This window comes from Miscanthus floridulus, unplaced genomic scaffold (assembly GCF_019320115.1).
Source record: "Miscanthus floridulus cultivar M001 unplaced genomic scaffold, ASM1932011v1 os_2416_1_2, whole genome shotgun sequence".
In the NCBI taxonomy this organism is placed as follows: Eukaryota; Viridiplantae; Streptophyta; class Magnoliopsida; order Poales; family Poaceae; genus Miscanthus; species Miscanthus floridulus.
Genome location: NW_027098289.1, coordinates 39619 through 111707, shown reverse-complemented (window position 1 = coordinate 111707; position 72089 = coordinate 39619). Strand labels below are relative to the sequence as shown.

Below are 72089 nucleotides of genomic sequence, written 5' to 3'. Positions count from 1 at the left end.
GAGGAGGAGGAGCTAGAGGCACAGCAGGAGATGAGCGAGTACAGTGACAGCTCCGACGACGACTACCAGCCTATACCTCAGATGCCTCCACGTAGACACGATGCAGAGGCCGGTAGCTCTAGTTCTGCTCCACCTGCTCCACAGACAGACCCCGCTCTCATTGCTATTCTTGAGCGGATGCAGCAGGATCAGACACGACAGGCACAGGAGACAGCTACAAACTTCGCACAGTTTCAGGCTCGTCAGGACGAGTTCCAGCGTCAGCAGCAGCTCCTTCAGCACCAGCAGTTACTTATGCAGCAGCAGCTCATGGGATTCATGCAGCATGTAGTGACAGCTATTGGGGTCCCACTGCCACAGACTTCGCCCCAGCTTGCACAGCCGCCTACCACTTCGACGACTCCAGCGGTACAGCCCATCGGGCTTTAGAGTCAGGGACAGCCTCCAGCTCAGTTTACTTCACCTCCTGTACAGGTGTCCTAGTGGTTAACTTCACCTGGTGTAGCCCCGCAGTTCACTCCTTATCACACGGGTTTCTCACCAGAGCAGACTTCCTCACTATTCGTGCCTGAGTCGTCAGTCTCCAGGAGTCTTGGAGCATCATTCAGTGAGTTAACCGGCATGCCTACTCCGCCTCACATGCATTCTGCCGGTCCGTCTACTGCAGCTCCAGCTATTATGACCACTCAGAGGCTCCCCTCGTCTGTCGCCTCGTCAGATCCTACGACGGACATACTTGTAGCATCACAGGCAGCACCAGCCCCAGCTCAGACCCAAACCGCTTCAGCGACACTTCCTGCTTCAGAGGGTCAGTCAGTTCAGAGCTCAGGGTCAGATGATGATGGCGCCCAGTTCCATCTTGCTCCACGTACTTCAGCGCCCGACTCGTCCGCTGCAGCCCCGCCGACCGACCCTTAGGTTTTGGTGTTTGACGCCAAAGGGGGAGAGGGTTTGAGTATGTAGACTCAGGGGGAGCGAGCTTTAGGGGGAGCTAGTTATCTAGTATTAGCTTATAATATACATTTGGAGCTTTATTTGTGTGATACACTATTACTTATGCATTCGTGTGTTTACTTTCATGCATACTATTATATATATATGTGATAGTGCTATCTACGTGGTTGTGATATTTGACATGTGTGACTTCTACCTTGCTTTATCTATATGTCATATCACTTGGGTAATGCTCATTTGCTATTGCTTCCGCGTTTATTTTTCGAAGCAAATGAGCTTTGTTATTTGTACTCTTGCTTAATTCATATCCTTTGAGTACATTGTGTTGGCATGGGTCATATAAGCTTGACTAACTCTTTTGTTCTTATTGACAAAAGCTTATATGAACCAAGCCCGTCAAAAACCTCACTCCATAACATACTCGAGGTGGTATTGTCATCAATCACCAAAAAGGGGTAGATTGAAAGCATCTAGGCCCCTAGTTGGATTTCAGTGATTAATGTCAATACAAGTTTACTATGACTAACGTGTGTTTTGCAGAGGCAATTAAGTTAGGTCATGGTAATGGAGATCGATTGGGCAATCGAGGTTGTCATGCCCCTACGATGGAAATCGTTTCGGTTTTCAAAGGATGGACGACAAGGTTAAGGATGACTAGTTCTAAGTGTCGATTGGAGTTGGAGAGACACTTAGAGTAGTTTAGGACTTTGTTTTTCCTTTGGCCGTACTATGAAGGGGGGTATGAACGGGTAGCTTGACCTAGTTGAGTCTAGTGAGTTAGGTGTGGTGCATACTTGTTAAAACTAGCTCTAGGTAGCTCCTATGAATGCCTAAGATCCTTTGGAGCAAACTTCATTCACATATGTTCGAAAGTTGGAAATGAATGGAGGGTCAAACACTGACCGGACGCTGGCTCCGGTGCGACCGGACGCTGGCCGCAGGGTCCGGTCAGTTCGTTTGACTGAGGTGGTTAAGTCTGTTGTGACCGGACGCTGGAAGGTCTTGTGACCGGACGCTGAGGGCTAGCGTCCGGTCGACTCCAGTAAGGGTCTAGACTTGGAAAAGAGTGACCGGACGCGTCCGGTCAGTGCTGACCGGACCCTGAGGGTTCAGCGTCCGGTCGAGTCCAGTAAGGTTCCAGTAAGGGTTTTATGCGACCGGACGCGTCCGATCAGTGCTGACCGGACCCTGCCAGCGTCCGGTCGACTCGTTACTACTGGTTCGCAGGTTGAACTGACCGGAGCGTCCGGTCATCACGACCGGAGCGTCCGATCATCCCGCAGAAGCTCATAACGGTTCGTTTTTCAGGCTGGCTTATAAATAGAAGCTCCACTCGTGAGTGGAGTATCCTTTGCTCATTCCAACAGCTGAGAAACACGTTTGTGAGTGCCAAGAAGAGCAAGATCCTAGTGAGGTGTTTGTGATTTGAGAATCCAAGAGAGTAGCCTCACTAGCAAATCAAGAGTAGCAAAGTGTGCATCCATCTTCTCATTAGGCTTCGCGTGGTCAAGTGAGAGTTCGTGCTTGTTACTCTTGGTGATCGCCATCACCTAGACGGCTTGGTGGTGATTGGGAGTTTGGTGTTCACCCAGCGGAGCTTGTGGGTGACCCAACTCAAGTTGTGAGCGGCTTTGGGTGATTCGCCGCGACGGAGTGTCGAAGAATCAACCCGTAGAGAGCACTTGATCCTTGCGCGGATCAAGGGGGAGCTACACCCTTGCGCGGGTGCTCCAACGAGGACTAGTGGGGAGTGGCGACTCTTCGATACCTCGGCAAAACATCGCCGCGTTCTTTTCCCTCTCTATTTACTTTGAGCACTTACTTTGAGTATTTACTTTGAGCAATTCAATACTTGTTTTACATCCATAGAATTGCTTGCTAAGAGTAAGGTTGGAACATAGGTTGTGAGTTCATTGTGCATTAGTTTGATAGAAACACTTTTCTAGGCACAAGGGGTTAATTGGGCTATCCGTAGGATTTGTTTATTGCAAGAGAATTTCGAATTAGCCCAATTCACCCCCCCTCTTGGGCATCTTGATCCTTTCACCCTGCTTGCCCTTGCGCTGGCTGGCCGCACGCGCAGGCCCTCGCGCCGTCGGCCCAGGTCGTCCGCCCGCGCGGTCGCCCTGCTCTTCCACCCGCACGAAGGATGCGTCCGTGTGGCTTTTGTGCGGCTGTTATGGTGGATAAACGAAGAGATGGGAAGAGATAAGGAAGGGATACTAGAGTAATATTAGCCCACAACTGGTCTGTGTGACGAGCGGGGCAAACGGAAGGCTACCTGTAACAGAAGGAGGGCAAATCTGCAAACTAAAGAAAAGAGGGGCAACCGTGCAGTTGAAGGTGAAAACGAGGGCACAAACACAATTTGCCCTAAAATATATAGACGGATTTCGTCCAAAGATTTTCGTGCGCGCGCCCCATCAAAAGTCCGAGACTCATACTATCCTGCGCCGTGCATGTGTGGGGCCGACACCCCATCAAACCTCCGCGTCCAAACCGAAAAAAGCTCTATCGCGGTGTCACCTTACTACCGACACCACTAATTGGCGAACTTTCGTTCAGAATGAAACCAACGATCAGTTTTCCGACCGGCACAATTGCGTCAATAGGAAAGCATTGATAGTATACTGTTCTCTTTCTCTTTTTGGGCGCGCAGGCATTCCATTCACTTTTAGAGAACGTGCTGGACGTAGACATGTTGGATCTCACGCTTTTCCACATTTTTTTAAAACCATGCGCACATAACTTAGATAACTGAATTAGACAGCATAACTTCAACGAATAACTTAAAAGTGCTAACTTAGCATTGCTCCCACATTTTCTTTTAGGTTTCATTAGCCTTTTTTTCTTTTTTCAGAAACTAATCATTAAGGAACACGGGAAAAGGGTTTATAAAAGGACAGGATGAAATAAAAGTAACTTTTACAACGTATAATGTACAGTAAATTCCATAATATGATGCAACCTTCCCAAAAATCAAATAAATAATAACTTTCATAACTTCTGTAGCGATAATCTCAGCATCTCTATAACTATGATATTGAGCAAATCTGTTTCTTCAATTGAAAGATCTGCAAAATATTTTAATTTTAATATTTAAAATAACAAGTACAAAACACAAGTTAGATGCATTACTCTTAACGGTAAGTTAGTTAAATAAGTTAGCTAGCATGCATGCACATGAAAAAACAAGTTAGATATATAACTCTGTACAATAAGTTAATCAAGTAAGTTAGGTAACATACACATAAAAAGAGAAGTTAGATACATAACTCAGTACAATAAAGCTAATGAACTAAGTTGGGTAGCGTAGACATGAAAAACAAAAAGACAGATAAATAACTCTGTTATTTAACATAGCACCACAAAAAAACTATATAGAACAAATCTATAAAAAGAAACTATTTCAATAGTAATGAATGTAATAAGTTAAGTAGAAAATCATACATGTTATACCTTGTTGACGCAGAATTCGAAAGCTTTATACCCTAACAAATCTAAGAAGGAGCAAAGATAAGGATTCCATCAAAGACAAAATAATGGTACAAATATGAAATCTTACATATTGCTAAGCTATGTCACGTATTGCAGGTAACAAGAATTGATTCTCCTCATGGTGCACAAATAGTATGTCAATGCCTCACAAATAGGCTTTGCATGCTCCTGCATGACATAAAAATTTGAAAAATATCTTGTCAACTAATCTGAAGATGTAGGCAATGTGTCCTAATCAAATGATCATAGTTTTAAAAATAGAAGTTGACAAACAAAAAAATTTCGGAGTATAATAACTAATTTTAATAGATTTAGCACAACGTAATACATCTTTGAAATAAAGATGAGTTTGGCCATCATAAGATTTAAGTGATTCAAGAACAAATACTCCACTGTCATTTCTGCAAATAATAATTTTTTTAAATGTTAATACTTTAAAGGTTGAACAAATGATATGAATTTTTCTAAAAACGGTGAAGAAATCAAAGAAGCATACTGACTAGTTGAATTGGACATAATGCAAAAGCAATGCCTATCATGTAAACATCAACTCTTCTCGATACTGAATATGAACACTTGAAGACTTTGCGAAAGTTACTGACAATTACGAGAGCATCTTCTTTGACAATATTGAAGTCCTTAGACGGACAGATGATTTCAAATCTTTTTTCCCTCATGTGTTGCAATAACGACATACCAATATCAATTCTTGCAAGCTACAACAAAAACCTTTAGAAAAAAAAACAAAAAGATTTTATGAATTTAATATGAAATGAATAAGACAAACTCATTCTTAAAACATAACATTTCTCCACATTTTTAAATAGAAAAGGACAAGTATATCACAAAGCCATACACACATACTGATAATCTAGAATGAATTTAATTAACAAAACTTACAAGGTCAGCATTGTCTAGACTTTATCTAATGCATCTCTCAGAGAAGTGACGACAAATATCACTTGAAACAAGTTCGGCATTTTGAAGTTCAACCTGACAAATATGCATAGAAGATTTAACAAAAATATATTGAAAAGCCTTATCACAATGGCTAATTAAGTGCCCATTTGAGAACAAAAGTTAGACATACAAGTTACAAACAAAACTTAATCATATAATTTAATAAACCAAGTTCAACATACAAGTTAATAACTACAAGTTATGTGCAAAATATAAAAAACCATACAACTTATATGCAAAAAAGTTAGACATAAAATTTAATAGCTACAAGTTATGTCCACAAATTTAGACATAAAAGGTATGTGGAGAAAGTTAGACATAAAATTTTGTGCACAAAGTTAGACACAAAAGTTACGTGCAAAAAGTTAGACATAGAAGTTATCCGCAAGTTAGGCATAAAAGTTAGACATAAAGTTAACATAATGTAGAAAAGCAATTACCCGCAAATTCTTTAAGCTAAGTGACACATTTTCCTCCTAGGCCCTTGAAAATCCTAGATGAGGAAATGTTTTTCAAAATAACTTAATTTGAATATGAACATTACAAACTTTTTTACAGGATGCAGAAGTGATGCTTATAAAACAAGCCGCTCTACTTCATTATTGAGTGCACTATTGATGTCAGATAGTTCCTGCAAAGATAGATAAAGCAATAAATAATATAGAAATATATATGTTTTGTACTAGGAGAATTTTTTAGGACGCCATGTATATGGTTTGTATGCATATGGCAGTTACCAGTAAATAGAAATAGCCAAATGGGTTAATTGTATTTACTACACTTAAGACCTATTACCCAGTTGCAACTTGGTTTATATACTAACATGCATACAAATACCTTCTGGTATTATACAAGATAAGTTATGCAGCACAACTTATGTACATAAGTTATGACTTATGATACACAACTTATATCTATAAGTTATACAACCTAAGTTATGTTACAAGTTATCATGTAACTATGATATACAAGATCCTTGCAAAGTACAAAGACAACCAGCATAGGTAGTATTAATTTAAATTATTTTCCTTGCATGGAAATATTGAATCAAAAGGAATTGGTTTATCAAAACTATACTTGAAAAACAGGACAAGAAAAACGAAGAAAGAAAATACTTGGCAAGGATATAAATTTAGATTGTTGAAGACCAGACAAATAAGATTTTGACCAATACACAAGATTGACTGACAATAATAGGCTCAATAGATGTAATATAATGCCTAAATGAATCCTTGAGGAAAGATTGACACATGTTCTTCATATTTGATAAGACTTGATTGACGAAAAGGAAGCAAATCAAATTTTGTACAACTTGAAAACACAAAAGCTATGTAACACAACCTATGTACAACTTATGACATAACTTGGAAACACAAAAATTATGAAACATAACTTATGTGCATAAGTTATTCTACACAACTTAAGTTACGCAATACAACTTATGTACATAAGTTACACTTGTTTATAAAAAATTATGCTTATGTACAAATTATATAAAAGTAATATATAATTTATATGCAGAATTTACTTGTAAGATGTGTTTATTTAAAATATGCACTAATTTCTTACCACGTCGTCCTCCTTGGAGTCTCTGCTTTCATCATAATTTTCGAAAGAACCATCCAACTAGAAAAATAGGAAAAAGCAACATAATCTGAATTTGAACATCACATACTTTTTACAGGATGCAGAAATAATGCTTACTGAAGGAAGCTGCTCTATTTATTATTGAGTGCACTTTTTACAGGATACAGAACTAATGTCGTAGAGTTCCAACAAGACAGATGAAACAATAAGTAAAACTACAATGCATCCTGCAAGAACTATGCTGCTAGCTTAAGATTAGCATGTCTTTGATCAATCCTCAACATAAGCAATACTTTTAGTGAAACTTTATAAACACTTAATGGAGTCATCATATGCACAACATGCTTTTACAATCCTAAAAGATCTCTGGTGAAGTTTACAGGGTCTACTCAACTAATAATATCTAAAAAGTATAATGGTGCTCCATCAGAAAAAAATACACTTATAAATGAAGGCTAAATCCTTAAGGATAGATGCCCAAATGAAATGAGCAGATTTGCAAAGCCATCAGAAGGGTTCATATACTCATTTGGATTGAATAATAATTTATTACCCAATACACCAAAAACTCATGAAGATTGAGATTGAACAAGTGATTCCCAAAACCACATGATTTGTAAGGAAAAAACAACATTAAATAGTATAAATCTAACAAGTTAACCAAATTAGAACACACCTCCTTAAGCCCACAGAGTCTTCCTAGAAGCTTTGATCGTGATTCATTTAATTCCTGCTCAAAAGAAACATCGTGTCAGTTCAATCCCATAACAACGAATGCTGATGTGTGATATTCAATAAGTTTCAGTAGTGTTTAGTTGTTCCCTAATACCTAGAGCATCAACATGCACCTAACAGCCACACACAATATCATTTTTGCTTGTGACAACCAAGCACACGAGAAAAATAGTAAAGTAAAACCTACGAGGCTTGAATGGTGGATACTTGCCGAGATCTTTTCCTCCATGGACAGCAAGTCTTCCTCTACAAATCGAAACACAAACCCGAAGTGAACAGAAAACACAAACAAATTTAGCAGAACAAAGATCATCGGAACAAGGGACATGAGTTGCTCACCGTCGGGACGGAGAGGTCTCCATTGGCTCCCTGGGCATAGCAGCGGTCGGATCAGGCGGCGCACCACCTCTAGATGCCTGCTGTCGTATGAGTGGTCGAGATATGCCATCTCTAGGAGCCCGTAGTCAGATGGGACGTAAAGATCCGCCATCTCCGATCGCCAATGGTTGGACAGGATACTGAGATTCATCGGTTGTGGAGATCAAGGGCTGGCCAAGAGGGCGAGATCTACCGGCTCTAGTCACCGATGGCCGAGCATGAGGACGAGATCGGCTGCCTCCTAGCACCGGTGGCTAGACGTGCAGGCGAGATCCGATGCCTTCATGCGCCGGTGCCAACACTGCAACGATAGATAATGAAAAGTGCGACAAAAAGGAGACAGGAAGTCACGGGAAGGGGGCAGTGAGAAAATGGAGGGGTCAATGGAAAGTGGACCTGGGGCAATTAAGACGCATGTAGTCTGTCGTTCACTTGATTCCGATTGCGCGAACGGTCGTGAAAATGGAATTGGGCCCTGCTACCCCTCCACCCGTCGCGTCTCCATTTCACGCAATCGAGTGCGATCTCCGCCGCTTTCGCTTGAGGGAAGCAGAGTAGTAGCACAACCAAGTAACTTCCTAGGGAGGGATCGCTGGCACCAGGGCTTGGGCCTCCCATTCATGGTCCGCTTCGTCGTGTTCATGCTCCTGAGAGACGGCGGCCAGACCATGGTAGGTGCGGGGATGGGATGTGGCCAGATGGCAGTGCCTCCATGTGTAAGGTAGGAAGGTGGAGACCGGAGAGATAAAGGCAAGGCACGACGCGTGGGTGTGGCTCCGTCGTGCCATGTGTGAACCGATGATAAAGTGCAGAGAGAAAATAATAAAGAGAAAAAAATAAAGTAAAAATGGTAGTATGGGCATTTTACATGTTTTAACAACTAGGAGAAACTATTTTACCAAATATTTTCTAACAGTTCAAGCTGAAGCTAAAATAGTTGATTCATTAGAAAAGTCATAGCAGTTTTGGTTAGAACTGGAGTCCTACCAAACGAGCCCTTAATTTGTTCATGTGAAATCAGTTACTCAATAGAGAGAGAGAAAGATGCAATCATTAAATAGTTGTCTCTGCCACCCAACCGAATGTCTCAACACGGTGAGTTATATGCGTCGCCATGGATATATGTAGAAATTAATAATCCCGGTGCAATGCATGGGCATATATACTAATGGGAACCGTGCTAACTAATATCTCTTTCTGTCTATTAAAACAATAGGTGCCCAATTCCTCGAGAAAAAATGGTGGCCACCAATTCCTAAAAAATGGCCAAAGTGAATCGAAATGACTTCCACAAGTCATCGAAAACCAGATCCACGTGTTCACGTCTTATAAGATTTTTATTATTTTCTATTCTATAAGTGTAAAAAAGGACATTGTCTGGTATCGATATTAGGGACACCCAAAGCAAGAAAATTAGCAATCACGCTAACTTCTTCGGATGGCTCGAGATGTATTAAAAGGTCTCGCTCGAACCCAAGGCTGCAGGCTCCGTCTCACCTGTTCTCAAGGCCGCAGGCTCCGTCTCGCCCGACCCCTTAGGTGCGGGCTCCGTCTCGCCCGACCCCTTAGGTGCAGGCTCCGTCTCGCCCAACCCCAAGGACATGGATTCTGTCTCGCCCAACCTCAAGCTCCGTCTTGCCTGACCTTGAGGATGTGGGCTTCGTCTCACCGACCTCGAGGCCGCGGGCTCCATCTCACCTGGCCCATTAGGTGCGGGCTCCGTCTCGCCCAACCCTAAGGAAGCGGGTTCTGTCTCGCCTGACCCCTTGGGTACAGCTCTGTCTCACCCAAGGTCATGGGCTCTGTCTTGACCGACCTCAAGGTGCGGGTTCCGTCTCGTTCGGTGGGGACCCATACTGTCGCCAACCACTCTAGGTCCAAGCATATGGGCCTGGGTGAAAACTCTGATGCCAGGAAAGAGGCTGGCATGCCTCGATGTAACCCATGGCCATAACGAGCCATACCTGGGGATTCACATCAAGAATAGTGTTAGACATGCCGGTGATGTTCTGCCTAATCCTTGTATGGACACTGACAGACGCATCAATTCACCACGACGTCCGCCAGGACAGAGTAGAACGCCATGACCGGCAGATGACGCCTACATATGGCACCAGTGACAAACAGGGCTATGACATGGAGCCATCCCTATTGACATCTACAGGATCGGTGGGACCCACATGAAGGAGAAGAAGGACCCAACAACCCTGGAAGCCTTTTCTCTATCTCGTTCTTCTCCTTTTTCTCCTCTGTAAACCACACTTTTCCTTCGCCTATAAAAGGAGAAGCAGGGCACCCCACGCAGGGAGATCAAAACACAAGAGCATGACATAAGCACACGGCTGAGCGACAAGTGAGCTCTCAGCACCCATTCACTCCTTCCACCGGAGACTTGGGATCCTCTCCCTCTCTCGCTTGTTTGTAACCCCTACTGCAAACCAAGTGACGGTAACACGAGCATCATCAAATTGGACGTAGGAACGTTCTGTCCAAACCAGTATAAACCCTTGTGTCCTCTGAGCACACCATCAGAGCCAGACACACAAATACAAATTTACTCGTTGATGGTTTAAAAACACCGATAGTTGGCGCGCCAGGTAGGGGCTTTTTGTGTGTCTCAACATCCACATCAGGCCTTAGATGGCTAGTCATAGCATTAGTTGGGTCCCGGGCTCGACGCGATCGCCAAGACACTTGAGGAGCTACAGCTGCACGCACCGAAGGCCCGTGCCCCTAGGAGCGATAAGCTCCTCAGCTTCGATTATGGGAGGCTAGAGCTAAAAGCTCTAGTTTGGTTTTGGTGAATTGATGAAACCCTAAGTGCTAACCTAGTTTATCAAGTGATCATGACATAGGTAACACATTCCAAGTGGCGAAGCAAATGAAGATCATGACATGATGATGGTTATGCCATGGTGATGATCAAGCGCTTGGACTTGAAAAGAAGAAAGAGAAAAATAAAAGGCTCAAGACAAAGATATAAATGGTAGGAGCCATTTTGTTTTGGTGATCGAGACACTTAGTGAGTGTGATCATATTTAGGATCAATAGCCGTAATATTAAGAGGGGTGAAACTCGTATCGAAATGCGGTTATCAAAGTGCCACTAGATGCTCTAACTCATTACATATGCATTTAGGATCTAGTGGAGTGCTAACACCCTCGAAAACGCTTGTGAAAATATACTAACACATCTGCACAAAGGTGATACACTTGGTGGTTGGCACATTTGAGCAAGGGTTAGGAACTTCACTGGCGGAGTATCTATCCATAGAGTGCGGACAGTCCGACGGTGCCACCGGCGCCCTAGACAGAAAAGATAGAGGTCATTGTAAGTGACCGGATGCTGGTCTCTGAAGGACTGGAGCGTCTGGTCAGTAGCAGTAGAAGAAGCGCAGCGTCGGTCGTCGACCGAACGCTAGTGCTAAAATGACCGGACGCTGGATGGATATGTTCAGTCACACTGACATGGTCATGCACAGAGGAAACACAAGTGATCAAACGCTGGGTGAGTCTGGTCAAGCATGACCGAACGCGTCCTATCATGAAAAGTCATCTCTGGATGCTTACTGGAAACGACTGGACGCTGGGGTTCAGTGTCCGGTTACTTTAAGCTACTGTGTCTGGTCGTTACTTGACCGTTGAGATCGGGCGATCAACATTTGAAGAGAGAGGACACGTGGCACGCATCGCGTGACCAGACATTGAGGTCCAGTGTCCGATCGATGACCAGAGCATCCGGTCACCCCGTGTTGTGCCCAGTGAAGGGGTACAATGGCTCTATTTTGTGGGGGCTTCTATTTAAGCCCCATGGCCGGCTCAAGCTCACTCTCTTGGCCATTTGTATTGACATAGCAACCTTGTGAGCTTAGCCAAAGCCCTCCCACTCATCTCCATAATTGATTCATCATCTTTGTGAGATTGAGAGAGAATCCAAGTGCATTGCTTGAGTGTTTGCATCTAGAGGCACTTGGTGTTCGTGTTTCGCTGTAGGATTCACTTGTTACTCTTGGTGGTTGCTGCCACCTAGATGGTTTGGAGCAGCGAGGATCGTCGAGCGAAGGTTGGTGATTGTCTCTGGCTCCAATCGTGGTGATTGTGATGGGTTCTTGACCTTTCCCCAGCTGAGAGCCAAAAGGTACTCTAGTGGATTGCTCGTGGCTTGTGTGATCCTCATCTTGTGTTGGTTGTGTGGCACCCTATCGAGGGTTTGGTGTGTGATGCCAATTAGCACGTGAACCTCCAGGTGAGTGAATCGCCACAACGAGCAGTAGCTTGCCGGCAAGTAAGTGAACCTCGATAAAAAATCATTGTGTTTATTATTTGATTCTGAGGTGATTGGTCTTCATTGTTATTCATTCTTGTGATTGATTGGCTCCTTTCTCTATACGGCGGTATAACCTTCTTGCTCACTCTCTTTATATTACCGCAAACTAGTTGTCAAGCTCTTTAGTGTAGCTAGTTGTGAGAGCTTGTTAATTTGGTTAGTGTGGCTCTTTAGTTAGCCTTTGAGAGCACATTAACTTAGTGTAGTGACATAGCTATTGTGTGGATAGAAACTATATCAACTAGAATTATGGTAGGTGACTTGCATTTTTAGTAGGCTAGCACAACACTTGCTTCATCTCATAATTGTCTAACCGGTTTGCTAAGGGTTGTTATAGAAATTTTTATTAGGCTATTCACCCCCCTCTAGCCATTAGGACCTTTCAAGAGCGCCAACATGGCGCCTTCCTGGGACCTTGACCATCCTGAGAGGACCTATGCCGCCTCACCATCTCGTTCACCAATGTCATGATGCAACTTGCCAGAGGAGAGCCGCTCTCCCCAGAATACCTCATCTAGAGCGCTCCGATAGCGCTCCCGTTTGGTCTGCGCTACGTTGTAGAGACCGTTGGTCACCTTGTAGCACAACGCATGCCCCCATCTCCTATGAATGATGTGTTCATGGGGATGATCGAATACATTGTGGAATCTTTCCATGACCTTCTCATGGGAGAATCGGAGTCGCCCTCCGACTCTGACTCCAGCAGGGAGAGCCATCACCCCTCATGAGAATATTTCATGGTAGGTACCCCCGAGGGATACATTGAAAGCATCCATGAGGGAGGGCTACCCCAACAGATGACCTTGATGATGAGGTCGAGGGGGATATAGGGACCCCACCTTGTTTATGGGTAGAGCCGCTGAGGGCATGGCACCAGGAGCTTGAAGAAGCTCGACTCCAGCTCGAGCAGGAACACGTGGAACTCGAGCGAGAGATCGAGCGCCATGGAGATGGTGGGCGTGCGTGCGCCATGGCCCACGACATGAACTAGAGGATCATCAAGGATGATGAAGCCCTCCCACACTTCACCTGTGCAGGCCAGAACATCGCTACCGCAGCGGCCTTGCTCCGAGGGCTTCTGGAGCCCATGACACCCGAGGAGCGTTGGGCCCATCGTGAGATTCACATGCTACTCGAGCGTGCGATGGCACAATAGGCCTAGAGCTTGTTGTCCTAATGACATGAGCTCAACGCCAGCTAGCGTGCACCCTCAGAGTGACCCGATAGGGACGTGTCAGTCCACCAGGCATAGCAAGGCAATAGGCCACACGCCGCGGTCCCGATGCATGAGCGTCTTGGCCTTCACCGTGATGCGTGCAACACCCTAGATGCCCATAGACATGCCCACAGCGATGAGAAGGAGGAGTCTAGCTGTGGCTACCACCCTCATCGTGGTAGACACTATGACAGCGGCGAGGACCAAAGCCCAAGACCTGACTTGCCTAGACCTCAGGCCTTTGGCCGACACATCCTTAACGCCGTCTTCCCACCGTGGTACCGACTACCGACCAACATCCTAAAATACTCTAGGGAAACAAACCCTGGACTATGGCTTGAGGATTTTTGCTTGCTTGCCAAGCCAGTGGAGTGGATAGTGACAATTTCATTTTCCACAACCTTCCATTATTCTTGGCCGACCGTAAGGGGGGTTGCAAGCTCACCGAGGGCACCCCGGACCACTTCGAGAAGCTTCTCAAAGGGCCATGCCCAAACCATGCTTTCCCTATCAAGCACCTATACAAGGTCTACGTCCTCATGAAGCGGTTCTTATCTGGAGGCTCCAACAATAGGGAGCATAGGAAGGAGCCCAAGTCAGCCATAGATGATGCCGAGGGGAAGGATGGTGGATTTTCGACATTGGATGGCTGCCTCATGATCTTTGGAGGGTCAGCGGCCTATGACTCTAAGCACTGCTAGAAGCTTGTGTGCCATAAGGTCTATATAGCTGAGCCAACCGTGCCTTCCTTCCTCCGATGGTCAGAGTCTGCAATAACCTTTGATCAGACCGACCACCTAGAAAGCATCTCATAGCCAGGAAGATACCCGCTTGTGGTCGACCCGATTATCAACACAAAGTGGCTCACCAAGGTGCTAATGGATGGAGGCAGCATCCTGAACATCATGTATGTTAAAACGCTCGACTCCATGGGCATCAACCGATCGCGCATCTAGCCGACGAGGCGCCTTTCCACGGCATCATGCCTAGAAAGCAGGCCGTGCCACTTGGGCAGATCGATCTGTCCATCACCTTCAGGAATCCAACCAATTATAGGATGGAGACCCTTACCTTCGAGGTGGTCGGGTTACATGAGACCTACCACACCATCCTAGGATGTCCATGGTACGCAAAATTCATGGCCGTCCCCAACTACACCTACCTAAAGTTGAAGATGCTAGGTCCATGCAGGGTCATCACCATTGGCACCTCCTTCTAGCGTGCCTACGAGTGTGAGGTCGAGTGCTGCAAACACACTATGGCAATTGTCGCCTCCAAAGAGCTTATGGCCATCAGGGAGGAGGTCATCGAAGAAGCGCCCGACCCCAAGCGGTCAGCCGAGTCTTTCAAGCCTGTACAACACGCCCTAAAGATTAGGCCAGGCTCCAATCCGATGAAGTAGCGCCTATGTTGCTTCAACGAGGAGAAACATAGGGCCATCGGTGAGGAGATTGTGAAGTATACCACCCCGAGTGGTTAGCCAATCCTGTTCTTGTATGGAAAAAGAGTGGGAAATAGAGTGTGTATTGACTACATGGGTCTCAACAAAGTGTGTCCAAAGGATCCATTTCCTTTGCCACGCATAGACCAAGTAGTCGACTCAACCTCAGGGTGCAAAACCCATTGCTTCCTTTATGCATACTATGGGTACCATCAAATTCTAATGAAAGAGTCCGACCAGCTTGCGACATCTTTCATCACCCCGTTTGGATCGTTCTGCTACGTCATAATGTCGTTCGGTCTGAAAAATGCGGGGGCTACATATCAGCGTTGTATGCTCAAGTGTTTTGGGGACCTCATTGAGTGAACCATTGAGGCCCACATGGATGACATTGTGGTCAAGTCCAAACGGGCTGACCAGGTCGTAGCCGACAGAGAACAGACCTTTGTGAAACTCTGAGCAAACGGCATCAAACTCAACCCCGAGAAATGTGTTTTTGAAGCCAACTCAGAGAAGATCTTGGCCATCATGAGGATGGGCCCAATTCAAAACATAAAGAGGTTACATCGAGTTATAGGGTGCCTAGCCATGCTTAGCCATTTTATCTCACACCTTGGTGAATAAGGTCTCCCCCTCTATCGGCTTCTGAAGAAGGCCGACCACTTCAAATGGATGCCCGAGGTCTAGGAGGCACTTGACAAGGTTAAGTAGCTCCTGATGAAGGCCCTAATTCTGGTCCCCCCGACCGATGGGAAACCACTTTTGCTCTACATTATAGCCACCACGCAAGTGATCAGCACCACCCTAGTGGTAGAGTGAGAAGAAGAGGGACATGCCCTCAAAGTGTAGCGTCCCATATACTTCATTAGTGAGGTCTTTTTCGATTCTAAGACTGGCTACCTCCAAATCCAAAAACTCTTGTATGCCGTCCTTATCACCAAGAGGAAGTTGTGTCACTACTTCGAGCCGTATCTAGTGACGGTTGTGATGTCCTTCCCTCTCAGCAAGGTCATCCAAAACTAGGATGCCATAGGAAGAATCATGAAGTGGGTACTTAAGCTGATGGGTCAAGGCATTTCATATGCCCCTCAGGCGGCCATCAATCCCAAGTGCTGGCTGATTTCACTACAGAGTGGACCGAGATCCAAATGCCTCCAATAGTCGCCGACCAAGAGTACTGGATGATGTACTTTGATGGATCACTGATGAAGAAAGGCGTCAGCGTGGGGATGGTTTTTTTTGCCCCTCGGGGTATGCATGAGGTACATGGTTCACATCCATTTCCCCTCCTCCAACAATGTGGCTAAGTATGAGGCACTCATCAATGGCCTGCTCATCGCCATCAAGTTGGGTATCCACTGGCTTGACGTCCAGGGCGACTCCCAACTGGTCATCGACCAAGTCATGAAGGAATCAAGCTTCCAAAATGCCAAGATGGTTGCGTATTGCTAAGAAGTCCACCAGCTGGAGGACAAGTTCGACGGTCTCGAGCTCAATCTCATCCTGAGGTGTCTCAACGAGGCAGCTAACATGCTGGCAAAAACGGTGTCTGACCAAGAGCCGGTGCCGACGAGCGTCTTTGCTAGTGATCAGTACAAGCCCTTGGTCCGCTACGAGGAGCTAAAATAGACCAGTGACATGCCGCCTGCCCTAGGCTCAGGGGCTAACCAGCCGGCGGCTCCATCTAACCCTGAAGTTATGGAGCTTGACAAGGATCCAGCGATAGAGCCAGACCTCTGGTCGACTGGAGGACGCCTTACCTTGACTACCTCCTCTATGAGGCACTGCCGATGGACAAAACGGAGGCTCAATGGCTCGCATGTTGCGCCAAGTCCTTTATCGTTATTGAGGGCGAGCTCTATAGGCGAAGCCACACTAGGATCTTGCAGCGCTGCATCTCCATCAAACAAGGGAAGCAGTTGTTGAATGATATCCATGGTAGGGTCTATAGGACCATGCCACACCTAGGACCCTGGTCAGAAACGTGTTTCGACAAGGCTTCTACTAGTCACCGTAGTAGTCAACGCTAAACAACTTGTGCGCACCTATGAAGGATGTCAATACTATGCTCGATAGACCCACCTGCCAGCCCAAGCACTCTAAACGATCCCCATCATGTGCCCATTCATGGTCTAGGGGCTCGATCAGGTTAGACCTCTCAAGAGGGTGCCCAGAGGCTATACGCACTTGCTTGTCACCATAGACAAGTTTATAAAGTGGATAGAGGATTGACCGATCTCCGCGATCAACTCCGAGCAAGCTGTGCTATTCTTCCTTGACATCGTCCATCACTTTGGAGTTTCAAACTCCATTATCATGAACAACGGCACATAGTTCACCGAGAAAAAGTTCCTTCGATTTTGCGATGAATGCCACATCCACATTGATTGGGCCACCGTGGCGCACCCCCACATGAATGGGTAGGTCGAACGGGCGAACGACATTGTCCTACAAGGCCTTAAACCTAGGATCTTCAACCGGTTGAACTTGTTTGGCAGATGATGGGTCACGGAGCTTCCTGCATCGGCCTCCCCTATGCCCTCCTTGATGTGCTGCGCAACCTCATTGTCATGGAGTAGCTCCTAGGTGAGTGTCGTCCTGATGAGCTACGCGCTGGGCATCATCCCATACAGTGGGAGGACACGCGCCATCAGGGGCACCACCCTCCTCGCGTGATACCACCCGATGACGCCGGTCCTGTGGAGGCCGTGGGTCTTTAGGAACATGATGGCCTCGAGGAGGTCATGCATCTTCTTCTTCTCCTTGATGGGTTGTGGCAGAACCGGCTGAAATAACACACCTTCGGAAGCACTCGTCTTCCACCAGACACTAAGCACCCCAAAAGCACACTACATCAGACGGATTTCGTCGAGCACACCCCAAGGGAAAACTCGAATAATCCACGTTTTCCTCCAGGATCCAATAATGACAACAAGTTTACAATACTTAGTCTATTTCATACAACCAGAGTTCTTAGAAATATATTATTACAGTACCAAGTTTAGAGTGCGGAATTTAAACAGCAGAATTACAATAAACATCTAATGGTAGAATACAAGGATCCGACTGTGCCCAACAGAAGAATCCTCCACACAACAGCTACCCTTCAAGCTGCACCTGCAATAGGGTAAATAAACCCTGAGTACACAATGTACTCGCAAGACTTACCCGACTAGAGAGAATAAATTCCTAACTCAAAAGGATATGATAAGATTTATGGTTTGCTGGGTTTCCTTTTTGCGGAAAGCAATACTAGTAGTGAATCCTTATGTATGTTTCTTATTAGCAGTCATTATTAGTTTATTATCTAACCATTCTAGGTAAGCACCTATTCTACTTTCAAGCAAGAGTTGAGCAAATAGATCCATTTCACCATCTTTCATCTTCTAGTTCTTACTATAGTGCTAGATTGTAGACAAGTCATACTAGATTACCCGGTGATTCATAAATCAATGTGCCCAGCTGGGTACCCCGAAACACACACCCCGTTTGTAACCTAGGCACAAGCAGGTCCCCGTCCAACCTTGGACTCTAAGCCCCCACAACTGAGTCCCGAACTTAGTGTGGTGCTTAGACCTCCACCATCCCCGTCTCCAATCAGTCGGTCCAAAAAGAGCCAGAACCCATGACAAGAGAGCAACGAGCCTTCCCTGCTCCCATAAATAAGTATGTGCTCAGGATAATAAATCTGTGACCTGACTAGAATCTAATACAATGGCCGGTCCTTAACCGACACAGACAGGGAAAATAGTGTAACCAAGCTATGCCCCGTTGGTCGCAGGACACAACCTATTACACCCACTAATACCCGTACTATATCCCTGCCCGGTTTCCATTTCCTTTCACAACTTTATCATGAGAGTAATAATAATAATCACCTATTATGAGTAACGATAGGTTACTCATGCTACCAATAGTCCAAGCATAGCAGCTACTTGACCTATGCTAGTAGGACTCATAGGTAGGTTATCTATGCATATAGTTTCAATATAAATCCTATAACATAAATGCACATCACATATATATCCAGTGATTATTAAAAATAAAGGTTATGCACTAGGGCTTGCCTTGGGCAGGCGCGGTGTTAACTCAGTCAGTCCGTGGTGGCTCTGGGACCTCCTCTTGCACAAGGACCTCCTCCTCATACTCTTCAATCACCTCTTCATACTCCTGCTCGACCTCGGTCACGAACTCCACCAACTCGCTTTCTACATGCATGCAATGATGATGCAACGCTCAATATTAAGGCAACAACAGTTCTTAAAATAAGAATACATCTACTGAGCCACTAAGCTAGCTCTAATGACTAAGATACCAAGCTAATCATCATTCCCATCAAACCAGTAGGGTTTCACCTACAAGTGCTAATTAGTAACTAAAATATATTCTTACTCTTATTAATGATTTCCTATATACTACAACAAGGAGTACTTATCTATCATATTTCTCAACCGATCCTAAGTCTATAAAAATTTCATGGTCAAAGCTATTACTAATTTGCCACAATAATTCCTACAAATACTAACCTAAATAATACAAAACACTCGCAAATGATTAAATAGCCACTGGTATCAACAAATATATATATATATATGAACTAAATACACTAACAGATAGAGCACAATTTTAGGAACCTAACAAAATTAGTTTCATAAGTTTTAAATACCTACATGATTTTATATGATTTACCAAATTTAGCTCAGAATTACAAATAGAAAGCTATTTATATTTTCCACGAAAAAATAAACTCAATTAAGCCCACACGCACGCGCGCGAATGCACGGCTGCCCACAAGCGAGGCGTGGCCCACACGTGGAGGTGGCCCGTGGCGAGGAGCCCGCGCGCGCTGGCACATATGCAAAAACACCCTTGACCTACCGGCAATTGAACCTGAGGTCCACAACACTATTCCTATAGACTGCTCCTAAGCAAATAAGCCCTTCCCCTTACTCTCCTTTACAATGGTTCGATCCTCCGACCACCTGCAAGCGTGTCAGCATAGCGACGATGGCATTAGACGGCCACGCTAGCCAGCTAGGACCCATGCTATCTCCACTAACAGGCCGACCCCTGTCTACAACCCTAGTGCCTACACGAGCCTAGGTTACACGAGCGGCGACGCTCGTGGAAGTGGTGAACACGGCATGCGGCCATGCGCGACAGCGGCGCGGCCATGTTGGCCACCCTGAGCCACCGCAGGGTGAACTAGCTAGTGCTATAGCATCACTATCATACCCTAGTTGTGGCTATGGTGGTGGTTTGGTCAGAGGCTCCCCAAATAGGGTTGGCCATGTGCGGGTGGTGGCATGCGGCGACGCTCCGAGACAGCGCGGCCACGTCAGTGGCTACGGCGAGGCGGTAGAGGTGCGATTGAGGTGTGCAGGGTGAAGCGGAGGTGGAGGCTAAACTAGAGGCATGGATAGATTGGGCCAAAAAGGTGAGCTGGAGGCTGTCCCTGGCTGTGGCCTTACGCGGCCTAAAATGGTGCGGTAGAGAGGAAGCTCCCAAATTGGGGCTCATCGTGATGCCATTCAAAGCGATGAGGTGGCAGTTGAGACGCTGGTGATCGGGCACACCCACGAGCATGAAGAATTGATGGCTAGTACCCATGCTCGAGCGCCCAATGGCCATGATGTGACTACGGCAGGCAGGGGTGCAACAGGGGAAAATACGGCAACGGCAGTGGTGCGGCTGTGCGCCCTGGCAGGACGCGTATGTCATGACCGAGTGCTTCAATCCAAGGCACAAATGACAAGCGCGCCTTCCACAACTGGCCACGTGTGCACGCGAGAAGGCAGGCGTGGCCTGGCCCGCGCGGCCGTAGTGCCATTAAGGCGAGGTGATGATGCGAGCGCAACGAGAGCACCCCACGTGCACACCGGCAACGCGCGATAGCAGCGCAGCGAGCAGCAATGAGGAGGCCCACAGCATGACAAAATGAGCGATAGCGAGGTAGAGCGGCCGTAGAGGCAGCACGACAGCGCACAGGGTGGGTGGCAACGCGGCACGACCACGCAGCAGCAGTGGCGGCCTCACAAGGCAGCGCCCAAGACTAATCCCACAGCACATGGCCAGCCTAGCATGGCAACACGTGGACACGCGTGAGGCACACTAACGTGGCGACAACGACCACTGACACGCGGTGACCGTGCCCATGCGAGGGAAACAAACCAGAAACATGCTGTGCACGGATTTTAAAGCTTCTACCGCGACCAACCCGTTACTCCTAAACATAAACGGTCTTCACTACACTCAAGATGGTCTACTTAAGCAAGCTATAGCACTACATCTCTCTTTAACCCAATTCCTCAGAATAGTTTTCTAAACATAGCAATGTCTAACTGTCAACAAACTTTGAAATTTTTCTAAGTTTTGAGTTGAACTCTATTTTAAATTGTATTTCTAAGCTATTGGAAATCTTAGCTAGTAATATCATCTTTCAACCGCGAGTATTTCATTGTCATCTAAAAAGTTTGCACTTTGAACCTTATTTAAGTATCACATACATGTTCTATAGCATTTTTGCTTAATAAAAATTGGTTTTAAACCCTAAGTGATATAACATAACTATTGAATTAATGTTGATCGTTTTGAGTTACGAAAATTGACTACACTCTTTATTAAAAGCATTAACACGTAAACATGATGCTCATGATATGTTTTAGTAAATGATTTACAGTGTAACACCGAGAGTGTTACACGGGTGGCCCCCATGGCCATGATGGCAGTACCTCTTTGACCAGGCACCTAGAGAAGACCGGCAAGGGAGCAGCAGGGTCGTTCTTTAGGTAGAACCAATGCGAGTGCCACCCCTTGTTGGGTCTAGATAGCTAGTAGGGCATGTACTCGGTCGCCCGTTGCCCCCAGAGGTGGATGCCCACGCATCCCATCAGCACTGGGGTCTCCCGGCCTCTCTCCTTCTTCTTGATCAAGGAGATAGAGAAGAAATATCTCCATCGCTCAAAGTGGGGCTCGATCCCTAGGTACCCCTCACACATTGCGATAAAGGCCGTGATGTGCTAGATTCCATTGGGGTTCAAGTGCTATAGCAGACCCTGGAAGAACAGGTGGGGAGGAACCACGAGTCCACACTCATGGAAGGGAGTGAAGGAGATGACATAGCCGTCGAGAGGCGCCGATGCATCCTCATGGCCGAGCATAAGCCACTCCACTGCATTGGTCCTCCCGTGGAGAAGACCACGCTTGACGAGGCCCTCCATGCGTGCATGGGTAACATCGGAGCAGTACCACAAATCCATGGAGGATGGAGGCAGCTGTGGAGAAGCAAAGGCAGTGGCAGAGAAGTAGAAGCTACAGATCTTGGGCTCCGGCTGTGGATTAGCAAGCACGGTAGATCCGAACGACGGCGGCGGAGAAACGGAGACAGTAAGGCTATGGTTTTGGTGTGTATAAATGTGAAGGGGAAGGCCACTATTTATAGGATGGAGCGGGGCAAGAAGGAAAACCATCCACCTAGGTTCACGCACCCACTACGCCGCGTCACGTCACTGTCGATGTTTCACCACCGATAGCCTGCCACGGGGGTACCCGGGGCAGTATGTTCGGGCTTCAGCGTATGCAGAACTTGACGGTAAATGCAAGAGACAGTCGATTTATCCAGGTTAGGGCCCTCGACCGTGATCGAGTAATAGCCCTACATCTAGTCGGCGTTAGTCTTTGTATTGGATTGATTATAAAGTGTTGTCTCTAACTCTCTTCTGCTCCCCCCATCTAAGGAGCCCTGCCCTCCTTTATATAGTCAGGAGGCCAGAATCCTAGTCGGTTTATAATATAGAGTCCTAGTAGGATTACAGGGTAGTATTACTACTAGGATTACATGGGAGGAATCCTAATCAAACTAGATCTCCTCTCTTCCTTGCGGTGTATCCTGTGGGTCCCGCATCGACAAGCCCCCGAGCACTTCATGGTTGAACTCTAGAAGCCTTATCTTGTTCCTCCAGGTCTTGCCGAGCAGGAACAAGCGTCGCCCGAGTGCTTTCTTGAGTAAAACCATGTAGCGCTTCTTGGGATCTTCGAGTGGTGTGTGCTTTTTTGAAGAAAAAGTACTCCCATCTTAGTGTAGGCCTTGAAGTGGTCTGTCTTGAAGAAGTCTTATTGGTGACGTACGCTTTTTCGAAGAAAAAAGTGCACTCACTGAGTGTAGCCCCTGACCCTCTTGCTATTTGGAACAAAAAGTTAGAGGGTCTTGAATCTTATGTTGTTTGAAAACTCCTATCTTGAAGAAGTCTTGTGAGTGATGTGCGCTTTTTGGAAGAAAAAGTGCACTCACTAAGTGTAGCCCCCGAGCCTCTTGCCATTTGGAATAAAAAGTTAGAGGATCTTGAATCTGAGTTGTTCAAAGAACTGAAAACCTCTTCTGAGGATATGTAGGATCTTGCAGACATTCTCAAGGGTGTATCCAAGTGACCCGCGAACTGTAGTAGGCTATCCATATACCATTGCAAGTCAACACAGTTGCGCCACCGAGTACTTTCCATAATTAGCTTGCATGCTTGATGTCTTCTTGCATGCTGCTGTATGTCATGCCTCTTCCTTTGTTTCGCTTGAGTAATGAAAGTACATATAAATATGCACGTGCATCCTCATATTCGTGCTCATCTTGCTGACGCAAAATCTTCTCGTTCGACCATGATCCGATCCGAGTAAGGCAACCTAGATAATCTGTCAAAAGGCTTCAGGTGGGCAGTCCCCTCACCGGAGACCCCGTATCATCCCCACCTTAGAATTTCCAAATCACCGCAACAAGATCGACCTTAGCTATCGAGTAGTTGATCACCCCAACCGAGTAGTCGATCACCGTGGCCGAGTAGTCGGACGTCCTGGCGACTTGTAGAGCAGCAACCGAGTAAGACATCGCGGGGCATGTGTCTCACCCAACGAAGTAGTGGCCAAGTAAGGCAGCCAGCGGTGGGTGAGCTCCTTATTTGATGACATGGTCCAGAAAATGGTTTCCTGCAAAGTAATCATATGAAAGTATGTAATAATTGATACACAAGATATCAAGTTGGAAGTATGTCCTAGTATCATAAAATGCATATTAAATTTTTTCGTGTCTTGCTCTTACTAGGCTATGTAATTTCCCTAGGCAGGTAGCCTATTATGTTTAAACACCTCTCGCACCTTTCCGGCGAGTAGGCTTCACGGATTAAGGCCTCAGCAACCCAGGTAAATTAACAACCATTAAGAGAAGACATTATAAAATGCATATTAATTTTTTTTCGCGTCTTGCTCTTACTAGGCTATGTAATTTCTTTAGGTAGGTAGCCTGTTACATTTAAATACCTCTCGCACCTTTTCAGTGAGTAGGCTTCATGGATTAAGGCCTCGACAACCTAGGTAAATTAACAACCGTTAAGAGAAGACATTATAAAATGCATATTAAATTTTTTCGTGTCTTGCTATTACTAGGCCATGTAATTTCCCTAGGTAGGTAGCTTATTACGTTTAAACACCTCTCGTACCTTTCCGGTGAGTAGGCTTCACGGATTAAGGCCTTAGCAACTCAGGTAAATCAAATGTAGTAGAGTCGCGGAGGCATATGGATAATATCTAGAGATATATGATGATTAAAGAATATTTGAAAAAATATTAAACCATGACTTAGCTCGATTGACGGCCGCGTGGAGTAGTCGGCATGTCGTGGAGGCATAGTCAGATGGCTTGATGTAGTTGGATGGCTTGATGTAGGCAGAGCGCATGTTATACTCTTGCTTGCTTGCTTCCGGCTTGGACGGCTTGATGCATAGAACGGATGTGTGGAGTTGTAGTCGAGCCATGTTAGTCAAGTGAGAAGCCCCCCGGCGTGTCCGCCGACTTGGCCTTGCTTTGCTTACTTGCTTGTATGATACCGTGGCCCTATAGTTCGTAAGGGCGCTGCTTTGCTATATTGAATTGACGTCGTCATGCTCCATGTCTTGTTCGGCCTTGGAACCGTGATGGACTCAAATTCCTATAGGGCCGAGTTGTCCCGTAGCTATGAGCAAATCGTATGTGACTCAGACTATTCCACAACACGGAGACAAGCCGCCTAACGTGGAGATGGGGTGTCACTCGGCTCCACGCTTCTCTACATGTTGCGGCGAGTTGCTTTTTGACATTGAACTTCATGCTTTCACAAAGGAGCCAGAGGCTTGATGACTTTGATTTGTGTGCGAACGACAGAGCAGTGAACGACTGCCTGGATACTCGGCCCATGGTGGGTCAAGATGTCTTCATGAAAAGATGAGCTGTTGAGATGATGTGATGACGATTGCCACGGTGGGCTGACGATAACATCCTTGTGGGGTCGACAAAAACCATCGTAGGATGAAATTGAGGGATGCCATCTCAACACACCGAGTCGCCATAGATGTTGAATTGTCACGGACGACCATGACAAAGAAATTCCCATACAAAATCGAGAGGGTCGATCTCGTCGAGAATGTCACATTGATCTTGATGTCCTTCGAGCTCTTGATCACAATTGTGCCGAAAGCCCCTACCTGGCGCGCTAGCTGTCGATGTTTTACCACCAATAGCCTGCCATGGGGATACCCAGGGCAGTATGTTCGGGCTTCAGTGTATTCAAAACTCGATGGTAAATGCAAGAGATAGTCGATTTATCCTGGTTCGGACCCTCGATTGTGATCGAGTAATAGCCCTACGTCTAGTTGGCGTTAGCCTTTGCGTTGGATTGATTATAAAGTGTTGTCTCTAACTCTCTTCTGCTCCCCCCATCTAAGGAGCCCTGCCCTCCTTTATATAGTCAGGAGGCCAGAGTCCTAGTCAGTTTACAATATAGAGTCCTAATAGGATTACATGATAGTATTACTACTAGGAATACATGGGAGGAATCCTAATCAAACTAGATCTCCTCTCTTCCTTGCGGTGTATCCCGTGGGTCCCGCATCGACAGTCACCTTCCTCCAAAGATCGTGCACATGCTATCTCTGGCCGCGCCCTCAAAGAACACACCGGATGACGGTTCACCCAGTCGATGGGCCAACAACTGTCATAGGTAAGGAGGGATACAGAGCTAAAAATGCTCCTACGGCCCATTCAGGACTAGGAGTTCAAATGCTGGCCCGTCGATGGGTTCATAGCCACTCCAGGGCACCCTTAGAGCGAGGGGTGGAAAGGGATGGGCCCACTAGTGGCCAGTACCTGGGTGCACGAGCGTCGCGGGCATCCCGGCCCATGTTCGAGTCTTGGTCGGTTCCCAGTCCATGGGTTTTCCTTGAAGAAAGGCAACGAGCCCTTAGGACCGGCCGAACGGACCCAAGAACTATATGGATTGGCCGCCAAGAGCCTAGAGTCAGTCACCAGCTGACCAATGCTGGACCCCCACGAATGGGAAGCCAGGGCCCCACTCGGACTAGCCCATTAACAGCTCACCGAGCACCATGTTTTGTCCATCGATAAAAAACGTGGCACGCCTCAGCCCCTCCGTTTTATCAAAAAAATGCTTGAGGGGTGGCGATCATAAAGATGAGCCGACCCTCGAATGGACCCCTGCTACATGCGGGGGCACGAGCAAAGTTGGACTCATAAGGAGACCAAACGCGCGGTCGTAGTACGACGACGAACCGATCAGATACTAGGGGACCAAAATCAAGAACAATCTTTCCAACCTCCCGAATCCTACGATTACATGCCCCCTAGAAGACCGATCGTGACAAAAGGGAATCATCGTCCTTCTAGGACACGCCGCGGGGTACAAAAAGAAGGCCAAGGCCCTCAGAGTCCTCTCATCCGAAAAAGCTTTCAAAGGAGTATTCTACTCCTCCGTAGGCTCGGGGGCTATTGTAGGGTATCGATATTAGGGATACACAAAGCAAGGAAGTTAGCACTCATGCTGACTTCCTCGGATGGCTTGAGATGAATTAAAAGGTCTTATCCGACCCCAAGGCCGGGGGCTCCATCTCGCATGACCTCAAGGCCACAGGCTCTGTCTCGCCCGACCCCTTAGGTGCGGGCTCTGTCTCGCCCGACCCCTTGGGTACGGGCTCCGTCTTGCCTGACCCTAAGGACGCGGTTTCCATCTCGCTTGACCTCAAGCTCTGTCTCGACCAACCTCGAGGACGCGGGCTCTATCTCGCCCGACCTTGAGGCCACTGGCTCCATCTCGCCCGACCCCTTAGGTGCGGGCTCTGTCTCGCCTGATTCTAAGGATGTGGGTTCCGTCTCGCCTGACCCCTTTGGTGCAGGCTCCGTCTCGCCTAATGTCACGGGCTCCATCTCGCTCGATCTCGAGATGCGGGTTCCGTCTCGTCCGACGAGGACCCATACCGCCACCAACCACTCTAGGTCCAAGCGTATGGCCCTGGGTCAAAACTCTGACGCCAGGGAAGAGGCTGACATGCCTCGATGTAATCCGTTGCCATGATGGGCCATACCTGGGGATTCACATCAAGAATAGTGTCGGAAGTGTCGATGCTGTTCTGCCTAATCCTTATAAAGACGCTGACAGGCGCGTTAGTTCACTACGACGTCCGCCAGGATGGAGTGGAACGCTATGACCGGTAGATGACGCCGCGCATGGCGCCAGTGAAGAAACAGGGCCGCGACATAGAGCCATCCCTATTGAAATCTACAGGATCAGCGGGACCCACGTGAAGGAGATGAAGGACCCTACAACCTTAGAAGCCTTCTTCTCTCTCTCGTTCTTCTACTTTTTCTCATATGTAACACGCGTTTTCCCTTCGTCTATAAAGGGGAAGCATGGCGTCTCATGGAGGGGGGGGCGAAAAACACGAGATCTGAACACAAGAGCACGACACGAGCACACGACTGAGCAGCAATCGAGCTCTCAGCACCCGTTCACGCCTTTCACCAGAGACTTGGGATCATCTCCCTCTCTCACCTGTTTGTAACCACTACTGCAAATCAAGTGTCGGTAACACGAGCAACAGCGAATTGGATGTAGGGACGTTCCGCCTGAACCAGTATAAACCCTCGTGTTCTTCGAGCACACTATCCGAGCCAGATACGCAAATACAAATTTACTCGTCGGTGGTCCGAAAACATCGACAGACATGTTCCCGTGCAACGCACGTACATTTATCTAGTAAAGAAAAAAAGTATCCATCTCCGATTTCAATACGTAATGGTTATGTTTGAATCCTGCAATCACCCTGTTCGCTTGTTGGTTTCAGCCAGCCCAAACCAGCTAGCCAACAATGTTTTTCTCTCACAATAAATCAGCACCAGCCAGCCCAAACCAGTCCAGAAACCAATCAGCGAATAGGCCGAATGGAGCTTCCAAAAAAATCATTTTGATTTATTTTTCTCAGTTTTATTAACCCAACTGCTCTTTATTTATTGCTTTATATTTTTTATTTGTTGTTTCAAAAGTAAAGTTTCGATTTGGAACTCTCGCTCTCTTTTATAATTTTATTATATGATGTTTTATGACATTGTCTTTTTTAGTAGTATGATGTAATTCATAGACCATACACATGAGAATCCTATATCTTTTTTATTTCTAAGAGTGAGCAAAAAACTCGATACCCAATATCCGAGCTTGAACTACTGAATCACAATTTCGGATAGTAGCTCTAAGTACCCGAAATTTAGTTCGGGTATTTCGGGTAACGAGTTCCAGTACCCAAATTATCCATTTATACCGGAATTTAAACTAAAAGGTCTAGAATTAGAGCAGAAGAGCCACGGCCCAGCCCACCTAGCGTTAGGCTGTCGGACTCACCCGAGCCCAACCCCCTCAAAACCTAGCGCCTCCTGCCTCCATCTCCCGATGCCGCCGCATCCATCCCAACCGACGGGCGCGCTGGGCGCTGCTATCCTGGCCTCTGCACTCACCCAGCGACGCCGCCCTCAACCGCTGGTGCGCGCCGCTGTCTGAAGTTCTGAACTTCTGAATCACCCAGGCTCCTTCCGGCTTTCCTCTCACCTGTCTTCTCTCCGTTGTCTGCGCTCACAAAATCTCCGTTCCGTAACGAGGCATCGGAGTGGGGAGTAGCCCATCAGAATCCTCTACTTCTTCATTAGACACATGTCCGTCTCCTGAGTGGATTGTGATGGGCCATAATCATGACATTAGGCCATAGATCAATTATATCTCTCCTTATTACAATCCGGCCCATAAGGCGATATCATAAAGCCCAACTCCACTTCCCGTTTCTTCTTGCGCGTGCGGGGGTACGGTGTTCTTCCGTTCGAGTAGTAGCCGCCGCCGGTCTCCGCGCGTGGCCGCCGGTTCCGCGGCTCCCTCCTCCGCGCGTGGCTGTGGCGCCGTGGCTCTCTGTCCTGAGCGCGCCTGCTCTTCCCGTCGACAGCTCAGACCTCCGCACCCACCGCCGCCAAAAGCATCCCCATCCTCTGTCGCGTCCGCAATCGCCTCTGCGGCTACCAACCGGACTCCCCAAGCCTCGCGCTTAGGGCCCCCCACAACCCAACCCCCCCCTCGCTGGTGATGGCCGCGGCCCCGCCGGGAGCCGGAGAAGATATTCAAGACGGCGTTGAGGTGTGCCTGTTCGATGAATCAGCAGATGGGTTCTTGAGAACTGTGCGCGCCATCTCGGAGCTCGTCGACAAAGAGCCCGAACCAGACTTCCCTGAGGCGGAAGTTGAGCAGCTCTCCTCCTCAATAACGTTCCTCAGGTAAAAATCTGTCTCCTGGTTTCCTCTGGTCTCGCACTCAGTCACCATGATGGAATTGGCAAATTTCCTGTGCCAGCCTGATGGGTGATCGTAGACGTGATCCTATATAGAGACATGTGCTCGATTTTCATGGAGTGTATTACATGGAATATATCATACATATGTGGGAGAATTTGTTTAACTCTTGTAGCTTCGGAATATATGTTGTCCACAAGAGTGACTAGTTATCAAATTGCGATAATATTCATGATTTATTGGTTTAGTTAATGGTCTACCTGTCCTTCCTCGAATATCCACAAGATCCGCAAAATGTGAAAAGATATAGGAGTCACATTTGATTTTTCCTTTCTTTCTTAATGGCCTGTTTTTCAGATATATGTTTTTGTTTTTTCTTATAATATTATCTGCAAATATATATAATTTGCTGCTCATTTGATCTTTGTCTTCAGAGAATGGAGGCACTTCTCTTATGAGCCAAAAAGTGTAACTTTCACTAATGGCACTGATTCAACTTCATCTAGAGATGACATGCACAGTGTAACCTTACCACAGTTTTCATCTGCTTCTGTTCCCCAGGTTAGTGAAAGTAAACTTAATAGTGTTTTAGTTTCTGAGCCCAGTCTTTGTATTTTTTTAGGAGAGTTAAGCATTGTTTTTCAGCTGAATAGGATTCCTCTCTGATACTCTTTCCCCTTGGGTTTGTAACTGTGGAAATCATTACAGATCACACCTCAGGAAGACCGGAGGGATAATACAGTCAGGTGCGCAATCCCTCCTCTCCCTCTGCATGGGGGAAAGCAGTCATTGCTGTGGAGCATGTGTTTAATAGCCCAAGCTGTCGTATTATCTTAACATTTCTTATTTATATTCAAGGTTGTTATACACGGATCACTAATTAGACAAATTGTTATAATAACCGTTTCATGTTGAAAGTCTTTTGTTTTTTCTAGAGAAGTATGCCAAAGATTCCCTTGGTCCAGAACAATAATCTTGTTGAGTCCTGCAACATGCCTTATGATCTACTCTAACGTGTGGGTAGCTGAATCATGAAACTATTCATCTTTTCAAGAGTGCCAAATTCTTCAATATCCTGAAGACAATAGTTCTAATTGTTTATTGGTTTGCACCATTGATGATTTTACTTTGTTATTAGGTATAAATTTGAGAGTGTGATGAAGTTGGGAATAAATACGCTATTAAAATCAGTCTTCTGCTCTCTTTAATTTATTTCTGATACTTGATTATCCATGTAAAATTATATTACTATCTTGATCGAACCTTGACCAAGTGTCTTCAATTATTGCAGCTTTGATTTTATTCTATATGCGGGGGGGAGTGTCTGGGCCTTGGACTGGTGCCCTAGGTTGTGCGACAAGCCTGACTCTTCTATAAACTGTGAGGTGGTGACCTTTATAACCACGAACTTTGTAGAAACAACCCTACACTGTCCAGTCAGAAATATGTGGTGTTTTGGGATTGTTTGATGTCAACTATTCTAAACTTCTGCTACTACTTTTATTAAACTATTGTCCAAGACAAATGTACTTGTATCACTTGCAAACATTCAAACTAAACACATTAATTGTAGGCAAAGTTCGGGATTGTTGTTTTCAGTTACCTCAAAACACCATTTATTTATGACTGGAGAAAGTATTGTCATTTCCTAGGTCCCCGAAATGATTTACTTGCTGTATATATTCTGTACAAATCCTCCATACAACAATTTAAGTCTATATGGTTTCCTAGTATTGGATTTCTCACCCAAGTGATTTCTTAAATAAGATAGTCACCTCTCTCCTCTTTAATTGCTTATTACTATGCCACCAGAAAATCCTATGTCACACGTGATAAATGTGCATGTTACTACCCATTGGTTTTTTAATAATTTACTGAAGTGCAAGCTTTTGGGTGCCATGTATTTGTAAACCCTATGCAACTGTTTTGACTCTATCTTTGTTCTCTGGATGATTATATGGTTGAACCTATATACTTTTTGTCCATAGCAGTTATGCTAATATCCTGTTTTCATTTTAGTCCTTATTGCAAGAGTACTGTGAACTTATAAATAACATAACACAAAAGGTTAATTGGCGCTCATGATCCTATGTCACATACTCATATATTTTATCCTTGCAGTATCTTGCTGTTTCTGCGCACCCTCCTGGTTCTTCTTACCATAAACTTGGCATGCCCTTAACTGGGAGAGGTATCATTCAAGTTTGGTGTCTGTTAGCACCATTTGAAGATGCACATTCTCGCCGGTCAATGAATGTATGCAATAATAGTAATCGAAGAGGAAGGCCTAGAAAGATACCTTGTAGTGATAAGCTGGAACCTGTTCCAAAAGGACCAAGGGGGAGGCCAAAAAAGAGACCTTGCAGTGATCAGTTAGAACCTGTTCCAAAAAGACCAAGGGGCAGACCAAGAAAGTATCCATTGCCAGATGCAAAATTTGAAGGTTCATCCCCAAACGGGGAAAGTCAGGATATCATTGTTTTTGATCCCCTTTGTACTTCAAGTGTTATTCCAGATGACCTTCCATTGGCTTATGTCATGCCAACTGCGAAGTCTGTGCAATCAACTCCTAAAAGAGGTAGAGGGCGACCTAGGAAAAACCCAAGTGACAAACTGACACTCTCATCCGGTATTGTATCAGAAGATGTGTGTACAGCCCCACCTCCAACAACTGCAATCTGTACAAAGCCTAAGAGACCACGGGGGAGGCCTAAAAAATATCCAATTCCAATGAATGGTGGATCTGTTTCAGGCGCTGATGTTGAATTAGGGAAAGAGACAACTTGTCAGCCTGCTTCATTTGGCTGCAGTTTGGACCACACTGCTTGCACAGAGTTTAATGCTAATTTAAGTATTGTTGCAGTTGATGCAGCATTGCCGCTTATTGACAAACTGACCTGTTTATCTGGCACTGTATCAGGAGATGTGTGTACAGCCCCATCTCCAACAACTGCAATCTGTACAAAACCTAAGAAACCACTGGGAAGACCTCGAAAGTATCCAGTTCCAATCAATGCTAGATCTGTATCTGGCACTGTATCAGGAGATGTGTGTACAGCCCTATCTCCAACAACTGCAATCTGTACAAAACCTAAGAAACCACGGGGGAGACCTCGAAAGTATCCAGTTCCAATCAATGGTAGATCTGTTTCAGGCACTGATGCTGAATTAGGGCAAGAGACAATTTGTCAGCCTGTTTCATTTGGCTGTAGCTTGGACCACACTGTTTGCACAGAGTTTAATGCTAATTTAAGTATTGTTCCAGTTGATGCAGCATTGCCAATTGTTGACGAACTGTGCAGTTCATCTGGTGCTGTAGTAAAAGAAAGTGTGTGTACTGAACCATCTCCAGCAACTGCAACTCGTAAGCAACCAAAGAGAACACGGGTGAGGCCTCGAAAGTACTCAGACACTATGATTGAACTGAGGAAAGATACAACTGGTCAGCCTGATTTATCCAGTATGGGTCACACTGCTTGCACAGAGGCTAACTCTAGTTTTAGCATTGTTGCAGTTGATGCATCATCACCATTTACATCTTCATCTACTGCAATTTGTGATAATAAGTCAAAAGGTCAGAGGATTAGAGGAAATGATAAGAAAACAATTTCTAATGCTCTATATTGCCCAGTGGTTTCTGGTGTTGAATCACAGAGAATTTGTTCCACAGAAATTCTTCCAAATGATCCTGCAGTCTCTGTTGAAAATGCTTTGCCAACTGCACAGAACGTGGTATCAATGAATGAGCTTTGTTCTGCTAGCTTGATAAACTGTGAGGGTAATGCGTGCAAAGGTGCTCTTTCAGATGATTCTGTACTTCCTATCCACATTTCACCTAAATCAAGTAATAAAAGAGAGTCAAGTGGCAGGAGGGGAAGAGGAAGGCCTAAAAAGATACCACTTTCTGCTGGAACTGGTCGTTTTGTGGCTTCTGGTGCCAGCCTCCCAAAAACAACCTCTGTACTGACTAGTTCTAACAATCTCACATCTTTGAACAAGAGTGGTGGCAAATTTATAGTAAGTAGCCTTGGTTCATGTGGGTGTGATATTGAGAAATGCAGTGTTCATTCAGGTGTTTTGTTATCTGATGATGCATCACCAGCACATGGCTTACACAATGCAAATTGTAAGGAAGAATCAAATACCAAAATGGGAAAAGGGGGATGTAGAAAGAAGCCTGTTTCAGCTGAGCACAGTCATTTAACTGATTTTAATGTCAAAGAACAAAAAATGCAGACAACTCCAAAGTCAGGCGATCCTGTGGTCTTGGTTGAAAATTGTATGGAAGGACAAGGCCCCAGAAAGGCTGGGGGGCAACTTCAAAGGATACCTGCTTCAAATGAGAGGAGTGGCACATCTGTTGGTGGTGAAACACATAAAATAGAGACATTATCCACACCAATGACTAAAGGATCATCTAAAAATGATGACATGGCTCATGGGGCTGGTTTGAATCAGTCTAAGAATGCAATTGTTGGTTGCAAAGGCATGAAAGTTACTGAAAGCAACACTGCCAATTATACTTCTCATTGTAATGAAAATGCACGAGCAAATCAAGTTGCACCTAGTTTCAAGAACAGTGACAGGGTCATTGATGAAACGGAAGCTGCGGAATATGTGCCACTCAAGGAATCAAGGGAAGATGACAGTATGTTTAGTTGTGTAAACTCAAACTCATCTTCATTTACAAGGGGCATTGCTCAACCAAGAGTTGTCTTATGTTTAGCTCACAACGGCAAAGTAGCTTGGGACATCAAATGGAAGCCTCCTTTACTAAGTCAACCTGAACAGAAATCACGACTGGGTTTCCTTGCAGTATTGTTGGGGAATGGCACTCTTGAAGTGTAAGTTGGGCAACCTATTGCTATGCTAGAACTTCTTTTTAATAAATCATCACTAACATACTTCATTGTTTGTACACAGGTGGGAAGTTCCATCACCATGCATGATCCAGAAAATATATTCCCCCTCTAAGGTGGAGGGTTCTGACCCTCGTTTTCTAAAGCTACAACCTGTATTTAGGTGTGTCAAAGTGAAGTGCAGGAACAGGCAAAGGTACTGTGACTTCAAAGTTTTAGCATGTGATTGATACTTTTGCTTATAGAGCTAGATTTAGGTTTTTTACTTTCTGCTATATTCGTCAGCATGAATATTCTTTTTGAAGTCATGACCTCTTTATAATGGCAAACAGCATTCCCTTGACAGTTGATTGGTCACCTTCTCCTCCTCATGATATGATATTGGCGGGTTGTCATGATGGAACGGTATATTTTCCTCTTGATGAGAATAGTTTCCTTAACTCAAACCCCATGTCTTTCAACTTTTATTTTAAGTTGCTAGTCTAAAAGTTTAATGTTGTATTTGATGTTTCAGGTTGCTTTAATGTTGTATTTGATGTTTCAGGTTGCTTTAATGTTATATTTGATGTTTCAGGTTGCTTTAATGTTATATTTGATGTTTCAGGTTGCTTTATGGAACTTCTCGATGAATTTGCCAACACAAGGTAATAGATACCTTCCCTTTCGAAGCCTCTCTATTACTGATATTTGGAAAACATGATTAGTCACTTTTCCTTTTTTTTTATTGTATAAAGCTATTGAATTCATGTACTGCATATTTATCATTTTATTTTGATTAAAATTAACCAATTTTTCCGCTGAGTGTCCAGATTCAAAACCTTTTATGTGTGTCACTGCTGATTCTGTTCCCATTAGAGCTCTCTCTTGGGCACCATATATAAGGTACTGTGCAGTATTGTTCTTCTCCACCACTTAAAAGTAATGCCAGCCCTAAACTTGAATCCATTTAACAGTGAAGAAAGCACAAATACCTTTGTCACTGCTGGAGAGGATGGTCTAAAGTTCTGGGATTTAAGGTATGTGTAACATATCCTCGGAGGCTTATCTCAACTCATCTTTTTAATGCCTCTGATTCTATGAATAAAAACATTTCAGTACATATTTAAGACCCATGTCCATCTTCATTCGTCCTTTTTGTGGTGTTGAGGTGAACAAGTAAAAATACATCCAATCTATATAATATGCTATTCTCAAAAGAAGTATGCTGTTTATAAGAATGGACACAGCTTCTGCACACAGGCTGTACTAGATCCAACTAAGATTCACATCTCCCGCTTCACTTCAGTTCACCATGCCCTCCTGAATCTCCAGTCTTCTTTCCACCTGTTCATGCTGATGGTAGCGAAGAGCAGCCACCTTCAAAGCTTCCGCCCCTTGCTCCAACTTAGCAGCGTGGCCTGGTTTCTGTAAACCTGTCCAATAAGATAAGAAAGAACAGACCATGCGAACCATCTCAGTAGGTGATTACCTTTTCGAGCACCGAGGAGTCCCCGGCGTCGCTGGCGATGACCGAGGAGCGAGGAGTCCCCGACGTCGTGGGCGATGACCAAGCACCGAGGAGTCCTCGGCGTCGCTGGCGATGACCGAGCACCGAGGAGCGAGGAGTCCCCGGCGTTGTTGGCGATGACGAGCACCGAGGAGCGAGGAGTCCCCGGCGTCGCTGGCGATGACCGAGCACCGAGGAGCGAGGAGTCCCCGGCGTCGCTGGCGATGTCCGAGCACCGAGGAGCGAGGAGTCCTCGGCGTCGCTGGTGATGACCAAGGAGCGAGTAGTCCCCGATGTCGCTTGCGATGACCGAGCACCGAGGAGTCCCCAGCAGAGCTGGCGATGACCGAGCACCGAGGAGCGAGGAGTCCCCGGCGTCGCTGGCGATGACCGAGCACCGAGGAGCGAGGAGTCCCCGACATCGCTGGCCATGACCGAGGAGCGAGGAGTCCCCGATGTCGCTGGCGATGATCGAGCATCGAGGAGCGAGGAGTCCCCGGCGTCACTGGCGATGATCGAGCGCCGAGGTGCGAGGAGTCCCTGGTGTCCCTGGCGATGCCCGAAGAGCGAGAAGTCCCCGACATTGCTGGCGATGATCGAACACCGAGGAGCTAGGAGTCCTCAGCATCGCTGGCGATGACCGAGCACCGAGGAGCGAGGAGTCCCCGACGTCGCTGGCGATGACCGAGCACCGAGGAGCGTGGAGTCCCCGGTGTCACTGCCGATGATCGAGCACCGAGGAGCGAGGAGTCCCCGGCGTCGCCGGCGATGATCGAGCACCAAGGTGTCCCCGGCGTAGGCGGCGATGTCCGAGCACCGAGGAGCGAGGAGTCCCCGACGTCGCTGACGATGACCGAGCACCGAGGAGCGAGGAGTCCCCGGTGTTGCTGGCGATGACCGAGCATCGAGGAGCGAGGAGTCCCCGGCGTCTCTGGTGATGACCGAGCACTGAGGAGTCCCTAGCGTCACTGACGATGTCCGAGCACCGAGGAGCGAGGTGTCTCCGGCGTCGCCGATGATGACCGAGCACTAAGGAGTCCTCGGCGTAGGCGGTGATGTCCGAGCACCGAGGAGCGAGAAGTCCCCGGCGTTGCTGGCCATGTCCGAGCACCGAGGAGCGAGGACTCCCCAGCATCGCCGGCGATGACCGAGCACCGAGGAGTCCCTAGCGTAGGCGGCGATGTCCGAGCACCGAGGAGCGAGGAGTCCCCAGCGTCGCTGGCGATGACCGAGCACCGATGAGCGAGGAGTCATCGGCGTCACCGGCGATGACCGAGCACCGAGGAGTGAGGAGTCCCCGGCGTCGCTGGCGATGAGCGAGCATCGAGGAGCGAGGAGTCCCCGGCGTCGCTAGCGATGAGCGAACACTGAGGAGCGAGGAGTCCCTGGCGTCGCTGGCGATGATCGAGCACCGAGGAGCGAGGAGTCCCCGGTGTCGCGGGCGATGACCGAGCACCGAGGAGCGAGGAGTCCCTAGCGTCGCTGGCGATGTCTGAGCACCGAGGAGCGACGAGTCCCCGGCGTCGCAGGCGATGACCGAGCACCGAGGAGTCCCCGGCGTATGCGGCGATGTCTGAGCATCGAGGAGCGAGGCGTCCCCGACATAGGCGGTGATGTTCGAGCACCAAGGAGCGAGGAGTCCCCAGCGTCGCTGGCAATGACCGAGCACCAAGGAGCGAGGAGTCCCCGACGTCGCTGGCGATGACCGAGCATCGAGGAGCGAGGAGTCCCCGGCGTCGCTGGCGATGACCGAGCACCGAGGAGCCAGGAGTCCCCGGCGTCACTGGCGATGAACGAGCATCGAGGAGCGAGGAGTCCCCACCATCACTAGTGATGTCCGAGCACCGAGGAGCGAGGAGTCCCCGGCGTCGTCAGCAATGACCGAGCACCGAGGAGTCCCCGGCGTAGGCGGCGATGTCCGAGCACCAAGGAGCGAGGAGTCCCCGGCGTCGCTGGCGATGACCGAGCACCGAGGAGCGATGAGTCCCCGGCGTCGCCGGCGATGATCGAGCACTGAGGAGCGAAGAGTCCCCGGCGTCGCTGGCGATGATCGAGCACCGAGGAGCAAGGAGTCCCCGACGTCGCTGGCCATGTCCGAGCATCGAGGAGCGAGGAGTCCCCGGCGTCGCTGGCGATGACCGAGCACCGAGGAGTACCCGACGTAGGCAGTGATGTCCGAGCACCGTGGAGCGAGGAGTCCCCGGCGTCGCTGGCGATGACCGAGCACCATGGAGCGAGGAGTCCCCGGCGTCGTCGGCGATGACCGAGCACCGAGGAGCGAGGAGTCCCCAGCGTCGCTGGCGATGTCCGAGCACCGAGGAGCGAGGAGTCCCCGGCGTAGGCGGCGATGTCTGAGCACCGAAGAGCGCGGAGTCCCCGGCGTCGCTGGCGATGACCGAGCACCGAGGAGAGAGGAGTCCCCGGCGTCGCTGGCGATGACCAAGCACCGAGGAGCGAGGAGTCCCCGGTGTCATTGGCGATAATCGAGCACCGAGGAGCGAGGAGTCCCCGACATAGGCGGCGATGTCCGAGCACCGAGGAGTCCCCGGCGTAGGTGGCGAGGTCCGAGCACCGACGTAGCTGATGATGTCCGTGCGGTGAAGTGTGCCCACTTAGTCCTCGAGCACGAAGTATCCATGCGCCGAGGAGTAACCGGCGTAGCTGGCGATGAAGCATGAGGGACGATTAGTCTGGTCAACTGGTCGGTGACGAAGTGAGCATTAAGTAGAAGCGACTAGCGAACAGTCCGATCAACTGGTCGGCGACAGAGTCCATGAACCAAGCGGTCTGACCAGTTGATCGGTGGAGAAGTCCGAGCACCAAGTGGTCCGATCACCTAGACGATGATCCTGCAATACAAATATATAGAACAGGTAGTACATGATGTAAAAATATATGAACTCCAGAGAAAAAATAGCGTATGTAGCTTGGCGATCAGTTGGAGCGAAGATGTATTTATATTTAATATAAACCGTCCGACCAGTTAGTGTGTAGCTGAGTCTCCAGCCCTAGCTAGCCCATAGTCCATAACGTCGAGCGCGGAGCCCGTGCACGTGTAGGAGGAACTGGCGTGACTAAGGAGCCGCTGCCGACCACCCATAACGCAGAGCGCGGAGCCCGTAGCACGTGTAGGGAGGAGCCAGAGACAGGACCGTCTCTGGAGGCGTCCGAGCATCAACACGACTGTTCGGGGGGTTGGAAAATCGTTTGGAGAGCAAACATGGAGAAAACAGTTCGGAAAACACATCATGACGATATACGGAGATTGGAGAATATTTAGAAGAATATTAAAGCGTGACTTAGCTTTAGACAGAAAGTCTGGTTGGCGACGTGTGGCGTTATCTGATCGGCGTTGACGGTGAGCTCCTAGCGGACGGTGAGTTGTTGGTAAAGGCGACCTCGGAGGTGGTTCTGAGATCGGATCTGCTGTCGCGGGGATTGATGTAGTCAGCGATGAATCGTCGTCGTGGACTGACATGGATCACAACGAGATTGATGACAAGAACGCGTTGTTGATTTAAGGTCCATCTGGCTCGCCATGGGATCAAGCGCACACCCCTACCTGGACGCCAACTGTCGACAAAAGATGCTCGGCAGTCTACCGAGGGGTATCCCGCGATGGTAGATTGATCGGTGAGGGTGCGCGTGATCAGAAACCGGATGGTGACACAAAACGCAGAGACAGTGATTTAGACAGGTTCGGGCCGTCTGATCGACGTATACCCTACGTCCTGTGTCTTTGGTGTATTGTATTGAGATGTATGTAGATAGATCTGTCTACTAGGGGACCCCTGCCTCTCCTTATATAGTTTGGAGGGACAGAATTACAAGGAAAAATATCTTATTTGGTACTATATAATAGCTTGCGGTGCACGTCGAGCAACGCCGTGCACGCCTTAATCTTGTGGGTCAGGCCACCTCTGATAATGCGACTCATGTCTTGTCTTGTAGATACCGTGAACTATACCCCCACAACTACTCCTAGTCCTATGACGACCCTGCTACACTTGCACTTTCCAGCAGTCCCACAACAAGAGAATCTTGTGATGACGGAAAACTTGCAGGTTACATAACTAGCGTTGCTCCACTAAAAAAACATAACTTGCGTTGCCGTCCCCTGATTAGCTCCACTGATGAACCGCGATCGAGCTCCCCGGGCAAGGCATGCCTGCGAGTTCCGAAAACTGCGTCAGCCGTATGCGTAAAACAGTCGGACGCATGTGCGGGCACCATCCCCTCTGACTGCCGGTACGATGATGATCTTGACGCATGCAATGCAAAAGCGTTCATCAGGATTCAGGAGATCCAGCCATCGCCAGTCGCCACGGGCCACGGCACCGTCACTTGGCGCAGAAGCTCCGTCCGTCCGGCCCATATGCGATCCGATCGATTGGTACAGCCTACGGCGACCTCTGCTCTTCCCCACGTTGGCTGCACGCGCGTAGCCGGCCCCGAAACGTCCGGCGGTAGTGGGGGGTGTGTACCTGCGTGCGCCACATTTCACCGACCGCGGGTGGTGGGCGTCGTACCCGGGCGTGCAAAATCTGCAATCTGATTGCACGATCGCACGTTCGCCCGGAGAGAGCACGAGCAACGAACGGTACCGGCCTTCACGGTAGGCGCGCGATCGCGTGGACGCGGAACCTAATTCGGGAAGGCGATTACCCAGGGGCGGACGGGCGGTCCCGCTGCGGGCCGTGCCCGTGCGAACCCCGCTAGATTTTTCTTTTCGCTGCGCTGTTCATGGTGACGACTGCGACAGACATTACTGTACTTGTAGGGTGGAAATGGCAAGATTCCCGGGGAACCATGATGCGGGCTTACTTTTCTTTGATTGGGTGTGGGCGTGTACTAGACCTTGACAGATGACGTCGATTCCCTGAATCCCTGTTTTACCTTGTTCTGTTGTGCCTTCGTTAGAGCCGGCAGTTCCCCGTTATCACCTCTATCCCAGTAAAACTGGTAGGAAAAAGTCTACTCCACCCCCTCAACTATGGGAGGTGGTCTATATAACCTCCTCAACTATGAAACCGTCTGTTTTATCCTCTGAATTTTCCAAAACCGTGTATTCTACCCCTGGGCGGTTTTGAGCGGCGGTTTTGCTACAGTAACAGCAGGTCTGCTACAGTACATCGGGTTTGCTACAGTCCCGGTGTTTTGAATTTCCTTTTTTTATTTTCGATGAATTTTTGAAAAATCATAGTAAATCATAGAAAAATCATAAAATGAAAAATATAATTTTATTGGACTCCACATGAGTAGATCTACACAGTGAATATATAATACGATATGTTTTAGTACAATTTTTTTTAGCTTTAGATTAATTGGAAAATCCAATTTTGTCTGTAATTAATTAGAATTTATCTATAACTAAGTTATACATAGTCCAATGAGTACGAAATTTTTTACTATAGTTCAAGCATACAATAATTAGCGTACCATAAAAATTTCACTATAATTGGACCATAGAAGCTGCAGCTATGAATTATTTCAATTAATTACAGACAAAATTAGATTTTTCAATTAATCTAAGGCTACAAAAAAAAAATTGTACTAAAACATACCGTATTATATATTCACTGTGTAGATCTACTCATGTGGAGTCCAATAAAATTAGATTTTTCTATGATTTTTCAAAAATTCACCGAAAATAAATAAAAAAAAAGAAAATTCAAAGCACAGGTACTGTAGCAAACCGATGTTACTGTAGCAACCCGCCGCTGAAAACCGCCCAGGGGTAGAATAGATGGTTTTAGAAAGTTCAGGGGGTAAAACAGACGGTTTCATAGTTGAGGGGGTTATGTAGACCACCTCCCATGGTTGAGGGGGTGGAGTAGACTTTTTCCAAAACTGGTATATTAGAGGCATCTATGTTTTTTTTTCTTACTCCAATAATTTCCCAATACCTTTTTTTTATGGCTACCAATATTTTTCTCATCTCACCTCAAAGAAAGAGAGATACAACTCCCTCCAATACCATGGGACCATCCCAACTATCACTTTTTAGTTATATTTTCTCTTACACTCCTGTGGAATCCACCTTTCATATGGGTACTGGGAGAGAGATATATTGGGGTACTGCTACAACATCTTCCCTAATAAATTTAAAAAGTTATATTAGGCTATCATAATACCATTTTATTGGGGGAGTTGTATTGGAGAACTACTAGAGATGCTCTTAGTTTCCTTTTATATATTATAATATACTAGTCCATCACGCGTGCCATCGCACGCGCCGGTAAATCACCTGGTTAAGACACAGGTAAAAAAGATGTTTAATATTCGAATGGAATGTAATGTTTGAGATAAGTCAAGTTAACCAATTTGTCCTTCAATCTTGGATTAGGTGAAGCTTCACGAATTACCTTTAATTGCTTCAGTCCTTAACCTGATGGGAAAGCGTAGTGCTAAGTGATCATCTGAGTTCCACTGTTTGGTGATTGATAGGAAAGATCCTGCCCACAGAATAAGATCCGGTAATGAGGTGGCCTTAAGAAGATCAATTGTAATTTGAATGTTAGACACAACAGAATGATTTTACCTGGAGATATCGACCCTAAATCTTTGTCATTTAAAGTTGCCCCTGCACCATCAGCAAATGTCCATGATGGAATTCAAACATTCAATTTGGCAGTCTGACCTTTTGTCTGAACAAATAGAAAACAAATGTGCTGACTGCAGATATTTTATCTGAATTTAGCTTTTAAAGAATTGGAAATAATTACCTTTGCAGAAATGGAGAATGAAATTTGAAGATACTGGTCAGAAGAGCTGAGGGTTTTGATTTGCTGAGTAACAGTAAGCCCAGCTGCTTTCCAATTGTAAGTGCTTGGTATGTACTGAATGATATTGAGTGCAGGCGAATCTCCTTTCTCCTCAAAGTAAATAGAATCACCAAGTTTTGAAAAGGATTCTATACCTGCAGATGGAAATCATAATATTTCGAAACAAACAATAAGCTCGAAAATAATTGCAACCCCAATTTTAACAGACATAAATTAAAGAGGTTAAAAATGAAGGGGCTAGACACCGCCTTCAGCTTATGGAATCAAAATAAGAGAAACTGTTGACTGAAATCAAGCATAGCAATTACTGTGGAATGATCACATCAAGTCAGCACAGATAGATGTTGGTGATTTTTTACATTACCTGTCCCATAACAACACCAGAATGAATCGTACTTTGTTCCCCAACCATGATAACTCACAGCCTTAGAGTGTCCGGGGGCCTGGGGTAGCATGTAAATCATCACACCAGGATCTGTCCCCCTTTGAATGCTTAAAACACCATTTATGAATGCCCTTTCGTAGTAATCTGCATATGTTATTTCCTTTGTGCATCTGAATAGTTTGCGAGAAATCTACACATAGGCTGGATATGACACATATCTAAACAAGAGAATATATGTTTTAGGTGGTTTGATGATTGTCAACCTTAAGCATGTTGTAGGTGGTGCAAGATTCCTCATTCTCAGTACTCAGAGTCCCAGCTAAACGGTTTGGATAGGTTCTGAAAAGCAGTTAAGTGCATAAGTTCCTTCTGAAATAGTTGTCTATATACTATGGACGTCAGTAAATCAGTCACGTAGAAGTTATACTAGAATTCATTAGCAGATGTGCCACCAGTTGCATAGCTATGAGAAGAATTTATTGTATCCATAAAGAATGACACAATTTGCTGTTTCAAAATGAGGCTTGGTCAGCTTCACTCAAATGGCAGAGAACCAATGAGAAAAACAAGACAAGCTGGTACTACTTGAGATGCAGAGTCGTACACTCAGAATTTTACTAATAACAGTAAGAGTTATGCATATCTTTGATTTTCTTAAGCCACCAAGTATACTTATATGGTGTCGGTGTTTTGGACCGGGATTCTCAACCAACTAGTGAATTTGTTCTGCGTGTTTCTGATTCTGGATGGTGATGCAAAGAGACACAAGGTTTATACTGGTTCGGGCAATTCGAGCCCTACGTCCAGTCTGAGAGATTGATCTTGTATTCCTCGCCCGAAGTGCTTGTAGTAGGGGGTTACAAGCTAGGTGAGAGAGGTAGCCAGTCCCAGATCTCGGCGGGGAGTGATGTGGGCTACTTGAGACGTTGCTCTCAAGCGACAGGGAAGTGTGCGTGTTACAGAGTGTTGCTCTTCGTGAGAACCTATCTCCCCCCAGAAATAGCCCAAGTCCTTTCCTTTTATAGTTTGAAGGGGGGACAAGGGCAGTACATGTGCTAACTATACGGCGTCGTGCGAACAGAGGCGGCGTGTCCGAGCCCTGTAGCCTGTTCCTACGGCGGAGTAGTCGTCGGAGTGGTCCGTCCTTGGAGCACTGGGGCGGCGTGCTGGTCACATCCGATCCTGTGCGTAATGGGAGCTCCAGGGCTGCCTCGGAGCGGGTGTGGCGGTCAGCGTGTGGGTCGCTGTGGATTGACTGTGCGCGAGGCCGAGGCTCAGTTGGTGCCGAGGCCGCACCGCGGTGGAGGGTCTCGGCAGACACGAATCCCGGGATAGCCGAGACCTTGGTGCAGAGTGCCGAGGCCTGGAGAGAGCGGTTGATCTGGTGTGCTGGTTCGGAGGCGATGATGACCTGGGCCAGGCTGCCCATGTCGTGTTGTTTTCGAGGCGGGGATCGCGGGGCACAGTGTAGTGTGGGCGCTGATCGTGGGCACAGCGTCAGAATACAGTGGCTGGTAATCCCCGCCGTGCCCTGTCTTAGCCGGTATGGTGCTGATGCGACCTCATGTCCCATCGGCCATTCCGCGGTGTCGAGCCGTCGTCCGGCTGAGATTGCGGGAGTGGTTAGACGTATTAATGGGACATGACGTGCTGTCGGGAAGACCGGTCGAGGCGGGGGCGACGGGCTATGGACAAGCCGGCCTCGAGCGATACAAAGAATAAGGCCTCGCGCGAGACGGAGATTGGGCTCCTTGCCGAGGCCTTCCATGAGAGGCCTCGCGCGAGGCGGAAATTGCGTCAGGACGCCGAGACCTCCCGTGAGAGGCCTGAGGCGATGCGGAGAGTCGGGTGGGCTCGGACGGGGCTGGTGATGAGCCCATGGCTTACCCTCTAACTTCGTCGTTGATGGGATTTAAGTGTCCCTTTTGGTGTACGCTCGGGGTACCCCGTTTTATGGTACCCTACATATGGGAAAGAAGTAAAATAGTCCACTTGTTACCCCTTATGAACAGTATCCAGCAGCATAATCGAAACTGTTAAAATCTCTAGTAACAAGATACAATTGAATTTTACCTTGTAAAGAGGATCTCCAGTAACTTCATACCTCATTTGCGCACCAACGACCATTGGAATGTGTGTGTTGGAATGAAATCCAGAAATACTGTCAGCCTGAAATGAAACGCATACACACACACACACGAAGGCTATCACTCAAATGAAAATCCTTCAAGGGGAACAGTACTTTTAATCCATCGATAAAGACCAGTACTAGGAACCCGAGTTCAGTTTCCATGATAATGCCAGTTGGTTGGTGGCATAATTTAAAATGTGTTTGATGTATAGACATGTAGTATTGTAGTGGCCACCGGATGATAAAAGGATTAGATTGAAGTTAGTAATGACAGGTTTTAACATAGTTAAAGATTAAAGACTAAACTGGTTAAGTTCTATTTTAGTCACTATTGTAAATTAGACATAAATAATCCATATCTATCACCAAATAGCTGAAGATTGACAATTAGCAAACCAGATCAGTGTTCAGCATACCTGAACTGCAAGCAGCCCAAGAAAGCATGGCTTATCGAAGAGATAAGGCAGAGTCAATTAATAGAAAGGAAGCATATCAGGTAGACATGACTATTAATCTATGCTACAATTGTAAGTTTGTAACAAACAGCAAATCACCGTTATCATGTAGAGCTGATAGAGCACATCATTCATCCCACCAAACTCGTCACTGAGAGACTCCCAGTGCCTCTCAATGCTATATTTCTGTATGACATTCTTCACCCGATCGCTGCAATAATTAGCCATCTTTACCACCATGTCAAGAGCCCTGGAATTTCTAGCCACCGTGTACCGATCAAGAAGACCTTGCATAATCTGCAAACCAAAAATTAAACTCACTCAAGTCGGCGACGATATTTACACATTAATGAAGTAGAAACAGAAACACCCGTTCACCAGTTCACCTGTTGGATTGTGTAGTAAGGAGCCCAGACATCCCTGATGGCCTCAACATGATCAAAGAACTCCGAGGGGAAGGCCGACAGGTACCCTGTGCCCATCTTTTTCTTGCAATCGTAGATCACGTAGACAACCGATCACATTTTTGCATTGAGAGTGTCATTGTGTGTGCTAGCCCACATGTTTGCAGTAGCACTCAGGTAATGCCCTGAAAAGGACAACAGCAAGACACCGAAATTTAGTCTAGCTGCGTGGTTGTTCTAGGTAAATGCTCCAAAATCAGAGCCAAACGGAGATCCGGTGGCACACCAACGAAGTGTCCTCGGAGCTCGAAGTTGCCGGACTGCTTGCGGAAGCTCCAGACGAGGCGGTCGACGTCCAGGAGGAGCAGGTACTGCAGGATGGTCTGCTGGGGTCGCCAGTACAAGCTGGCCGGCTCCAGCCTCACGTCATGCGGGGACACCTCGTAGAGGAACGCCCCCGCCGTGGCCCCGAGGTGCGGCGCGGTGCCAGCGGTGGCTGTGGCGGTGGCTACACGGAGCTTGCGGTAGAGCATGAGCCAGTCGAACGCCTCCTCATGCCGTGAGTCCGGGTGCGAGGCGAGGTCGAAGGAGCTGCATCCCGGCCACCTGCAGGGGGCAGCGGGGGCCAGGTCACAGATGCACGCCACCATGCTGACCGCGCACCGGCCATCGGTGGAGGCCATGCAGGTGGATCTAGTGGAGACGGGGGAGGGCTCGCGCTGGATCCGGCTGCTCGCTGCAAATCCACCGCCTCCGTTGGCTACGGGAGGGCGACGGCATGCTCTAGCCTCAGATCGGCCACCGGGAGGGGCGCCACGAGCGGCCGCTCCAGATCCACCACTGAGTTTGCTGACGTGACCTCCCTGTCATCATGCAAGGCCACCATGGAGGTTCCGCCGCCGCCAGAGGTCTCCGGGGTGTCAGGGCGTCCGCTGGCTAGCCGCGCGGCCATGGGGATGACCGGCGACGGAGGGCCGAAACCCTAGGCCGCGCGACCCACCGCGTCGCGTCACGAGTAGGAAGTGGCGTGGTGGTGGTGGTGGTGGTGGTGGAGGAGGAGGAGAAGGAGGAGGGAGGTCGCCGCCGCGCGGAGGGCGGCCCACCGGTGAGGTCGTCCCGCGCCGTCGCCTGAGCCGCCTCGCGAGCCAATAGCGAGGGAGCGAGAGAGAGAGAGAGCGCGGAGAGGAGGAGGACGTCGGGGTCGGGGAGAGCCGCCGAGGGCTTCGTAGCGGGCGGCGCGTCCTGTAGCGAGCGGCGGAGCCAACACGGGCCGTCGATCGGCGAATCGGACGAACAGCGGATTTCAGGGCGACGTGGCCAGCCTGAGCGGCGGCCAAAGTCCCCCTGTTTGATAATAAGAGATATGGAGCTCCAATATAGGAGTACCTTTTTTATCTCCAAGATGTAGAAACTTGATAACACGGGCAGACCTAGCCCCGGAGACCTTGGGCATCTGGTCTACAAGGCCCAGTCATTGGAGAGCCTATATATAAAGAAGATGAGGTCCAATCCATGGTTTAGCCCATCAGTTCCTCCAAGGTTCCAAAAAACATTTGATCCACAGCTGCTTTGATAAATTGTGTGCATAGTGATATAGCACAAACATTGCATAATCTTACCTTTGTTGTGGCAGTTTAGTTGTGTGTGCATGACTCGATCACCAGGTTTCAAATCCCTGTGGCCACAATTATATATCTAATCTAATACTACTTAAAATATAGGGGCAATTGCATATCTGCCCTCCTTTTGACCTCTTACTGCATGCTTGCCCCTCTTTTTCTGAGTTTGCAGGTTTGCCCCCATTTTTTGAGTTTGAATGGTTGCATTGCCCCTGTTCTGTTAACCAGGACTAACGGTGTGTGCATGAGTACATAAATACATATTTACACTTGGTATAAAAAGCACTTCAATCCATTAGTAAGCATCATCTATTTTGCATTAGATAGTAAGCAATAGACTAGAGGTCCAGATCATATTTAAGCACCATACACTCTGAATGGTTGACTTGCCCAAATCACATCTAAAATTGTTTACATGTCCAAATCACATCAGACCAAAATAATGGCACTATATGCCTAAATGACATGTCAGATCACATATCAAGACCAAAATAGCAGCATTATATGCCAATATGACATGTCTAGATCACATCTTAAGATCAAAATAATGGCACTAATTGCCAAGATGTCATGTCCAGGTGACGAGTCATTACATATCCAGTCAAATGATCATGTTTAAGGATCAAAGAAAGCAGCAAGCCTTGAAACACCTCTTCCTCTTCCTCTGCCTGTCCTAGTTGGTGGTGTTTCTTCTACCATCTGACTTTCAGTAGCACTTCAAAAAGAGAGAAAAATTGCACCAGTAGTGAGATAACTATAAACTGAATGTTTGCACTGCCAAAAATATTACAAACTGAATAAATACAGATCAACACCTTGTTTGTGATGCATGTGCAGTCCTAGTTGTACCCCTGTGCCTTGTTTGTGATGCACGTGCAGTCCTCGGCTCATCACTTCCTTCCCCAAATGCATTCTCAGTAGATAAAAGTCTCTTTTTCTCTCTAGCAGTTCGACCTTGACACTTTTTGGCTGTATGTCCTAGCTCATGACATTCAGGACACCTCCTCCTATTGTTAGCACCAGGCTCATCTGATGCTTTGATCCTAGATTTCCTTGGCCTTCCAGGCTTTCTCCTCAACTTTGGCTTCTTGATTTTGTATCCTAGATTCACACGTGGCTAGAAATGTTTGGAAGTCATTGGATTAAACACACCTGAATATGTCTTCCTAAACTTGTCAACAGAGAAGTATTCATCGACAAAGTCCTCCATTTGTACCTCTCTAGTAAGTTTTGCAATAAATGCTAAAGCATGTCTACAAGGCTTTCCACTCACTTGCCATGCCCTACTGCTGCATGTCTTCAGCACCAAGTTCACTGCATACCTAAAAGATGCTCCTGATTTAGTAGGTGCAGTTACTTCAGCAGTGCCATTTGCACATTTTAGAACTTTGCAGTCCTTGATAGCTTTGCTTTGAGCAGTAAGAGCCTTGGTAACAGCTGGGATAATTGTGCCCTTCATCGACATAGCTATCTTTTTTCTCAATTCAAACTTGGTTATTATCATTTGCCTTATCTTGTCATGCATCTCAACAATCTACAGGTCCTTGACATTCTTCACCCAATTGTTGAAAGATTCCGAGAGGTTATTGTTGATGTAGTCTACCTTGGAATGATCAGAAAATTTACTTCTACTCCACAAGTAGGGATGATTCAAATTTAAGTATGCTATTGCTTCAGGGCACTTCTCCTGTATCCTGCCCATGTGATAATTGAACTTCTCAATGGTGCAAGCCTTGGTGGCCGGCCACATGTTATAATTAAATAAATCACCATAATAATGCTTCTTGAAATTTTTCCACAAATGCCTCATACATTCTCTATGTTCCACTCCTGGATATACATCTTTTACAGCTACACCAAGTCCTTTACCTGCATCTGTGCTGATAACCAAATCAGTAGGCATGCCAATAGCAAGCTTCAAATTCTGTAAAAACCATGTCCAGCTTTCCGTTGACTTAGTTTCAATAACACCATAAGCAACTGGAAATAGCCCATCTAATGCAACAGTAGCCGCCAACTGACCTCTAGACCTTCCTGTTAGGTGGGTGGCATCAATGGAAATGTATGGTCTGCATCCTTGGAGAAACCCATCAATGCATGGTTTAAGAGCAACAAAAAATCTCATGAAACACACATCCCCTTGATGTATTTCAGTATCAATCTTAACAATGCTTCTAGGGACTGATTTCAATAGTTCAGCCCTATAAGTGGGCAGCAAGTCATAACTATCATCCCACTTTTCAAATATTATATCAAGAGCCTTCTCTTTGCCCCTAAAAACTCTATCATAAGGAATTTCCATTTTGTACTTCTTATTCAACTTTTTTGTAAATCCATTGGTCCCATTGTTGGGTCATCCGTCAACCAGTCAACCACCCTTTCAGCTACCCAATTACTTGTGGCCATTGTGTCATCACAGGTGTTGACTGAACCACACTTGTGAATTGGCCCATTCATCTTAACCTGCACAAAAAGACATGGACTGTTTTATTCACTACTGGACATTTATGCCTAGAAAAGAAAAAAATATATAATCCACTTGAGCCGCTAGTACCTTGCATCCAGGGGATTTCTTGTTGGTAGATGCAAAAAAATCCACTTGTAGCCCTTATGCGCTCTCAAGCACTTGGCTCGAAATCGCTTCTTGTCTTTCTTCACAGTACGAAAAGCATAATCATTCAAGATTGCATGCTGGATTAACGCTGATTTGCACTGATTCACATCAGGAAATACCACACCTATATCGACACATGGAGCATCAACATCAAAAGAGAAGACATGAATATCATCTTCGTCATCCTCTTCAACTATTTCATCATCAGGTAACTCAAGATCAAAGAAATTAGAGTCAGAAGATGCAGCCAAGCCACTATCATAGCTACTGTCACTAAGTGCAACAAGTGATTCAGTGTCAGAGTATTTTCCCTCCTCATCAACTCCAACTGCCTCTTCATCGACATGTGTGTCTTTCCTATTGGGCTTCTTCCCTTTCGTGGGTGAGAACTGTAGTGTACCGCCAAACTCATTGATCTGCGCATCAATGTGCATTGTTCCGTTCTCTTGGTAATTTCCAAATCATTCTAAAAGCTCATCATCAGTTCTAATCTCAATAGAAGCATCCTCTAACGAATGCCTACACATCACATTGTATGATTATAGTAAGCTGAAAACCCTAAATCTCTAAAGAAAGCGAAATTACACAGCCAGGTAACTGTAGAGGCTAAAGAGCTTAAACAAACTCTCGAGGAAGCAATTCCACCATCACTGGAGTAGACCGTCGGCCGCCCGTCTGCTTTGTTCCCCGCGCCGCCCGTCCACCCGTGCCGGCAGTCCGCCCGCGATGCCCCCGCCAGTAGCCCTGTGAAAGCATCTAGGCCCCTAGTTGGATTTCAGTGATTAATGTCAATACAAGTTTACTATGACTAACGTGTGTTTTGCAGAGGCAATTAAGTTAGGTCATGGTAATGGAGATCGATTGGGCAATCGAGGTTGTCATGCCCCTACGATGGAAATCGTTTTGGTTTTCAAAGGATGGACGACAAGGTTAAGGATGACTAGTTCTAAGTGTCGATTGGAGTTAGAGAGACACTTAGAGTAGTTTAGGACTTTGTTTTTCCTTTGGCCGTACTATGAAGGGGGGTATGAACGGGTAGCTTGACCTAGTTGAGTCTAGTGAGTTAGGTGTGGTGCACACTTGTTAAAACTAGCTCTAGGTAGCTCCTATGAATGCCTAAGATCCTTTGGAGCAAACTTCATTCACATATGTTCGAAAGTTGGAAATGAATGGAGGGTCAAACACTGACCGAACGCTGGCTCCGGTGTGACCGGACGCTGGCCGCAGGGTCCGGTCAGTTCGTTTGACTGAGGTGGTTAAGTCTGTTGTGACCGGACGCTGGAAGGTCTTGTGACCGGACGCTGAGGGCTAGCGTCCGGTCGACTCCAGTAAGGGTCCAGACTTGGAAAAGAGTGACCGGACGCGTCCGGTCAGTGCTGACCGGACCCTGAGGGTTCAGCGTCCGGTCGAGTCCAGTAAGGTTCCAGTAAGGGTTTTATGCGACCGGACACGTCCGGTCAGTGCTGACCGGACCCTGCCAGCGTCCGGTCGACTCGTTACTACTGGTTCGTAGGTTGAACTGACCGGAGCGTCCGGTCATCACGACCGGAGCGTCCGGTCATCCCGCAGAAGCTCATAACAGTTCGTTTTTCAGGCTGGCTTATAAATAGAAGCTCCACTCGTGAGTGGAGTATCCTTTGCTCATTCCAACAGCTGAGAAACACGTTTGTGAGTGCCTAGAAGAGCAAGATCCTAGTGAGGTGTTTGTGATTTGAGAATCCAAGAGAGTAGCCTCACTAGCAAATCAAGAGTAGCAAAGTGTGCATCCATCTTCTCATTAGGCTTCGCGTGGTCAAGTGAGAGTTTGTGCTTGTTACTCTTGGTGATCGCCATCACCTAGACGGCTTAGTGGTGATTGGGAGTTTGGTGTTCACCCGGCGGAGCTTGTGGGTGACCCAACTCAAGTTGTGAGCGGCTTTGGGTGATTCGCCGCGACGGAGTGTCGAAGAATCAACTCGTAGAGAGCACTTGATCCTTGCGCGGATCAAGGGGGAGCTACACCCTTGCACGGGTGCTCCAACGAGGACTAGTGGGGAGTGGCGACTCTTCGATACCTCGGCAAAACATCGCCGCGTTCCTTTCCCTCTCTATTTACTTTGAGCACTTACTTTGAGTATTTACTTTGAGCAATTCAATACTTGTTTTACATCCATAGAATTGCTTGCTAAGAGTAAGGTTGGAACATAGGTTGTGAGTTCGTTGTGCATTAGTTTGATAGAAACACTTTTCTAGGCACAAGGGGTTAATTGGGCTATCCGTAGGATTTGTTTATTGCAAGAGAATTTCGAATTAGCCCAATTCACCCCCCCTCTTGGGCATCTTGATCCTTTCAATTGGTATCAGAGCCTCGTGCTCACGTTTTTAAGCTTAATCGCTTAGAGCAAGATGTCTCACGGGGATGGACCTCCTCCTATCTTTGAGGGAGATGATTTTCCATATTGGAAAATCCGCATGGAGGCGTACTTAGAAGCTCTAGATGTTGGAATTCTTAGAGCCGCCTCTCAAGGGTTCCCCGCACCTAGGAATGCCGCACAACTTCAAGGCGATGAAGTGAATTATGAGAAATGGAATGCAAAGGCTCGCAACACCATTTTTAGAGGCCTTTGCAAAGAGGTGTTCAATCGTGTAAGGAACCACAAAGACGCCCATGCTCTATGGTCGGACGTTTGTGCGCTCCATGAGGGAACCAAGAGTGAGCGTGAGGAGCGCTATCATCTTGTGATTAAAAAGCTAAATTCTTTTGAGATGTTTCCCAAAGAAAGTGCTAATGAGATGTATTCTCGATTAAATGTTCTTGTAGAGGAAGTCAATGGGCTTGGACTTACTCAAATGTCACCATCCGATGTTGTGAGAAAAATCTTGAGTGTCCTCCCCATTGATAAATATGGGCACATTGTGACCGTGCTACATCAAGGTGATCTTTCCACCGCTACACCAACACAAATCTTGGGAAAGATCAATGCTCATGAGATGTACATGCACATCACACCACAAGATGGCTCATCCTCTACAAAGAAGAAAGAGAAGGACCTAGCATTCAAAGCTAGCCAAGACAAGGGCAAAGCAAGACTTGAGTATGAGAGCTCAAGTGATGAAGATGATGAAGAAAGCCTTGCCCTCATGGTGAAGAAGACCACCAAGATGCTAAAAAGGCTAAACAAGAGTGGCATCAAGTTTGATGGCAAGAAGAAGAAGTTCTTCACTAGCTCAAGAAGAAAGCCAATCTCCGAGATGGATTGCTACAATTGTGGCGAACTTGGTCATCTAGCTCATCAATGCACAAAGCCCAAGAAATACAAGTTCAAGAACAAGGGCAAGAAAGATGATTCAAGTGATGAAGATGAAAAGAAGAACAAGCCATACAAGAAGAGAGATGGCAAAAAGAGGGAGTTCTACAAGAAGAAGAAGAGTGGCAAGGCCTATATTGTCGGTGATTGGCTCACGGACATTGATTCATCAAGTGAATCATCCGATGATGATAGTGATGATGAAAAGGTGGCCGCCATTGCTATTGATCTTGCATCTTCACCACCACCATCGCCATCATCCTCTACACACCTATGTCTTATGGCCAAAGGTGAACGCAAGGTAACTAAGAGTGATGATAGTAGTGATGATGAACATGCTAGTGATGATGATAGTGATAGCGATGATGATGACTCACCTACTTATGATGATCTTGTCAAAATACTAAGAAAATATACTAAGATCATTAGAAAGAGTAGAGCCACAAATGAAAAACTTGATGCTAAAAATGACTCACTCTTAGCTAAATGTGACACATTAGAAAAGGCTAATGATGAGCTCAAAGAAACAAATGATTCTATATCATCCAAACTCAAGGAGCTCAAATCTTCTAAGAAAGAGCTTAAAGATAAAAATGATAAACTTGAGTGGGTGCACAATGAGCTTATCACTAGTCACAATAAGCTAAAAAATGAATATGCAACTCTAAAGATCAATTATGATACCCTTATTATTGCACAAGAATTCTTACCAAATGAGCCACATGATGCTACTAACCATGTTGTTAAGATTGATATAGCTACCTCATGTGATGATTTAATTGATGAAAGCATTGAGCATGGATCTAGTAGCAAGGGCAAGCAAGTGGTTGAGTGCAATGACTATGATGAGTATGTCAAGCTCAAGAGTAACAATGAGAAGCTCATGAAAGATCTTGAAGAAATGAAAAGTCACAACACCATTGTGCTAGAAACTCTTGATCATGACAAAGAGGTGATCCTTGAAAATGAGAAGTTAAAAGAAGAAGTCAAGAAACTCAAGGAGGAGAAGAACAATGATCTTCTCAAGGAAGAGAACAAGAAGCTCAAGATGGAGAAAGAGCATCTCAAGGTGGGATTGAGCAAGTTTGCTAGAGGCAAGCATCTCCAAAGTGAGCTACTCATGAATACCGTGATGAAGATGGATAGAAGTGGCATTGGATATATGGCAAGTGTAGAGAAGAAGAAGGCTCAAGCTCAACACCAACAATCAAAGCCAAAGCCAAAGCCAAAGAGATGTTTTGAATGTGGACAAGAAGGCCACTTTGCTCATGAGTGTCAAACTCCACCGCCACAACCCTTGCCTAAGCATGCTAAACCCTTTGCTTTCAATGCTCACTACATGCTTAGAAAAGATTCGAGTGGAAAGATGAAAGTCATGTTCTTAGGTCCTCCCAACAAGAGTAGGCCTAAGAAAATTTGGGTGGCTAAGTCACTTGTTGAGAAGGTGAAGGGCCCTCAACAAGCTTGGATCCCTAAAGCTTGAATCTCTTGTGTGTAGGTGAACTACAAGACCGGTGGAAGTCATTGGGTTATTGATAGTGGTTGCACTCAACATATGACCGGTGATCCTCGTATGTTCACCTCACTAGATGAAGAGGTAGATGGACAAGAGAAAATAACATTTGGAGATAATTCAAAGGGCAAGGTTGAAGGATTGGGCAAAGTGGCAATATCAAATGATCACTCCATCTCCAATGTGCTCTATGTTGCTTCATTGAGCTTCAATTTGCTATCCGTTGGGCAATTGTGTGATCTTGGCTTTCAATGCTTATTCACCGAGAAGGAGGTTGTTGTATCCAAGGTCGATGACAATCAAGTGATATTCAATGGATTTAGATACAACAACTTATATCTAGTTGACTTCACCTCCGAAGATGCAAACTTGAAGACTTGCTTATTCACCAAAACAACACTTGGGTGGCTATGGCATAGAAGGCTTGCTCATGTTGGGATGAGCTCACTCAAGAAGCTTATGAAGAATGATTTGGTGAGAGGGTTGAAGGATGTGAAGTTTGAGAAGGACAAACTTTGTAGTGCATGTCAAGCCGGCAAGCAAGTTGCAAACACTCATCCAACCAAAGCTTTCATGTCAACCACAAGAGTGCTAGAACTCCTACACATGGATTTATTTGGACCAACAACATACAAGAGTTTGGGAGGAAATCTCTATTGTCTTGTGATTGTGGATGACTATTCAAGATATACATGGGTGTTCTTCCTTCATGACAAATCCGAAGTTGCATCTTGCTTCAAGAAGTTTGCCAAGAGAGCTCAAAATGAATTTGAAGTGAAGCTCAAGAAGATAAGAAGCGATAATGGCAAAGAGTTTGACAACACAAACATAGAAGCTTATTGTGATGAAGTTGGAATCAAACATGAAGTCTCCGCAACCTATACTCCTCAACAAAATGGTGTAGTTGAGAGGAAGAACCGGACTTTGATCACTCTTGCAAGGACAATGCTAGATGAGTACAACACCCCCAAAGCTCTATGGGCGGAAGCAATCAACACCGCATGTTATGCATCCAACCGCCTATTTCTTCAAAAGTTCCTTGTCAAGACACCATATGAGTTGCTCAATGGGAAGAAGCCGGACGTCTCCTTCTTTAGGGTGTTTGGTTGCAAGTGCTACATCTACAAGAAGCGGCAACACCTAGGGAAGTTTCAAAGGCGTTGTGATATAGGTTTTCTTGTTGGTTACTCATTGAAGTCCAAAGCATATAGAGTATTTAATCATGCCACTGGCTTGGTTGAAGAAACATATGATGTGGAATTTGATGAATCTAATGGCTCCCAAGGAGCACATGAGAATCTTGATGATGTAGGTGATGAACCATTGAGGGAGGCTATGAAGAATATTCCGGTGGGAGACATCAAGCCAAAAGATGATGAAGATGATGTACAAGTCATTAACCAACCTTCTTCATCAAATGTACCACAAGATGGTGAAAAAGTTGGGAGAGTAGAAAATGAGGATACTCATATCTCCCATGAGCAAATGGCGGTACAAGCACAAGATGTTGATGCCCCACAACCTCCTCCTCAAGTGGTCAATAGAAGAAATACACCTCTCCTACAAGATCATCCTCAAGATCTCATCATAGGGAGTCCAACAAAGGGGGTGCTGACTCGATCTCAAAAACTTACCTCATTTATTGCTCATCACTCTTTTGTCTCTTGCTATGAGCCTACCAAGGTAGAAGAAGCTCTCAAAGATCCAGATTGGATCAATGCCATGCATGAAGAGTTGAACAACTTCACTCGCAATGAAGTTTGGAATCTTGAAGAGCGACCAAAAGGTGCAAGAGTCATTGGAACGAAGTGGGTGTTCCGCAACAAGCAAGATGATCAAGGTGTTGTTGTGAGGAACAAGGCAAGACTAGTAGCAAAGGGGTTCTCTCAAGTTGAAGGTTTAGATTTTGGAGAAACCTTTGCACCGGTTGCAAGATTAGAAGCCATCCGTATCCTTCTTGCATATGCATCACATCATGAAATGAAACTATATCAAATGGATGTGAAAAGTGCATTCTTAAATGGCTTTATTAATGAACTAGTCTATGTTGATCAACCTCCCAGGTTTGAAGACCCTAGATATCCTAATCATGTTTATAGGTTGTCCAAGGCACTATATGGGCTTAAGCAAGCCCCAAGAGCTTGGTATGAGTGCCTTCGGGACTTCCTTATTGAGAAGGGCTTCACCATTGGGAAGGTCGACACCACACTATTCACCAAGAAGCTTAATGGGCATATCTTCATTTGTCAAGTATATGTTGATGATATCATCTTTGGATCATCAAATGAAGACTCATGCAAAGAATTTGGTGAATTGATGTCTAAGGAGTTCGAGATGTCAATGATTGGTGAGCTTACATTCTTTCTTGGTTTTCAAGTCAAGCAAATGAAAGAAGGCATCTTCATCTCTCAAGAGAAATACACAAAAGATCTTCTCAAGAGATTCAAGATGGATGAATGTAAGCCAATCAAGACCCCAATGCCTACCAATGGACATCTCGACCTAGATGAGGGAGGTAACTCGGTTGATCAAACTCTCTACCGTTCCATGATTGGTAGCTTGTTATATTTAACCGCATCTAGGCCCGACATCATGTTTAGTGTGTGTATGTGTGCTAGATTTCAAGCTAGTCCTAAGGAAACTCATTTAATTGCCGTAAAAAGAATCCTTAGGTATCTTAAGCACACACCAAGCATTGGCCTTTGGTATCCCAAAGGAGCTTTATTTGAATTAATTGGCTATTCCAATTCGGATTACGCTGGATGCAAAGTTGATATAAAGAGCACATCCGGAGGGTGCCATTTGCTTGGTAGATCACTTGTGTCTTGTTCCTCCAAGAAACAAAATAGCATGGCTTTGTCCACCGCCGAAGCGGAATACATTGCCGCGGGTGCTTGTTGTGCACAAATATTATACATGAAACAAACTTTACTAGACTATGGAGTAGCTCTAGAGAAAGTACCTCTTTTGTGCGACAATGAAAGTGCGGTAAAACTTGCAAATAATCTGGTTCAACACTCTCGCACCAAGCATATAGATATCCGCCATCACTTTCTAAGAGATCATGTAGCTAAAAATGATATATCACTAGAAGGTGTAAGATCCGAAGATCAATTAGCGGATATCTTCACTAAACCGCTAGATGAGGCTACATTTTGTAGATTGCGGAACGAGCTCAATGTACTTGATTTTAGTAACTTTACTAAAAATTGAGCTTGTGTTGTCCCTTGCATTCATTGTAATATACAACATATTTAATTTGTGGCAATGCATATAGGGCTTGTCTAACATGGTTAAGATAACCGCCGAAAAGCGTGTGAAGAAGCTTAACCTTGGATCAAACTTGACAAGCAACTAGATTTACTTACAAGTATTACATATGCATGAATGTTGTTTTGTCGTTTTGTTCCATTTGCCCTTTTGTTGCCTATTTTCTTAAAAAGAATTATAGCCTAAGGCAAAATATTTTGAAAAAATATGAGAGTTTGAGAGAGGTCACTCACATCAGTCCCAATTGGTGTTTATTTGGATCTTATTCAAGTTGGGACTTGATTGGGAACAGGTAGCGCGAAGGAATGTTGAAGGATTGCTGTAAAAGGTGCACCGGATGCTGCACCAGACGCTGCTGTCCAACGTCCGGTCAGTTCATAGGAGGTGAACTGCTGATGAAGGAGTGACCGGACGCTACGTCTGTGCGTCCGGTCAGGAAGGGTTCTGCGTCCGGTCGATCGAAGGAAGGACAAGCAGTACTAACCGGACCCTGCCTGCGTCCGGTCATGGACCACCGGACGCGTCCGGTCGCGATTCCAGAGGATTTGGACCTCTCTGGAATCGACCGGACGCTGGGTGGTAGCGTCCGGTCGCTACCACCGGAGCGTCCGGTCAGTAGATCTCGCGCGACTTCAAAACTCTTTTCGGTTTCCTTTTCTATCGCGTTTGGGGGATTATTTATCCGAGCCTTTCCTCTTCCATGACCTAGCCCAAGCCGCCGCCGTGCCCTAGCCCGAGCCACCGCACCGTTGCGCCGCCGCCTCCTCACGCCTCATCACGCGCCCGCGCCTGCGTGCCCCTATCTAGTCGTGCCGCCGCAGCTGAGCCCACAGCCGAGCCTCGCGCCCTAGCCTCGCGCGCCACCGAGCCCCGCGCCAGCTCATCTCGGAGCATCGCCGTCTCGTGCGACACCAAGCCTGCTCAGCTCCTCGCCGGCCTCCTCGTTGCCAAGGCTGCCGGTCTTCGCCAAGTACTCTTGCCCTTTCCTCCCATCGATTGGTATGGCAAGTTTTTGTGTTTCAATCTTGATCTCCAATTGTAACCTAGATCAATTTCTAAATTCACTGATTCCCCATTGCATCCAGGGCGTTTGACCTAACCCTAGCCGGTTCCGAGGATCCCCCGCGTGACATCTTATCTATTCTCGGTTCGCGGATCGTCAGGTAGAAAGCCATACGATTCATATTCGCATCTACATTGCTTTCTCTAATAGGGTTTCGCATCTATTAGACATATGGTATTTATTTGTATATCTATCTATTCTATCGTGCAGCGAGTCGGTTCCGTTGTGTTTTGTCTGGCAGTTGGCAGTCAACTCGGAGCCAAGCTCGTGAGTAAGGATCGAGGCCAAGCCTCGAAAGCGGTAGTTTGACAGTTGATCTTCATCAGCGGTAGTTCACCATCTTGTCAGTTCAGATGGCTCGCACTAAGAATGTTGGTGGTGGCCCAGGTGATGATGATCGGAGGCCCCCGCCTCGTCAGCCAGCCGGATCCAAAGGCAAGTCAACCAAGCAGCTGACATCCAAGAAGCGAAAGTACCCCGACGCCGAGACAGCGAGAGCAGCAGCTGTTGCAGAGGCCACAGAGCGTGCCGAGAGAGGTGGAACCCGCAGCGGAGTTGTCATTGCAGATCAGCCGGTTTCACCAGCACTGAGAGCTGCGATTGAGGAGGTTGAGCGTCGTCACGGTAGTCCAGCTAGGACTGCCACGTTTGCAGGACGACGGGTCGCCATTGAGGAGGGTCCGTCAGCACAGCAGCAGCCCCCACCAGCAGAGCCTCAGCCAGCCCAGGAGACTCAGGAGAGTCAGGAGACCGAGCCGGCACCTCAGCTACGCCGCTCGAGTCGTACCAATGCTGCAGTTCCACCGAGGCCAGTTACACGGTGCAGGGGTTCATGCCCTCCGCCCAGACCACAGGGTCCGCCTCCAGTGGTTCACCTCGACTTGAGGGCCGCTACAGCCAGGCAGGTTCAGCAGCTGCGGTTTGTTGAGTTCGAGGTTTGGTTTCCTCCGAGGAGGGATGAGAGAGCAGCTGAGGGGTTCTACACGCCACTGCAGGAGGATTTCTACAATGCATATCTTAACAGTGGGGCAGTGTTCAGATCACAGAGGGTTTGTCAGATAGAGTCCATTGTGGCAGCAGCCGGAGAGGGCATTCGGCAATACTTGTCATATTTGCCAGGACTGTCAGATCTGATTGGACGGACAGGGATATATGTACCTTCTTGGGTCCGTCAGTTTTATGCCTCGCTCTACATCGATCCTCAACATAGATACATTCACTTTGCTTTCAATGGCAAAGACCACAGAGTGACTAGTGGCAGAGCCAGGGAGATACTGAGACTACATGAGCAGCATGTAAAGATGCATGAGGTTTGCTATGGCCAGCAGGGGCCTCCCAGGCGTCCTCATGGAGGGCAGGTGCCCCCTACAGATTTAGTGCGGCATTGCTTCAAGGAGCCGTTTGGAGAGGGGTCGAGCAGGAACCCCAGTGACTTGACTCCTACAGCGAGGATACTAGAGGCCATCATCAGGAGGACACTGCTTCCCAGGTTGGGATACAGAGAGGGCCTGACTCGCTTACAGCTCTGGCTTCTCAATGCCATCATGCAGATGATAGTGTTTGACATCTGGGACCTCCTTCTTTCAGAGATGGAGGATACTATAGCTGAGGGATTCAAGGGTCGTAGGCAGCTTCCCTATGCTCACTGGATCACGTTCCTCATCCGCAGGGTTGTGATTGATAAGCCCCCTGGCATGATGGATGAGTATATAGGTGCCACTACAGAGTTCCCGGCTTACAACCTGTCACAGCGGATCAGACACACCACTCCTCAGGCACCCAGTCAGCCTAGCCATCGCCCTGACGTGCCAGAGTCTGCAGCTCAGCAGGATGAGATCATCAGAGGGATTGTAGCTACTGAGGAGGAGGAGCTAGAGGCACAGCAGGAGATGAGCGAGTACAGTGACAGCTCCGACGACGACTACCAGCCTATACCTCAGATGCCTCCACGTAGACACGATGCAGAGGCCGGTAGCTCTAGTTCTGCTCCACCTGCTCCACAGACAGACCCCGCTCTCATTGCTATTCTTGAGCGGATGCAGCAGGATCAGACACGACAGGCACAGGAGACAGCTACAAACTTCGCACAGTTTCAGGCTCGTCAGGACGAGTTCCAGCGTCAGCAGCAGCTCCTTCAGCACCAGCAGTTACTTATGCAGCAGCAGCTCATGGGATTCATGCAGCATGTAGTGACAGCTATTGGGGTCCCACTGCCACAGACTTCGCCCCAGCTTGCACAGCCGCCTACCACTTCGACGACTCCAGCGGTACAGCCCATCGGGCTTTAGAGTCAGGGACAGCCTCCAGCTCAGTTTACTTCACCTCCTGTACAGGTGTCCTAGTGGTTAACTTCACCTGGTGTAGCCCCGCAGTTCACTCCTTATCACACGGGTTTCTCACCAGAGCAGACTTCCTCACTATTCGTGCCTGAGTCGTCAGTCTCCAGGAGTCTTGGAGCATCATTCAGTGAGTTAACCGGCATGCCTACTCCGCCTCACATGCATTCTGCCGGTCCGTCTACTGCAGCTCCAGCTATTATGACCACTCAGAGGCTCCCCTCGTCTGTCGCCTCGTCAGATCCTACGACGGACATACTTGTAGCATCACAGGCAGCACCAGCCCCAGCTCAGACCCAAACCGCTTCAGCGACACTTCCTGCTTCAGAGGGTCAGTCAGTTCAGAGCTCAGGGTCAGATGATGATGGCGCCCAGTTCCATCTTGCTCCACGTACTTCAGCGCCCGACTCGTCCGCTGCAGCCCCGCCGACCGACCCTTAGGTTTTGGTGTTTGACGCCAAAGGGGGAGAGGGTTTGAGTATGTAGACTCAGGGGGAGCGAGCTTTAGGGGGAGCTAGTTATCTAGTATTAGCTTATAATATACATTTGGAGCTTTATTTGTGTGATACACTATTACTTATGCATTCGTGTGTTTACTTTCATGCATACTATTATATATATATGTGATAGTGCTATCTACGTGGTTGTGATATTTGACATGTGTGACTTCTACCTTGCTTTATCTATATGTCATATCACTTGGGTAATGCTCATTTGCTATTGCTTCCGCGTTTATTTTTCGAAGCAAATGAGCTTTGTTATTTGTACTCTTGCTTAATTCATATCCTTTGAGTACATTGTGTTGGCATGGGTCATATAAGCTTGACTAACTCTTTTGTTCTTATTGACAAAAGCTTATATGAACCAAGCCCGTCAAAAACCTCACTCCATAACATACTCGAGGTGGTATTGTCATCAATCACCAAAAAGGGGTAGATTGAAAGCATCTAGGCCCCTAGTTGGATTTCAGTGATTAATGTCAATACAAGTTTACTATGACTAACGTGTGTTTTGCAGAGGCAATTAAGTTAGGTCATGGTAATGGAGATCGATTGGGCAATCGAGGTTGTCATGCCCCTACGATGGAAATCGTTTCGGTTTTCAAAGGATGGACGACAAGGTTAAGGATGACTAGTTCTAAGTGTCGATTGGAGTTGGAGAGACACTTAGAGTAGTTTAGGACTTTGTTTTTCCTTTGGCCGTACTATGAAGGGGGGTATGAACGGGTAGCTTGACCTAGTTGAGTCTAGTGAGTTAGGTGTGGTGCATACTTGTTAAAACTAGCTCTAGGTAGCTCCTATGAATGCCTAAGATCCTTTGGAGCAAACTTCATTCACATATGTTCGAAAGTTGGAAATGAATGGAGGGTCAAACACTGACCGGACGCTGGCTCCGGTGCGACCGGACGCTGGCCGCAGGGTCCGGTCAGTTCGTTTGACTGAGGTGGTTAAGTCTGTTGTGACCGGACGCTGGAAGGTCTTGTGACCGGACGCTGAGGGCTAGCGTCCGGTCGACTCCAGTAAGGGTCTAGACTTGGAAAAGAGTGACCGGACGCGTCCGGTCAGTGCTGACCGGACCCTGAGGGTTCAGCGTCCGGTCGAGTCCAGTAAGGTTCCAGTAAGGGTTTTATGCGACCGGACGCGTCCGATCAGTGCTGACCGGACCCTGCCAGCGTCCGGTCGACTCGTTACTACTGGTTCGCAGGTTGAACTGACCGGAGCGTCCGGTCATCACGACCGGAGCGTCCGATCATCCCGCAGAAGCTCATAACGGTTCGTTTTTCAGGCTGGCTTATAAATAGAAGCTCCACTCGTGAGTGGAGTATCCTTTGCTCATTCCAACAGCTGAGAAACACGTTTGTGAGTGCCAAGAAGAGCAAGATCCTAGTGAGGTGTTTGTGATTTGAGAATCCAAGAGAGTAGCCTCACTAGCAAATCAAGAGTAGCAAAGTGTGCATCCATCTTCTCATTAGGCTTCGCGTGGTCAAGTGAGAGTTCGTGCTTGTTACTCTTGGTGATCGCCATCACCTAGACGGCTTGGTGGTGATTGGGAGTTTGGTGTTCACCCAGCGGAGCTTGTGGGTGACCCAACTCAAGTTGTGAGCGGCTTTGGGTGATTCGCCGCGACGGAGTGTCGAAGAATCAACCCGTAGAGAGCACTTGATCCTTGCGCGGATCAAGGGGGAGCTACACCCTTGCGCGGGTGCTCCAACGAGGACTAGTGGGGAGTGGCGACTCTTCGATACCTCGGCAAAACATCGCCGCGTTCTTTTCCCTCTCTATTTACTTTGAGCACTTACTTTGAGTATTTACTTTGAGCAATTCAATACTTGTTTTACATCCATAGAATTGCTTGCTAAGAGTAAGGTTGGAACATAGGTTGTGAGTTCATTGTGCATTAGTTTGATAGAAACACTTTTCTAGGCACAAGGGGTTAATTGGGCTATCCGTAGGATTTGTTTATTGCAAGAGAATTTCGAATTAGCCCAATTCACCCCCCCTCTTGGGCATCTTGATCCTTTCACCCTGCTTGCCCTTGCGCTGGCTGGCCGCACGCGCAGGCCCTCGCGCCGTCGGCCCAGGTCGTCCGCCCGCGCGGTCGCCCTGCTCTTCCACCCGCACGAAGGATGCGTCCGTGTGGCTTTTGTGCGGCTGTTATGGTGGATAAACGAAGAGATGGGAAGAGATAAGGAAGGGATACTAGAGTAATATTAGCCCACAACTGGTCTGTGTGACGAGCGGGGCAAACGGAAGGCTACCTGTAACAGAAGGAGGGCAAATCTGCAAACTAAAGAAAAGAGGGGCAACCGTGCAGTTGAAGGTGAAAACGAGGGCACAAACACAATTTGCCCTAAAATATATAGACGGATTTCGTCCAAAGATTTTCGTGCGCGCGCCCCATCAAAAGTCCGAGACTCATACTATCCTGCGCCGTGCATGTGTGGGGCCGACACCCCATCAAACCTCCGCGTCCAAACCGAAAAAAGCTCTATCGCGGTGTCACCTTACTACCGACACCACTAATTGGCGAACTTTCGTTCAGAATGAAACCAACGATCAGTTTTCCGACCGGCACAATTGCGTCAATAGGAAAGCATTGATAGTATACTGTTCTCTTTCTCTTTTTGGGCGCGCAGGCATTCCATTCACTTTTAGAGAACGTGCTGGACGTAGACATGTTGGATCTCACGCTTTTCCACATTTTTTTAAAACCATGCGCACATAACTTAGATAACTGAATTAGACAGCATAACTTCAACGAATAACTTAAAAGTGCTAACTTAGCATTGCTCCCACATTTTCTTTTAGGTTTCATTAGCCTTTTTTTCTTTTTTCAGAAACTAATCATTAAGGAACACGGGAAAAGGGTTTATAAAAGGACAGGATGAAATAAAAGTAACTTTTACAACGTATAATGTACAGTAAATTCCATAATATGATGCAACCTTCCCAAAAATCAAATAAATAATAACTTTCATAACTTCTGTAGCGATAATCTCAGCATCTCTATAACTATGATATTGAGCAAATCTGTTTCTTCAATTGAAAGATCTGCAAAATATTTTAATTTTAATATTTAAAATAACAAGTACAAAACACAAGTTAGATGCATTACTCTTAACGGTAAGTTAGTTAAATAAGTTAGCTAGCATGCATGCACATGAAAAAACAAGTTAGATATATAACTCTGTACAATAAGTTAATCAAGTAAGTTAGGTAACATACACATAAAAAGAGAAGTTAGATACATAACTCAGTACAATAAAGCTAATGAACTAAGTTGGGTAGCGTAGACATGAAAAACAAAAAGACAGATAAATAACTCTGTTATTTAACATAGCACCACAAAAAAACTATATAGAACAAATCTATAAAAAGAAACTATTTCAATAGTAATGAATGTAATAAGTTAAGTAGAAAATCATACATGTTATACCTTGTTGACGCAGAATTCGAAAGCTTTATACCCTAACAAATCTAAGAAGGAGCAAAGATAAGGATTCCATCAAAGACAAAATAATGGTACAAATATGAAATCTTACATATTGCTAAGCTATGTCACGTATTGCAGGTAACAAGAATTGATTCTCCTCATGGTGCACAAATAGTATGTCAATGCCTCACAAATAGGCTTTGCATGCTCCTGCATGACATAAAAATTTGAAAAATATCTTGTCAACTAATCTGAAGATGTAGGCAATGTGTCCTAATCAAATGATCATAGTTTTAAAAATAGAAGTTGACAAACAAAAAAATTTCGGAGTATAATAACTAATTTTAATAGATTTAGCACAACGTAATACATCTTTGAAATAAAGATGAGTTTGGCCATCATAAGATTTAAGTGATTCAAGAACAAATACTCCACTGTCATTTCTGCAAATAATAATTTTTTTAAATGTTAATACTTTAAAGGTTGAACAAATGATATGAATTTTTCTAAAAACGGTGAAGAAATCAAAGAAGCATACTGACTAGTTGAATTGGACATAATGCAAAAGCAATGCCTATCATGTAAACATCAACTCTTCTCGATACTGAATATGAACACTTGAAGACTTTGCGAAAGTTACTGACAATTACGAGAGCATCTTCTTTGACAATATTGAAGTCCTTAGACGGACAGATGATTTCAAATCTTTTTTCCCTCATGTGTTGCAATAACGACATACCAATATCAATTCTTGCAAGCTACAACAAAAACCTTTAGAAAAAAAAACAAAAAGATTTTATGAATTTAATATGAAATGAATAAGACAAACTCATTCTTAAAACATAACATTTCTCCACATTTTTAAATAGAAAAGGACAAGTATATCACAAAGCCATACACACATACTGATAATCTAGAATGAATTTAATTAACAAAACTTACAAGGTCAGCATTGTCTAGACTTTATCTAATGCATCTCTCAGAGAAGTGACGACAAATATCACTTGAAACAAGTTCGGCATTTTGAAGTTCAACCTGACAAATATGCATAGAAGATTTAACAAAAATATATTGAAAAGCCTTATCACAATGGCTAATTAAGTGCCCATTTGAGAACAAAAGTTAGACATACAAGTTACAAACAAAACTTAATCATATAATTTAATAAACCAAGTTCAACATACAAGTTAATAACTACAAGTTATGTGCAAAATATAAAAAACCATACAACTTATATGCAAAAAAGTTAGACATAAAATTTAATAGCTACAAGTTATGTCCACAAATTTAGACATAAAAGGTATGTGGAGAAAGTTAGACATAAAATTTTGTGCACAAAGTTAGACACAAAAGTTACGTGCAAAAAGTTAGACATAGAAGTTATCCGCAAGTTAGGCATAAAAGTTAGACATAAAGTTAACATAATGTAGAAAAGCAATTACCCGCAAATTCTTTAAGCTAAGTGACACATTTTCCTCCTAGGCCCTTGAAAATCCTAGATGAGGAAATGTTTTTCAAAATAACTTAATTTGAATATGAACATTACAAACTTTTTTACAGGATGCAGAAGTGATGCTTATAAAACAAGCCGCTCTACTTCATTATTGAGTGCACTATTGATGTCAGATAGTTCCTGCAAAGATAGATAAAGCAATAAATAATATAGAAATATATATGTTTTGTACTAGGAGAATTTTTTAGGACGCCATGTATATGGTTTGTATGCATATGGCAGTTACCAGTAAATAGAAATAGCCAAATGGGTTAATTGTATTTACTACACTTAAGACCTATTACCCAGTTGCAACTTGGTTTATATACTAACATGCATACAAATACCTTCTGGTATTATACAAGATAAGTTATGCAGCACAACTTATGTACATAAGTTATGACTTATGATACACAACTTATATCTATAAGTTATACAACCTAAGTTATGTTACAAGTTATCATGTAACTATGATATACAAGATCCTTGCAAAGTACAAAGACAACCAGCATAGGTAGTATTAATTTAAATTATTTTCCTTGCATGGAAATATTGAATCAAAAGGAATTGGTTTATCAAAACTATACTTGAAAAACAGGACAAGAAAAACGAAGAAAGAAAATACTTGGCAAGGATATAAATTTAGATTGTTGAAGACCAGACAAATAAGATTTTGACCAATACACAAGATTGACTGACAATAATAGGCTCAATAGATGTAATATAATGCCTAAATGAATCCTTGAGGAAAGATTGACACATGTTCTTCATATTTGATAAGACTTGATTGACGAAAAGGAAGCAAATCAAATTTTGTACAACTTGAAAACACAAAAGCTATGTAACACAACCTATGTACAACTTATGACATAACTTGGAAACACAAAAATTATGAAACATAACTTATGTGCATAAGTTATTCTACACAACTTAAGTTACGCAATACAACTTATGTACATAAGTTACACTTGTTTATAAAAAATTATGCTTATGTACAAATTATATAAAAGTAATATATAATTTATATGCAGAATTTACTTGTAAGATGTGTTTATTTAAAATATGCACTAATTTCTTACCACGTCGTCCTCCTTGGAGTCTCTGCTTTCATCATAATTTTCGAAAGAACCATCCAACTAGAAAAATAGGAAAAAGCAACATAATCTGAATTTGAACATCACATACTTTTTACAGGATGCAGAAATAATGCTTACTGAAGGAAGCTGCTCTATTTATTATTGAGTGCACTTTTTACAGGATACAGAACTAATGTCGTAGAGTTCCAACAAGACAGATGAAACAATAAGTAAAACTACAATGCATCCTGCAAGAACTATGCTGCTAGCTTAAGATTAGCATGTCTTTGATCAATCCTCAACATAAGCAATACTTTTAGTGAAACTTTATAAACACTTAATGGAGTCATCATATGCACAACATGCTTTTACAATCCTAAAAGATCTCTGGTGAAGTTTACAGGGTCTACTCAACTAATAATATCTAAAAAGTATAATGGTGCTCCATCAGAAAAAAATACACTTATAAATGAAGGCTAAATCCTTAAGGATAGATGCCCAAATGAAATGAGCAGATTTGCAAAGCCATCAGAAGGGTTCATATACTCATTTGGATTGAATAATAATTTATTACCCAATACACCAAAAACTCATGAAGATTGAGATTGAACAAGTGATTCCCAAAACCACATGATTTGTAAGGAAAAAACAACATTAAATAGTATAAATCTAACAAGTTAACCAAATTAGAACACACCTCCTTAAGCCCACAGAGTCTTCCTAGAAGCTTTGATCGTGATTCATTTAATTCCTGCTCAAAAGAAACATCGTGTCAGTTCAATCCCATAACAACGAATGCTGATGTGTGATATTCAATAAGTTTCAGTAGTGTTTAGTTGTTCCCTAATACCTAGAGCATCAACATGCACCTAACAGCCACACACAATATCATTTTTGCTTGTGACAACCAAGCACACGAGAAAAATAGTAAAGTAAAACCTACGAGGCTTGAATGGTGGATACTTGCCGAGATCTTTTCCTCCATGGACAGCAAGTCTTCCTCTACAAATCGAAACACAAACCCGAAGTGAACAGAAAACACAAACAAATTTAGCAGAACAAAGATCATCGGAACAAGGGACATGAGTTGCTCACCGTCGGGACGGAGAGGTCTCCATTGGCTCCCTGGGCATAGCAGCGGTCGGATCAGGCGGCGCACCACCTCTAGATGCCTGCTGTCGTATGAGTGGTCGAGATATGCCATCTCTAGGAGCCCGTAGTCAGATGGGACGTAAAGATCCGCCATCTCCGATCGCCAATGGTTGGACAGGATACTGAGATTCATCGGTTGTGGAGATCAAGGGCTGGCCAAGAGGGCGAGATCTACCGGCTCTAGTCACCGATGGCCGAGCATGAGGACGAGATCGGCTGCCTCCTAGCACCGGTGGCTAGACGTGCAGGCGAGATCCGATGCCTTCATGCGCCGGTGCCAACACTGCAACGATAGATAATGAAAAGTGCGACAAAAAGGAGACAGGAAGTCACGGGAAGGGGGCAGTGAGAAAATGGAGGGGTCAATGGAAAGTGGACCTGGGGCAATTAAGACGCATGTAGTCTGTCGTTCACTTGATTCCGATTGCGCGAACGGTCGTGAAAATGGAATTGGGCCCTGCTACCCCTCCACCCGTCGCGTCTCCATTTCACGCAATCGAGTGCGATCTCCGCCGCTTTCGCTTGAGGGAAGCAGAGTAGTAGCACAACCAAGTAACTTCCTAGGGAGGGATCGCTGGCACCAGGGCTTGGGCCTCCCATTCATGGTCCGCTTCGTCGTGTTCATGCTCCTGAGAGACGGCGGCCAGACCATGGTAGGTGCGGGGATGGGATGTGGCCAGATGGCAGTGCCTCCATGTGTAAGGTAGGAAGGTGGAGACCGGAGAGATAAAGGCAAGGCACGACGCGTGGGTGTGGCTCCGTCGTGCCATGTGTGAACCGATGATAAAGTGCAGAGAGAAAATAATAAAGAGAAAAAAATAAAGTAAAAATGGTAGTATGGGCATTTTACATGTTTTAACAACTAGGAGAAACTATTTTACCAAATATTTTCTAACAGTTCAAGCTGAAGCTAAAATAGTTGATTCATTAGAAAAGTCATAGCAGTTTTGGTTAGAACTGGAGTCCTACCAAACGAGCCCTTAATTTGTTCATGTGAAATCAGTTACTCAATAGAGAGAGAGAAAGATGCAATCATTAAATAGTTGTCTCTGCCACCCAACCGAATGTCTCAACACGGTGAGTTATATGCGTCGCCATGGATATATGTAGAAATTAATAATCCCGGTGCAATGCATGGGCATATATACTAATGGGAACCGTGCTAACTAATATCTCTTTCTGTCTATTAAAACAATAGGTGCCCAATTCCTCGAGAAAAAATGGTGGCCACCAATTCCTAAAAAATGGCCAAAGTGAATCGAAATGACTTCCACAAGTCATCGAAAACCAGATCCACGTGTTCACGTCTTATAAGATTTTTATTATTTTCTATTCTATAAGTGTAAAAAAGGACATTGTCTGGTATCGATATTAGGGACACCCAAAGCAAGAAAATTAGCAATCACGCTAACTTCTTCGGATGGCTCGAGATGTATTAAAAGGTCTCGCTCGAACCCAAGGCTGCAGGCTCCGTCTCACCTGTTCTCAAGGCCGCAGGCTCCGTCTCGCCCGACCCCTTAGGTGCGGGCTCCGTCTCGCCCGACCCCTTAGGTGCAGGCTCCGTCTCGCCCAACCCCAAGGACATGGATTCTGTCTCGCCCAACCTCAAGCTCCGTCTTGCCTGACCTTGAGGATGTGGGCTTCGTCTCACCGACCTCGAGGCCGCGGGCTCCATCTCACCTGGCCCATTAGGTGCGGGCTCCGTCTCGCCCAACCCTAAGGAAGCGGGTTCTGTCTCGCCTGACCCCTTGGGTACAGCTCTGTCTCACCCAAGGTCATGGGCTCTGTCTTGACCGACCTCAAGGTGCGGGTTCCGTCTCGTTCGGTGGGGACCCATACTGTCGCCAACCACTCTAGGTCCAAGCATATGGGCCTGGGTGAAAACTCTGATGCCAGGAAAGAGGCTGGCATGCCTCGATGTAACCCATGGCCATAACGAGCCATACCTGGGGATTCACATCAAGAATAGTGTTAGACATGCCGGTGATGTTCTGCCTAATCCTTGTATGGACACTGACAGACGCATCAATTCACCACGACGTCCGCCAGGACAGAGTAGAACGCCATGACCGGCAGATGACGCCTACATATGGCACCAGTGACAAACAGGGCTATGACATGGAGCCATCCCTATTGACATCTACAGGATCGGTGGGACCCACATGAAGGAGAAGAAGGACCCAACAACCCTGGAAGCCTTTTCTCTATCTCGTTCTTCTCCTTTTTCTCCTCTGTAAACCACACTTTTCCTTCGCCTATAAAAGGAGAAGCAGGGCACCCCACGCAGGGAGATCAAAACACAAGAGCATGACATAAGCACACGGCTGAGCGACAAGTGAGCTCTCAGCACCCATTCACTCCTTCCACCGGAGACTTGGGATCCTCTCCCTCTCTCGCTTGTTTGTAACCCCTACTGCAAACCAAGTGACGGTAACACGAGCATCATCAAATTGGACGTAGGAACGTTCTGTCCAAACCAGTATAAACCCTTGTGTCCTCT

The 72089-nt window shown here is 46.1% G+C and overlaps 1 protein-coding gene and 2 pseudogenes across 3 annotated transcripts; 1 reads left to right on the top strand and 2 right to left on the bottom strand.

The window, feature by feature from the left end:
• Positions 1-29226: 29226 nt before the first annotated feature.
• LOC136534947 (uncharacterized) lies at positions 29227-35939 on the top strand. 3 transcript variants are annotated; one of them, XM_066527298.1, is made up of 10 exons: positions 29227-29714; positions 30164-30290; positions 30438-30475; positions 31021-31114; positions 31851-34573; positions 34653-34784; positions 34921-34993; positions 35193-35232; positions 35398-35470; positions 35542-35935. In XM_066527298.1, the coding sequence occupies exons 1-10, from the start codon at positions 29527-29529 to the stop codon at positions 35612-35614; spliced, it is 3561 nt and encodes a 1186-aa protein (XP_066383395.1). In that variant the 5' UTR covers positions 29227-29526; the 3' UTR covers positions 35615-35935. The 3 variants fall into 3 exon arrangements, 2 of the variants coding, with proteins under 2 accessions (XP_066383395.1, XP_066383396.1); XR_010778884.1 differs by lacking the exon at positions 35542-35935 and having other exon boundaries at positions 34935-34993; positions 35398-35436; XM_066527299.1 differs by lacking the exons at positions 29227-29714; positions 31021-31114 and having other exon boundaries at positions 30191-30290; positions 35542-35939.
• A 6279-nt stretch (positions 35940-42218) lies between these two features.
• On the bottom strand, positions 42219-46968 carry LOC136534950 (uncharacterized; annotated as a pseudogene).
• Positions 46969-48661: 1693 nt separating this feature from the next.
• On the bottom strand, positions 48662-50259 carry LOC136534944 (uncharacterized; annotated as a pseudogene).
• Between the last annotated feature and the right edge of the window lie 21830 nt (positions 50260-72089).

Coding starts and splice junctions, on each gene's coding strand:
- LOC136534947 (XM_066527298.1), top strand. CDS start 29,527: ATGGCCGCGGCCCCGCCGGGAGCCGGAGAAGATATTCAAGACGGCGTT. Junction 31,115..31,850: donor ACTCTTCTATAAACTGTGAG/GTGGTGACCTTT, acceptor TTATCCTTGCAG/TATCTTGCTGTTTCTGCGCA. Junction 34,785..34,920: donor AAGTGCAGGAACAGGCAAAG/GTACTGTGACTT, acceptor AATGGCAAACAG/CATTCCCTTGACAGTTGATT.